Source organism: Lissotriton helveticus, chromosome 4_1 (genome assembly GCF_964261635.1).
Source record: "Lissotriton helveticus chromosome 4_1, aLisHel1.1, whole genome shotgun sequence".
NCBI classification, from domain to species: domain Eukaryota; kingdom Metazoa; phylum Chordata; class Amphibia; order Caudata; family Salamandridae; genus Lissotriton; species Lissotriton helveticus.
The window spans coordinates 21507518-21579606 of record NC_136063.1 but is presented as its reverse complement, the minus strand read 5'-3'; the positions used below and the strand labels follow the sequence as shown (position 1 = coordinate 21579606).

The following is a 72089-nucleotide window of genomic DNA, read 5'->3' as shown; positions in this document are numbered from 1 at the left end:
GTGTGATTTGCATGTACCCTACATCAGTTGGACCTTGCGCCCATAAATGCTGCGGAACATTAGACAATCTTGGATCAAAATCTCGTAATACATAGTGACCCTTAAAGTCACGTAGGAACAGACGTATTCCCTCTGGGGAACAGCATATAACTGCACCTAATTCTTTCAGTGTTTTAATGCCTAATAGGTTTTCTGGACATGACTTAGTAAGTAACAGATCAGTAGTACGGGACAATGGACCTACTTCTAGAGTAACTGGCTTTGAAATTTCATTTACGATAGGTTTTCCTGAAAATCCAAGGGAAACATTTCTAGAGCCTGAGAGCGGAGCCCCTGGAACTTCGGCGTGGCTAATTGTGGTCCTACTTGCCCCTGTATCAATCAAAAACTTTCTATCTTTCCCTAGTACTTGACTGTGAACATAGGGACCTTCTTGATCTACAGGTATCTCGATGAGAGGCAAGCCTACCTCCCTCTCTAGGCTGTTTCATGAATACTGCTGGTACTCTGGATACTCGGACTGTGCATACTGGTACATTTGCTGTGTAACATGCTGTGTTGCAGCGATGGGCTGCGGTGCTGTAACTGTCTGTGGTGCATTCTGTGGCTGAGGAGTCTGTGAAACTTGTTCTTGTCTAGGCGGACGTGGTCTTTCTTTAGTCTTACCGGTAGCTATGTTATGTTTCAGAACTGCACACTCATTTATAAAATGACCTGGCTGTTTACAATAATTGCAGTTCCCTTTAACGGGAGCTGCAGGATGACTGGCTTGATTTGGACCCCTCTTCTGACTGTCTTGAGGAACAGATTGTGCAACTAGTACTTTCATTTTTGTGTCTTTCATACGCTTCCTTTCGTGGTCTTGCTCTTCCCTGATTCTATTCTGGTGGTATTGGAGCATCTGTAACATCTGGGACGGGGTATTAGCTTGCCAGGTACTTTCGACTTTCAAAACTCGATTTTTAATTTGTGGACTTGAATTCTCGACTAATTTAGTAACAAAAAGATGAGGGTATGACTCACTACTTGTCTTGAGGCCACTGTTGATGCTAAAACATTTCTCAAATCTAGAATAAAAATCACTAATGTCTTCATCTTGTTTCTGTTTACAGGCTGAGATTGCATCCCAGTCTTCTTTTCTAGTTGTCAATAATCTGGGTAAAACTTGTATTAATAATTCTGGTAATTCTTTACATTTCGCTCCAAGACCGGTACCTGGTACTCGTGCCTTATCTTCAGCTTCTAGAACTGCACAATCGATCTTTTTCTCTCCCACCTCCCATTCTTTTTCCTTGAGCTTTTCATACACCCCTGCGGGCAGCAGAACCTTTAACATTTTAATTATATCTGGATACGTGTATTCTCCCATACGGAGCATGTCTTTTAATTCTCGGTGGAACCCTGCTGGATCTTTATCATGACAGGGAATTAATTTCTTCATCTCTAGGAGTTCCATCTTTGTAATCGGAGTGTAAACAAACACTCGTTCTAGTTCGCCACCCGTTCCTCTAACTGGGTGGACTTCTCGTAACGGATTCTGTCTCTCTATGTAAAAGGGTTTTCTTTCTGGGGGTGAGACATGAACAAAATGCGGGTTCAGAAACGTTCTATATTTGTGGCGCTGTTCTAGAACGACACTAATTAAATCGGTACCTAGACCTTTCCATCTATACTGGAGTAACTCGTTCAGGATATCATGTAACGGGCCTGGATCAGAGTGCTGACCCTCATACAATGTAATGAGGTGCTGAATCATATACATACCCGCCAGTCGTTGCTCGGCTGGGGGCATTTTCAGAAACATTTGTGCCACTATTTCGTCTGGAAAAGTGGTAGAATCAGTAATCCATCGGACTGCTGATCGGACTAGTTCTTGTTCATGCATAGTACTCAACTCACTGTAACCGATTCGTGATTTCAGAATGTGATCGGTAGCTTGGAATACTTGTTCTAGAGAACCTTGTTCTGGTGCTGGATGATGGAAAGTAGACTTGTGTTCTAGGCGTAAATGGCGATCTGGAAATCTAGATTTTCCTACATACGCTATTCTGTCGGGATTCTCGTCCTCTACCTCTTCAGTATCAGAGTTACTTTCTTTCTCGCTTACTTGTGCTGCTTTACGTTGATCGTGTAACCTTATTATTTCTTTACGGATTTTCTTGTACATACTGTCCATAGCACTCATGGTTCTGTGCTTACCCTCGGCTATATTATCACTCCACTTTGTCAGGGTTCTCATTTCGGCTTGATCTTTGGACGGGTAATCTTGTTCTCTTATTAGACAATTGATCAGAAACTTCAATAACATAAGCTGGGTCTCAGCTTTCCTTTGAGACATGGCCTCGCCAATGCTTTCTGGATCATCCCCTGTACGGATGAAACGATATATTCTGTCTAGGTCTTCTTTCATATTCGGTAGGGTGACTAGATACTCGGCCACCCTTCTTACACGTAATGAATATAAAACCATATTATCCTCGCCTGGGACTGGATCATAGCCGCATTCATTAAGGGCTTTTCTTATTTCTGCTACAGACTGATGTCTGGGCGTACGCTGTGACGCTTGCATATGTAATTCGGCTGTCGTTAAACGCTTGTGTGGCGGCGGGGTCTGAGGAGGACCTCCCCCTGCGGCCCCTAAACTAGAATCGTCGACTGATCCTCTTCGTACTAGTGTGGCAGGAAATTGAAATGCGGGCTGAACTGGTATGGCGGGCTGGACCGGGGGTACCGTAACAGGTACTCCGGTGTCTAGAGGAGCGGGAAGTGCCTGATTTACAGGGACTGGCGGAGCGCAAACAGGATTTGCATATTCCGGGACTGTGTCGTCCAAATAGGACGAAATAAAAATATCAGCTGCGGTCGGTTTGTGACGTAGCTTAGTCGGAACTAATGGTGGCGGAAAGTTACTGGATGCCTCCGGGGTCGCTTTTGGCAAGCCCTCGGCAAGAAGAGGATACATACCCTTAATAAGAGCATTCCTCTGTCTGTCTGACTGTTCGGTTTTAACTCGTTCACCAATCTCGATTAATTCCCTTTCTTGGGCTCGTTCCAAGGATTCTCTACTTAATTCTGACTTTCTGATTTCTTTTTCGGTTCTTTTATGAGATTCTTTGCGCCATAACTCGATGGCATCTTTCTGTGACTGTCTGGCTTTCTTTTTCCATAATGCTTCTTCTACTCGCATGATGCACTCGGCATCCCATGTGCCCGATACGGGCCATCTATACTTTTCTTCTAACTGTTTGGTATACTATACCCATAAATCTAGATACAATATGGCGCTTATGCCATGCTTCTGATACATAAAATGACCTGGACTGTCCCTAGGCGGAACTGGAACTGCTGCTTCCAGCAGACCCTTTCTAGTTTTTAACTGACGTAACTTGGAAAACAGGGGCATGACTGAACTGTAATCTAGACACAATACAATACACAATGAACACGATACTTATTCCCCATTCATACCACAACATTAAAATACATGAAGAACATTTAAAATAACAGTTCGAACAGAATACTACCTGGAATACTGAGAACAGAACACATGAATTTTCTCGAGAACAGAACTGACTAGAACAGAGACTAGATGCACTGCTGAAACAGTACGAAACTTACCGGTCTCATAAAGAGACACGTTCAGGACCCGCATCCACCGAAGTGGACACTTCGTTTGTGAGTCTGTGTACCACCAACCCACAGACCAGAGTCAATTAGATTGACCCTGTCTAGATACCACCCCAGTAACGGTACTCACCGGGCAGCAAGAACGGAAGGCCTCGGACTGGACTGGACTGCTACGACGACGGACGACGAACTTCGGACTTTAGTTACGGGTGGACCTCCGGATACCTCGGACCTTGGACTCTCGGCTTGGGCTCTGGTCGGGACTCGCCGCGTTCCTCCACCGTCTCGTCTGGATGCTGGACCGCCTCCTCCGTCTCCTCCGTGGGCCTGAGGGATACTTGAAGCAGAAATATCTGCCGGTGCGCAGAAGAGTTCCGTCACGACTGCAGAGGGTCAGGGGGTCGGCGTGGCTTCACCGACGCGTGGGGAAAGGGCAAGTCCCTGTTCGGGCGCCATTATGTGGTAAATAAATAAATAATACCCTATTTTTGAATGAATAAATGAATAACAGATAGCTCAATAAATAAGAGTCAAGATTCGAGGTAGTAGGAGTTTGGCAGGTTTAATACAGCATAAGGACAGGAACAGGACCACCTGCACGGGAATAGGATGGCAGCTGCCGGGGACAGGATCGGGGATGACGGCGTAAGGATAACTTTTTAATAACAGTACATGAGCATATATACATAGCGCAAACACATAGCATTACATTGCAATAGGCGTAGCAGTGGGTGGAGCGGAAGGCATGACGCGTAGCAGTCGCGAAAGATAAGGGTGAAAAGAGGTGTAACAGGGCGTATACATAGACATGTGATGCAAACGTAACAGAATATGTCATGAATGGGGCGGAAACCATGGAGGGGGCTACCTGAGGAGCCGGGACCTCTAACCTGATGGTGCGCGCAAGCTGGCAATGACGTATCACTAGGAGAAGCTGGGGGCTTCGAACTCTGTGCTAGGAGCAGAGACTGAAGTCTGGAGAGTCAGGGCGACATGTACCTAAACACTATCTAGTATCTGATGTTTAGGGAACATGTTGATATAAACTAGAAGTCAGGAGGGGAAAGGCTAACAGACACTAAGACTGGACCATGCATTATTCTACACGTAGTGCGTGATGAAGAATATTAAATGACCATTAAATGCAGTATTTCTCTTACATGGAGACGTAAAAGCTAGACAATGACGGAAACTATTGATGCGATTCAGTAGCTTAGGAATGCAGAGAAGGAGGGCTGTACTGATAACTTGAATCATAACATACTCTTGGCAGACTCAGAGGCAGGGCCAAGCTGAACCGGGCACTGCGAGGCAGGAAGTAGGTGAAGGGTCGAGGATACAGGTGGGGGCTGTATCGCTCCTCCGCGGGGCTTCAGGAGACAGGAGCTGAATCTGGTGTCCGGGCCCTTTTGAGGCCTAGAAACGGGGACTTTACAATGGAATAACGTGCTCACTGAGAAACGTGGCAGCGTAGCTTTACATAGGCCTAATACTCGTGGTATTCACGAGAACTGGAAACTGGCATACTAGAGATGGACACAACTATAATTGCGTCTTTAATCAAACATGGGGAATACATATGCATATTAATCATGCACACATAACATATGATGGAGGACGCGTAGGGACACAGAACATGGCAAAATTTACTTTTCCACAATTTCCTCAATCAATCAATCATAATACTTGTATAGCGCACTACTCACCCGGAAGGGTCTCAAGGCGCTTGGGGGAGGGGGTCCGTTACTGCTCGAACAGCCAGGGCTTGAGTTGTCTCCTGAAGGTGAAATGGTCCTGGGTCAGCCGAAGGTGGATGGGGAGGGAGTTCCATGTCTTGGCCGCCAGGTAGGAGAAGGATCAGCCGCCGGCGGTGGCTCTTCGGATGCGTGGCACGGCGGCGAGGTCGAGGCTAGTAGATCGTAGCTGGCGGGTAGGCCTGTAGAAGGTCAGGCGGTCGTTGAGGTACTTGGGGCCCAGGTCGTGGAGAGACTTGTGTGCGTGGGTGAGGAGCCTGAACGTAATCCTCCTGTTGACGGGAAGCCAGTGCAGGTCCCTCAGGTGGCCAAAGATGTGGCTGCTTCGGGGAATGTCCAGGATGCGTCGGGCGGAGGCGTTCTGGATGCGTTGGAGTCTTTTCTGTAGCTTGGCTGTGGTTCCGGCATAGAGGGTGTTTCCATAGTCCAGTCGGCTGGTGACGAGTGTCTGGGTGACCGTCTTCCTTGTTTCGGTCGGGATCCATCGGAAGATCTTGCGGAGCATGTGAAGGGTGTGAAAGCATGATGAGGAGACGGCGTTGACTTGTCTGGTCATCGAGAGGGAGGAGTCCAGGATGAAGCCCAGGTTGCGTGCGTGGTCTGTTGGCTTGGGAGTGGTGCCCAGGGCGGGGGGCAGCCAGGAGCCGTCCCAGGCGGAGGGCGATGATCCCAGGATGAGGACTACCGTCTTGTCCGAGTTCAGTTTCAGGCGGCTGTTCTTCATCCATTCGGCGACGTCTTTCATCCCTTCGTGTAGGCTGGTTCTGGCGGTGTCGGGGTCTCTGGTGAGGGAGAGGATCAGCTGGGTGTGATCGGCGTAGGTGATGATGTTGAGGTTGTGTTGGCGTGCGATGGCTGCAAGAGGTCTCATGTAGACGTTGAAAAGGGTGGGGCTGAGTGATGATCCTTGCGGTACGCCACAGATGACTTCGGTGGCCTCGGATCGAAATGGGGGGAGGCGGACTCTCTGTGTTCTTCCTGCGAGGAACGAGATGATCCACTCCAGTGCCTTCTCTTGGATGCCGATGTTGCTGAGGCATAGAACTAGGGTGCGGAGGCAGACAGTGTTGAACGCTGCAGAGAGGTCCAGGAGGATGAGTGCCGCTGTTTCCCCGTTGTCGAGCAGGGCTCGGATGTCGTCGGTGGCTGCGATGAGGGCGGTCTCGGTGCTGTGGTTGGCTCTGAAACCAGACTGTGAGGGGTCGAGGGATACGTTCGTCTCGAGGAAGGTGGCAAGCTGTCTGTTGACGATCTTCTCGATGACTTTGACAGGAAAAGGGAGGAGCGAGATGGGGCGGAAGTTCTTGAGGTCGGTGGGGTCCGCTGTTGGTTTCTTCAGAAGGGCGCTGAGCTTGGCATGCTTCCAGCTCTCCGGGAAGGTGGCGTTGTTGAAGGAGGTGTTGATGATGTTGCGGAGTTGGGGTGCGATGGTGGAGTCGGCCTTTTTGAGTCGGAGTGGATAGTGTTCATCGTGCGGGCTGTGTTTTCGGTGGTCACCGTGGTCCAAGTGCGGAGGCTGGCGGTGGGGGGCGTTGGTTTGACGGTTGGGTGCGTGGATGGTGCGCCGCAGCTGTTGTGGATGTCGGCGATCTTGCGGTGGAAGAACGATGCGAGAGAGTCGCAGCGATCTTGTGAGGGGGAGATGTCGTTGTTGCCGGTGCTGGAGTTGGAGAACTCCTTGACGATGCTGAAGAGTTCCTTGCTGTCATGGGCATTGTTGTCCAGTCGTTCCTTCAGTGATTTCTTCTTGGTGGTGCGGATAAGCTGGTGGTGCTTGCGGGTGGCGTGTTTGAGGGCGGTCATGTTGTCAGTGGTCTGGTCGAGGAGCCAGGCTTTCTCGAGGGTGCGGCAGGTCTTCTTGGAGTCCTTGAGTTTGTCGGTGAACCAGGAGGCCTTCTTGCTTCTGGGTCTGCTGGGAGGGTTCTTCAGTGGTGCGAGGTCATCGGCGCAGGCGGTCAGCCACTGCGTGAAGTTGCGGGCTGCTTCGTTAGGGTCCGATGTGCTGGCGAGTGGGTTCTGGCTGAGGGAGGTGGTGAGCTGGTCGGCGGTGATCTTGCTCCAGCTCCTGTGAGGAACCTGTTGCGGGTGGTGGTGGATCGTGGTTCTTCTGAAGCTGAAGTGGACGCAGCTGTGGTCAGTCCAATGGAGTCGGTGGAGTGGCTGAAGGTGATGTGCTTGCTGGATGAGAAGACGGGATCAAGCGTGTGGCCGGCGTAGTGGGTGGGGGTGTTGACCAGTTGCTTGAGTCCGAGGTTGGCGAGGTTGTCCAGCAGGGCGGAGGTGTTGCGGTCCTTGTTGTTCTCCAGGTGGAAGTTGAGGTCCCCTAGGAGGATGTAGTCGGCAGAGGGGAGGGCGTGCGGGCAGATGAAGTCGGCGATGTCTTCTCTGAATTGTGTGCGTGGTCCCGGGGGTCTGTAGACGAGGGTGCCTCTGAGGGTCTTCTTAGGGTCGGTGTTTATCTGGAAGTGGAGGTGTTCCGCGGTGGCGAAGGTGTCGTTGGAGTCGGTCGTGATGCGGATGGTGTTTTTGTGGACGATGGCGATGCCTCCTCCGGTCTGGTTGACGCGGTCTCTCCTGATGATCTTGTACCCGTCCAGGATGGCGATGTCGGGGGCTGAGGAGACGTTCGTCCAGGTTTCCGTGAGGAAGGCAATGACGGGTGATGTTGTGTCGAGGAGGTTCCAAAGTTCCACGGCATGTCTGTGGACGGAGCGGGTGTGGAGCAGGATGCATCGGCGGGGGTCAGGGGTCCAGGCGCGGATGGGCGCAGACGGGCTTGCCTTTGGTGCGCCTTCGGCACATAATCGGCACGCCCGCTGCGCGTCAATGCTGCGCGTATGCATGGGCGTCATAAGAAGGAGCCAGGAGGGAGGAGCAGCTGGGTGGCGGGAGCGGAGCGGCGAATGGGCAGGAGGGGGGCGGGGCCGCAGGGAGGCAGCGGCGGGAAAGGAGGGCAGAGGGCGGCTCAGCGGCGGCTGGGTCGCCCTGTGGAAAAAACACAATGAGAATCAAAACGAAGGCAGCAAAACGAAGGCAGCAAAGGGCACAGCTGATGGAGGCAGTAGCAGGGGTGTGTGGGGGTGACCTCGCCTGGTTACAGGCTCAGCGGTTGCTCCCTGCACCTCTGCGCTATCCCCTTAAGAAGGAGCCGGGAGGGAGGAGCAGCGGGGTGGCGGGAGCGGGGCGGCGAATGGGCAGGAGGGGGGCGGGGCCGCAGGGAGGCACCGACGGGAAAGGAGGGCAGAGGGCGGCTCAGAGGCGGCTGGGACGCCCTGTGGAAAAAACGCAATGAGAATCAAAACGAAGGCAGCAAAACGAAGGCAGCAAAGGGCACAGCTGGTGGAGGCAGTAGCAGGGGTGTGTGGGGGCGACCTCTCCTGGTTACAGGCCCAGCGGTCGCTCCCTGCACCTCTGCGCTGTCCCCTTAAGAAGGAGCCGGGAGGGAGGAGCAGCTGGGTGGCGGGAGCGGTGCGGCGAATGGGCAGGAGGGGGGCGGGGCCGCAGGGAGGCAGCGGCGGGAAAGGAGGGCAAAGGGTGGCTCAGCGGTGGCTGGGTCACCCTGTGGAAAAAACGCAATGAGAATCAAAACGAAGGCAGCAAAACGAAGGCAGCAAGGGGGACAGCTGATGGAGGCAGTTGCATGGGTGTGTGGGGGCGACCTCGCCTGGTTACAGGCTCAGCGGTCGCTCCCTGCACCTCTGCGCTGTCCCCTTAAGAAGGAGCCGGGAGGGAGGAGCAGCTGGGTGGCGGAAGCGGTGCGGCGAATGGGCAGGAGGGGGGCGGGGCCGCAGGGAGGCAGCGGCGGGAAAGGGGGGCAGAGGGCGGCTCAGCGGCGGCTGCGTCGCCCTGTGGAAAAAACGCAATGAGAATCAAAACGGCAGCTCTCAGCTCAAGTCTCCAGATTCTTTTAGTTATTTCCTTGGGTTCTACCAATGCCAATCATTGCTGTTTCAATCAATTTTGCAGCCTTTAAGCTGAGGAAGCAGAAAAGGGGCATCTCTTGGTGTGTTGCTTTGACCCCTCGGCGACGATTGGCAGTGGGCGCCAGAAGGGACACTCGAAGAAGAATGGTCTTAGAAAAACATAATCAGGAGCCCCCCGCCACCCTGGTTCATCAACGGGTCTCCCGGTGCTTCTACTAATGCAAAAAATACCCCCTGCTTACTGTCATCCGTCTTGCGGTGGGTGTCAGCATTGGCGGACGTGGACTTCAAGGGAACGGTGTTTACTCATTCCAGCATTGGGAGCACCCCCAATCTACCTGCAGGCTTCAAACAGTGCCCCTGCCTTTTCTCTCTTGGTGGGCACTGCTCTAGTTGTGAGCGGATAGTGTTGTGCTCCAGTTGCTCCGCTTTCTCAGGACAAACGATTCCAGATGGGGCCCATTTGCCGTCAGCACAGAAATCTCCTCGGTGCAAATCGTACAAGGACAAGGTTAGTCTCCAGGGATCCGCCTGAATTCCGGTGGTGGAATCAATGATTTAGGTGGAAAAGTAAGGCAGAGTAACGCTGCTCAGGATGTTGAAACGAGGGATTGCAACAGAGCAACAGCTCCGAGCAGCCATGATGGTGCTGGCTTGGCTGTTCTTCTTCCCCATCTTCCTGCTGCTCTTTCTCCTCTTCTCTTTCTGATGTCATTTTCTATGATGGTTCTATGATGTTTTACCAAAAGACATAACAAAAAAGAGCTGCACAGTTGTGAAGACATTCCAGATGAAAATGAAATTAGAAGGATATCTCTGTAGAAGAGAGTGGCAGATGCTCCAACCAATCAAATATATGTGTTCCTCTGTCACATGGGATTTGTGAATCTGTCCATCCGCATTGCAAGTGACATCACTGAATTTCATTCCATCCTTCTTCACAGGAAGTGATAGGGGGGATGCATTTCTGTCACTGTTCTCTCCCGCCACCGGTGTCCATCTCGGTTGCAGGGCCGCAGGGGGAGACTACAGGCCCCAGCACTGCCTGCGCCAGTTGCTCATCACGTCCACATCCGTGCCCGGAGGCGCTTAAAAACAGGGCTGTGTTACAGGGGAGCGGGGGCTGCATACCGGGGCATACTCTGCTGCAAGAGCTCCGCTGCATTTCCTGGACCTGCTTAAAAACAGGGCTGTGCTCCCGCGTCGCGTGACGCGCGCGGGCGAAGCCCGGTCAAAGGGCGGGACGTCTGGGGCCGTCCGGGGCCAGAGGAGGCCGGGCTGGACCACCCCCCTTACGTTTGGAAGGAAGATGGATTATACACGTATTTGACAACTTAAGGTACTGTAGTCAACTGCAGGCATTTTTTACACATTAGCACCCTGAAAACTAGGCTTAAACTGATATTTATTTGCCGAGAATTAAGTGTGGTGTTTGGGACTCGCTGGCACATTCGTAATAGGCATGGCGAGACAACGTGCAAAACCCCTACTGGAAAAGACACGTTCTACAATAGACACTTATTTGACCAAAGCAGTAAATGTTCTGTCGGAAGAAATTAGTCGTACGGAAAAACGCTTATCACTGGGTTATAGTACAATGTCTTGTGACCAAGCCAGTTTACGAGAAGAGCCTACATCTGGCAGCTTAAGATTGATTTCTCCTCAATTGGGTAACACTCCCCCCCTAATAGATACTATACCCTCTGTATTAATAGATCAGTCAGATATACTACCATTAGTTGACATAGAAAATCCGCGATTTTCAGATACACCAGATCTATCCAACCAGACCCTTCCCCAGTCCCTACTAAACAAACAAAGGGATGTAAAAGGAAAGCGTCAGCCATAGGAAATACAAGGGCTAAAAGGGACAAAAAAGTTATCACACAGGGGGATACAGTATCAACGAGAAGTAAGCCAGTCACCGGGGGAGCAGGGGACAGCTTTGATTTAGAGGCACTCATGGTGAAAATAACAGAGTTAATTACTCCACTGTATGAGAGAATAGATAATCTAGCTAGGGAAGTGCATAAAATAGGCGGGTACCTTGAAAAAGTTAGCCAGAAAGTTCATGCAGGTAATCCAATGAAATCAGTCTTTACATCAATGGATGATGACCTGTCTAATAGGGATACCAACAGTAGTAGGCCCGCCCTGACTAACGGTATGGCAACCAACCGTGGTATACGTGTAACACCGACTGAGCCCACAAATCATAGAACAGATTTCTTGGGAAGTATTATGCCACCGTCAGCTAGGGTGCCAAATGACGAACTGAAAATAAGGAAAGAATCCCTAGCAAAGACGAGAGGGTCGGCAGTCGAATCTCCTAATGGAAGATCAGGGGACCCTTTAATAGCTAGTATAAACAAAATTCCGGCAGTTATCAACTTGCCGCCTGAATGTGGGGCGTATGTGGCTATCCTCACAAATGTACCCAAATTAAGGGGCGATCAGAGAGAAACCCATGATATATTAAAAAATAAAACATTATATTGGCTGTCTCAAAATTGTGGTTTCCCTACAGTAGAGGCCGATCAGATAATTTTAACCCAAAGGGTGGGATGGATCGGCCCCCTAGCTAAACATTTTTAGGGAGATTGCATTGTTATTAATTTCAAGTCCCCCAGATGGGCGCAAAATACTTTACAAAATGCCCCACTTCCCTCTTGTAGGGACTATAACGCAACCCTTCTACCTTTGGGTTACTTCTGTAGACACTTAATTGAGAGAAATACTGTTGTTGGTTCATATTCACACTACCCTAATGTAGATAAAAGCTCATTGCTAGTGGGTGCTCCACCATGTTTCCCCATATCACTTTACAATAGATATAATGTTTTAAGCTCAATGGTAGATAATGATGGACTCCCGGGTTGTGAGGTTTTAACAACGGGAAATAAACCGCACAGGAATTTACCTGCCCCGGGGGAGAATCAACCACTGGATTAGTACCCCTTGAGGAACGAATGAACCCAGTTGTCAATAGGAATCATAATATACAGAGTTTACCAATAAATGCTACAGGAGACGTAGGCTATAGTTTTGTTACCTGGAACATAGCAGGCCTGGGGAAGAAGTTAGAGACCCCCTTTTGGAGGGATTTTATTTCGGCAGGTGCTGATATTATCTGCTTACAAGAAACTAGGAGCAAAGAACCAATCTATGTGGAGGGTTATACCTCGCACTGGATAAGTGCAGCTACCTCGACAGCAGGAAGAGCTAAGGGCGGCCTCCTGCTACTTGTCTCAAATAAATTATTGGGGTGTAAAATTAAAAGCTGCACGTCAATTGACACCTCTAGCCAGGTAATGAGGCTTGAGTGTAATAGGGGCAAGGATCTTATTCTAATTACCTACTATAATATTATTTTTAATAGTGGTAGGGGCGCCCCATTGCAGGCCTTAGGAAAAGAAATGGATAGGGTTCTGGCTTTAACTAACAAACTAGCAATTATTATATGGGCTGGTGACTTTAATATTCAAGCTTGTCCGCTGGCCAATACATGTGGGTTTTTGAGGACAAATTATACTGAAGATGATAATATACATTTACATTTTCCTCACTGTGAGTATGGTTTGCTGTTAAATACGATGATATGATCTAGAATTACTTAACTGCACTATGAGAATAGGCAACATTAAATGTCCAACTTTTACTGGTCGGAATGCGGATAGTAATATAGACCATATTCTAGTCTCAAGTAACAGTTTTTATGCAAACTTGTGGATCTCTGAACAGGTGGTCAGTGACCATAATAGTATCTCATTGCTAAACAGGGGAGACAAAATATGTAATATCGTTGAATGTATTTCAGATATAACCCCAGTAAGGCCAAATGGCATGAGAATTAAATGGGATGGAGTGGACCCCGCAAAGATCCAAAGGGAGGTGGTTACTAAATGTTGGAAAGAAATAGACTACTGTCTCAGTGAAGACATATATCCACATACACTGCCTAACGTGTTTACAGAGATTAATAAGATAATATTAAAAAGTATTTTAACAAGTTAAAGTAGAATGGTTTGATCAAAAGTGTACACAGGCATTATAAAATTTGAAATTAGCCTTAAGTACTAAACCCCGTAATCACTTACATATCCATGATTTACGCCTCATATACAGGGACGCTATAGAGGCACGGAAAAGGGAGCTTCAAACCACGGCATGGGATAATTTCGCATTGGCAGCTGAGACCAAGAATAGCAAAATGTTCTGGGAAACAGTAAATAGTACTTTCTTAAAAAGTGATTGTACACCAGAACTGACTTCATATGTAAATTGTACAGCGTGGATTGAGCATTTTTCGAAAATTTTTAACCCGGATAGGGAGGTTTTATCTCTAAACCTGAATGATAGTTTTACGTGGCCTACATTACCCCTACGTATTAGTGTAGATGATGTACAGGATGGAATAGCTGAAAGTAAAGGAGGTAAGGCACCAGGACCTGAAGGGTTACCCATTGATTTATATAAAGATGAAATGGATTTATGGGCCCCAATTTTAACAAGGGCTTTTAATGCAACAGGAGACTTCCCCCTGTCGTGGGGACAGTCATTAATAGTCCCCCTCTTTAAAAAGGGATCTCGCTCCGAAGCTTGTAACTATCGCCAGATACCCCTGCTAGATTCTTTTATAAAGGTCATGAGCAGGATCTTATTAAATAGATTGCAAACCTGGGCTTCTGACAACAAGATTTTATCTCCTGTCCAATATGGATTTAGGAAGGGCCTAGGCACATTAGAACAATGCGTGAACCTTGACCTACTCGCTAGCAAATATACAGTAAAGGAGGGCAACCTGTTTTTATGCTTTGCAGATCTGAGCAGCGCTTTTGACATAGTGGAACACACACTTTTGTGGTCCACGCTGCTCAAATCTGGGGCCCCAAGAGAGATTGTATATTTCTTGGCAAGAGTTTACAAGAGATTGTCGAGTAGTGTAAGATACGGGCCAACTGGCCAACTGGAGAGCGAACCCCTTTTTTTTATGTAAGGAGAGGCATCCAGCAGGCATGTGTCTTGGCCCCTCTTTTATTTTCACTTTTTATTAATCAAATTGATGAGGTTCTAGGACAGATCCCAGCGGATGCCCCGAGGATAGAGGGGAAGTCTGTACCAATCCTTTTATATGTCGATGATGCAGTTTTAATTTCACGCACACCGGTAGGCATTCAGCGGCTTATTAACAGTTTTACAGATTTTATCAATGGTAGGAAACTTTTAATTAATAAATAGAAAACATTTATTATGTCATGCGGTAAGAAAAATAATTTAACAATGTCTCTTTTCTTGGACGGAACCAAAATACAAACTGTTAAGTCATTCTGCTACTTAGGTATTACATTTGCTGGAAACGGGAATTGGTCCAGTGAATATAATAACGTAGAATTAAAGATGACAAGGAGTACGAATGGTATATTTAGATTCGCTACCAAACTTGGGGATCGCAGATTAAAAGATATGGTAACCATATATAATGCCAGGTGTGTCTACTCCGCCCTATATGGGGCTGGTGGATGGGGCCATTGTTATAATAAACTAATCCAGCAGAAGGAAAATAATTTCCTTAAACGGTTATTGTGTGTGCCTCCACTGAATTAGTCCATCAAGAAGTTGGCATAAATTATATCTCTGACCTGGCAGCGCTACGACCCCTCCTTTTGTGGCGATCCATCTGGTCCAAATCTGAAACAGAGTTCACTCAGTCCATAATTAAGGACTGTTTAAAGATGGACCATTGTTCCCAAATTCCATGGTTAAGTTACATCAACCATTGGTTTAAAGCCCTATTTGATTTTAATATTTATCAGGAGCCAGACTATGTGGTCCAAATCCCAAAGAAAGTGTAAAAGACAACTTTTCTGGCACATAAAAGGGTGGCCCGTAGTACACTGCTAGAAGCTCAACCAACAGTAGTGTTCTACCAACAATTGGATCTTAATAAAGGATTCTAGGCCTATTTGGCAGTAGTGACAAGACAATCTCACCGTTTCGTTTTGACTCGCCTCAGATTGGAGATTGCCCACCACCTTGTAGCCTTTCCCACTATGAAAAATAGATCCGATCTGAAATGTCTGTGTGACAATACATCTAAACAAAGTTGCTGCCATTTTTGACTGTTTTGTAAATTTTATACATTTTTAAGGAAGTATTATTTAAAACCTATCCTTTTAAAGTTTAAAGTCCGATCCACTACCATTGCTATGAATTTAATTTGTTCTTTGGAAAGCCCGTACATTTGCTTCCATGTTGCAATATATATACTACAATGTGTAGCTACCAGAAAAGCAATAATACTATGAATTACCTTGCATTAGCCACAATTGTACTTTCGGAATCCTATTCCATTACAGCACCCCAGATTGAGTCTGTTTTAGATTCAGGCTTGTATTAGATATTATGTTTTAATTTTATGAATTATTATTGCTGGCACAAGACATATTTGCATAGCCTGTTGAGAATATTTGTTATTTTATGCAGTTCAAAATCAAATGTAATTTTTATATTGAAGTTGATAAAATGTGATATAATACATCATGTATTGTTGATTAGATAAGGTACTTTCCCTACGTAAATTTGCACATACTATATTGTAGAGCATAAGTCACTTTGAAATTTGTATATGATGTTTTTAACGAGGATGGGAAATAATTATGATGTTGCTGTTTTAAAAATTGTGCCTGCTTATATGGTTGTGCCCTGCAAACCGAATAAAGCTTTTTGAACTGAACTGACATCAATCGACTCACACTCCCAGGATCTACTTAATGGCTGGCACAATGTGGATGCGCAGGTCATGCTCCCCTGGCATACCAAAGGCAAGCCCGTCTGTGTATGTCCATGACTGATCCTTGCTTACTGCCAGGGACCGTGATTCTCCACCCCCAGCCTCTACCATGCTGTACACCTCTGCACCTTCGTCCCTGACTGCTGCTCCACAGGACACAGAGGGAGCATTTTCTTCTGCTTCATGCAATTTGTCATGCTCTTACCCTCACCTAACACCCACTACAACAATAGCACCCAACAACCCAATCTGTGACACTCATACAATTCTGCAACCACCCAGACAACAGTCCACACTTCCACATGTTCACTCACCAAATATGCCTCAGAGATCTGGAACCTCCTGTCCAATAATGGCCATGGCCATCTTTATGGAAACTAGGCTGAGGCTTATATATCAGCACCTGACATCGCCGGTTGTATGATATTACAACGCATTCTGTTGCAACGCATGCCATTTCCACGCATGCGTTACAACGCGAATGCCCTACCTCGCATAAACTTTACCAAGAATATTCCTTAACCACGCATACTTTTACAACGATTTTCGTTGTAAATGTTTGCATGGTAATGGCATATTCCTGCTAAAGGTTATCTCAGTCCCCTTTTCTTTTTTAATTTTTAACATTGATTACCCACACAAGCTCTGCGTTTTGACCTGTTACTTACACTCCATGTTGATTCTTTTTTTGAACTCGCTCATTGTGAAGTAGTTAGCATTTTTCCAGCACATTTTTGTAATACCCTTCCAGTCACAAGATTGAGGCACGTAGTGACGGCCGCGCCGGGTGGCTTGCAGCCAAGACACACTTCAAAATGTTGCAGAGCAGCATGCTAGAGATCAATACGTCACACGATAACATAGTGCTATTCCGATATGGACGTAAGAAACTTCACGCTTCGATCACAGAGAACAAAGGTCGGTGCGTTCGTTCTTTGGCTCGAGACACTTCTAATTTTAAATTCACATATAGCCAATATGCAGCCACTCTCTACGTTGTGCCCACATCTTTAAATAAAATCCTTGCGCATTTAAACCACGGTGTGTTTTTTGCCCCCCCAGCCCCATTTTCTTTTCACACATTTTTCTTTGGTGGGTAGACCCCCCAAGCCCCTATTTTTTTGATTTTAGCCTTTACCACACCTGCCTTTACTACGTATCTCGTAGTAAAGGTATGCATGGTAAAGTCTATTCGTGTTAACCACGCATGCGTTGTAATGTATGCTTGGCTAATGTTATGTGTGGAAAGCCGCGTTGTAGTGGCCGTTTCCCGACATTGCCACAGCAATCCCGTCAGCTATAAGACTGCTAGACAATATAGACTTCACAAGCCCAGAGGAGGAATCACTATCATCCAAAGAACTTCATAAGCTGTACCACATCCAGTGGCATGTTGTCCTCCAACATGGAACACCTGCCATTCAAGCTCCTCATCACCGCCATTTTCATGCTAAGTGGCACTCTACACATCACAAGGACCATGCACTATATTAATCCACATCATCACAGGCTTTGTAGCAACACTCTCTTTTAATACAAGCTATAACATCCTATTTGGAAGCCTGAACTTCCACCTGGAAGACATCACCAGCCCCAACTAAAGAGCATTCATTGTATACCTATTTGGTTCCGATGTTGTGGAGGGATTTTTAGGTGTGGGTGAGTAGCTTGAAGGTTACTCTCTTCTCGATGGGGAGCCAGTGGAGGTCTTGTAGGTGCTGACTCATGTGCTCATGTTGTGGGATTCCAAGGACGAGTCTGGATGTGGTTTTCTGGATGGTTTGGAGCTTGTGTAGCAGGGTTTTGTTGATTCTGGTGTAGAGGGCATTACCATAGTCCAAACAGCTGATTATGAGTGCATGGCTGATGGTCTTTCTGTATTCGGGGGATCCACCTGAAGGTCTTGCAGAGGGAGTTGAAGCAAGTGGAGGCAACAGTGTTGATCTGGCGGGACATGGTGAGGGAGGAAAATAGGATGACTGCCGTCGCGAAATGGATGACAGCAAACTGCCTCCAACTTAACGGTGGCAAAACCGAGGTGCTGATAATGGGGAAAAACAGTGACAACTGGAATGACCTCTGGTGGCCCCAATCATTGGGCCCAGCACCCCTCCCGAAAACTCTAGCAAAAAATCTAGGAGTGTGGCTGGACTCTACTCTTAGCTTCCAGTCGCACACCAAAAAAGTTGCCGCAACTTGCATTGGATTACTGAGAAGTCTCAACTCCATCTTAGGCTACTTTGACTCCAAAACGCGACAACTTATCGTACAATCTACCATCTTGTCCAGGCTGGACTACGCGAGTGTCCTGCTGTTAGGAGCAAACAAAGCTGAAATAAAGAGATTCCAACGGATCCAGAATTCGGCTGCAAGGGCTATAGTAGGTCTTCCTAGAAGGTGCTCAGCGAGAGCGACCATTCACAGACTTCATTGGCTACCCATCGAAGCCCGCATCCAATTCAAGGCCCTCATATTCGCCTTTAAAATCCTGAAGAACAAAGGTCCAGAGCTCCTCCGTTCACTGTTGACCCCCTATATTCCCAAACGGAATCTCCGGTCCAAGGGGCAACACCTAGCCATGGTACCCCACATAAAGTTCTGCCGCATCGGAGGGCGTTCCTTCAAACTACTGGGGGCCAAGTTATGGAACTCCCTTCCACATCCGATGCATCGACAATATGTTAGCCTTCCGCAGAGCGACCAAAACCCATCTCTTTCCCTCTTTGTAGGTCTCGTCTCTCGTTTCAGATGGCTGTGTTATGGTTCTAGCGCCGGGACGCCCCGTTGCTGGGGCAGCTGTTTGCGCTTTACAAAACAGATAACATAACATAACATAACATGTCAAGGCCTCGGGCATGGTCTCATAGTGTGGGTGGGTTTCTGAGTGAAGTAGGCCACCAGGTGTTGTCCCAGGCAGTGGTGGAGGGTCCAATGATGAGGACCTCTGTCTTATCCGAGTTACACTGTTGTTCATGTAGTCTGTGACATCTTTCATTCCTTCCTGGAAGCTGAGTCCGGTGTCTTCAGTGTTCTTCATGAGGGAGAGTATGAGCTGCGTGTCGTCGGCATAGGATACTATGCAGAGCCCATGCTGTCCAACAATGGTGGCGAGGGGGGTGGTGATGGGGCCATCTAACTGTTGAAGAGCAGGGGCTCTTCACAAGATACAGTTGATGCAGTTCAGCCCATCTATCATTTGTAGTTGTTATGACCATTATCATATTGCCACTTGTTATTGTACTTTTTACCCACTTTGGATTTTTTTAGAGATGTACAAATTAGGAAGCTGTTGGTGGCCTCCCCAGGCATGCCAACACCCTCATTCTTAGGTTTGACATAATAGACTGCATGTGATTTTCAATCTGTCAGAGCAGAATCTGACTTCCCAGACCTGTGATTTAAAATATGACCTTGGGCAACATCGGTACAGATCAATCTATTCACCTACAAAAAACCGTAGGAAGAAAGAATAGCAGTAAAGGGAAAAAACCTATTTTTCCTTTTCATTAGCGTTGTGAATCTCAAGTAATAGCAGGTGCAGGTGGGAAAGATTCGGCCACATAAGGTGTCTTTTTCCAGCCAGGAATTTGCGTTTGTTTGTATGGATGAGAAAAGACATAGAGATGCACATTTCATGCACATCAGGAATGGGAATCTGTGGAGATTGTCATGTGTAGAAGGGACTAGGCAGACCCTCCAGGATATCGCGATTTCGCGATTTGCCGCGAAATCGGCACGTTCATAAAAATGCCGCGATTTTTACAAAAGTGCCCGCGAAATTGGCACTTTTGTAGGAATCGCGGCATTTTTTCAAAAGCCGCTATATCCTGGGGGCCCACTTACGTTGTTTATTGGGGCGGGCGGGAAGGACACAAAAGAATAACTTTCCGGGCTTAATGGGGCAGCTTAATGGGGCATTAGCAGCTCACTGTGACGGGCTTTGAAGTGCCCCTCCCGCGCCTGGCTCCCCGCTGGAGACCCTCCCGGTGACTGGGGCAAGGCCCTGCCCTCTTCCCTGGAGCCGAGGGTCAATATGTATGGGAAAGAAAGGCCCTGATGGGCGATCAGGGCGAATACTAACTGTGCCCCCCCAGGCGCAGTGCAGCCACATCACCGGCGCGCACACAGTCACGCTAGACCTTGTGCTGGTGTTTAGTGAGTTCAGTGACTGTCTGCTGAGTCTGACTACTGGCTGGCTTCGTCACATCGTCACTGTGACCACCTCAACTTTTCTATCTTGCAATAAACTTCACACTTGAAGTTATTCTATTGATGTTGTCCTTCATTGCAACACTCGCGCAGACTAATTGCCGGCTCGCACCTCTTAAGATAAAACTTGTGTCAGCACGAAACGGAACATTAGGAGGAGGCCTGGAAAACTGACTGAGGCCTGCGAGACGAGTGCCAGGGCCCCTTCTGGAAACGGGAAGAAAGGAAGGGAAGAGAAGGAGAGGAGAGCTGAGGAGGGGAGGGGACAGGATGGGAGGGAGGAGAAGGAGAGAAGAGAGAGAAGAGTAGAGAGAGGAGAATTGAGGGTAGGGGAGGAGAGGAGGGTAGTGGGAAGGGTAGAGAAGGGGAGGAGAGTACATGAAGGAAGTGGAGCTAAGGAGAGGAGGGGCGGGCTGGGCTGGGGAGGGTGACCGGCAGAGGAGGAGAAGAGAAGAGGGGTAGGGGATGGGAGAGGAGAGGAGAGGAAAGGAGGAAGGAAGAGAGAAGGTAGGATGGAAAGGCCAAGTACAGAAAGAAGGGCAGGTTGAGCAGAGAATGAAGGGAGAGATGGAGGTTCAGGAGGTTTTAACAAAAAGTAACCCCTAAACCAGAGCTTTACCACTACATTGTGGACATTCATTTCGTGTAACTGTCAAGCTGTAGGAAAAGGGAATTACTTAAACCCACAATCAAGAGTGTTTCTAGGGAGAAATGCTTACATTAGTATACCTACATAGCTTCATGTTGTTAAATAACGAAAAAAAACTAAAATATCTGTGTTTGTTGTAGGAAAAATGGCCAAATAAAATGCCGCAAAATTGCAGCTAAATTTCCATATTTGTGCCGCTAAATTTCCATTTTTGTGCCGCTAAATTTGCTAGTCCATGCCGCTATATCCTGGGGGGTCTGACTAGGGGAGAGTTATCAGATAGGTCGCTCTATGGAAGACATATTTTAGATTAGTAAATGTGGGAGCAAGAAACCACTGTGCATGAGATTGTCCTTATTTCACATGAAAGTATCTATTGAAAAGATAGATTTGATGTAGAGCATGAGCCCAAGTGACACCACCCAGTCTGGAGCTTCCATTCTGCCTCTTGAAGGAAAGGTTTGCGTAGAAATACATAACAAGGGACTTGACACTTGTGAAGAGGAAAGGCTATTGCTGCATATAGTTTAGAAAGTCTGCAAAGTGTTGCTGCTTTTCTACAAATTACATCTCAGAGTAGGTAGAAATGTGTGTATAGCCACAATGAAACAATGGCCCAGGCAATGATGATAACTCGAGCTATAGTTGCATCTTATTGTACAAATACTATGTTGGACAGTAATACGCCTAAGGCCTCCATGATCAGATTAAATACCATTGTAATTTAATTTATATATAGGTGTCAATTTACCATAATTCCTTTTACATCACCTATCTTATTGAAACTCAATCAATAGCTAGCCATAAACACACAGACCCACAGCAGATGAAGCAGTGTCAATTAAAGTTTATTCATTTATTCAATGTAAGTAGAGAACAGGTGTATACGTCTTATGATATGGGTTTTGCTACAGCAGACAGCAAATCACTTCCAGCACATTAAAATCGAGGATATAAACTCATCACTCTGTGGTATATATTTTCTATGATCTAATATTCTAAGAGGTGGTCACCTTCAAGGTTAAGAAAGAGGAACAAAGCAGGAATGTCCAGGAGCACATGGTAAGGTCTCACTGACAGAAGCTGGTTAGATAGTTGGGAGTCTCCTGAGAGTGGTCACTGATGGTCTTCAATGTGGAGAAGAAGAAGAAGGATGAACTCAAGGACAAGCCCCATTAACGGCTTATCAACATCTTGATCCAAAACCTCCAGCTGCTTCGCAGAAGTGAGGGTAAACCTTTTCTATCTGGTTCTGGTACAAATTTGTTTATAATCGAGCTGTGCTTACTGGTGGAAAAGAAGTTATAAAATTGAAGAAGTTTGAAATTCAAAAATCAACCAGTGTTTGTGCATGTGAACACAGGGAGTTGATATGTAATCCGCATTCATATTTATTGGCAGGATATGCATAGACAAAACCATCATAATTCAGGTGATGTTATTTCAAATGGAGAGAGAACAGTTGAAATCAGTTTCCTCCATGGTTACAAATTAAGCTAGCATTAGTATCCTATCAGAGGGAGCATCTTATCTGATCCCAAGCCAGTATCTTTGGGTGGTTGCAGTGCCAGTTCTTCAGTCACTCAATGCACCAAGGAGAGTATTCCCTCTTAGGCAACCAGACACTCTAAATGGCTGAATATAGAGGCCGGTGGTACATAAACAACATGGCAGCATAAACAGTACTACACACATTGCTTCCTTGTATTCGGTGTCCCAGGGAGGCTGACATGAGTTCTTCTGCTTCATTCTTACATTGTTCCTCTTCATGGCAGGTACTGGCAGAGCTTTGGGAATGTTTCTACTGACTATTACTAAGCCGGGGTGAGACTGCATCAGAGGTGTGAATAATGGCCTCACAGCTTCTTGGCAGGTACACACAGTGATTCATCAACAAAGACTTGGGTCACCAGTTGGTCGAATATTTCACAGTAATCTGCAGTAGCACATCCTTTCACGCTATACGGTATCAATGTGTCACCTGTGAAAAAAGCACACAGACAATATTCAGTCATTAGCAATGCTGCTACATAAATATGTACTCCATCTAGGAAAGAAATCATGCCCATCTTGGCCTAAAGTTCCTGAGATCTCAGATTGGTCACTCACATACACTCACTGATAGTTCTTCCAGGCTCTTGGATTCCAGGCTGAATTGTGACTGTCACAAAAGGTTTATAATTGTCCTTATGGTGGTAATTAGGAGCACTGCATGGAACAAGTACACTGTCGGCTTGACTGGTAAGTAATAATTTCAAATGTACATTGTCAACAATAAATATCAATCGGCCACATTATTTTATGGAGATTATTAATGAATCAATGCATTTTTATTACTGTTTTTGAAATCTTTGTTACATTTTTTTCTTTTACACTAAATCTTGGACATGTTACATTTTAATTCAACTGATTTTCAAAACCCAAGAATGCTCACTTGTCTTTCTGAAAAATGTGTAATGATTTGTACCTCATTCCTGACAGAAAATAAAACTATTTTATTCTTATTTTTATATCTTTTTATGCTACCTCACCTTGGTGATTAACTCATGGGGAGCTTTCAGCACTTTGTTTCTTTTGGTGAACTTGCTACGGGCCACATCGAGGAGGACTCTACACTCTTTTTCTTTTGTCCAGGGCTCCCTGCATCATCTCTCGCTCGCAGCTGGGGGAGAAGGACACCGTGACGTGGGGCAAACCACAATGCCCACCATCCATCTGGGCTCGTGAGACACATCAACGCCAGGTCACGCCCCCCACAGGTGTGCTCAAAACCGGACTCAGTCTCCGGCAACGCGGGAGCTTCCAGCACTTTGTTTCCCTTGGTGAACTTGCTACGGGCCACATCTAGGAGGACTCTACACTCTTTTGCTTTTGTCCAGGGTTCCCTGCATCACCTCTCGCGTTTCCCGCTCCGCGGGAAACACTCGCAGCTGGGGGAGAAATACACCATGACGAGGGGTGAACAACAACACCCACAATCCACCTGGGCTCGTGAGACACACCAACGCCAGGTCACGCCCCCCACAGTTGTGCTCAAAACCGGACTCAGTCTCCGCAACGCCGGAGCTTCCAGCACTTTGTTTCCTTTGGTGAACTTGCTATGGGCCACATCGAGGAGGACTCTACACTCTTTTGCTTTTGTCCAGGGTTCCCTGCATCACCTCCCGCGTTCCCGCTCCACGGGAAACACTCGCAGCTGGGGGAGAAAGACACCATGACGAGGGGCGAACCACAACACCCACAATCCATCTGGGCTCGTGAGACACACCAACGCCAGGTCACGCCCCCCACAGGTGTGCTCAAAACCGGACTCAGTCTCCGGCAACGCGGGACGCGCACGGGCAGCACCGGGAGAAGCCCGGGACAAGGGCGGTACCGTCTGTGGCCGTCCGTGGCCAGCCATGGCTGGGCTGGGCCACCCTCTTTGATCGCACGGTTACCGAAGGAGGATTACACGTAGGAACTTAAAGTCCGTCCATTGTCATCATTTGTCCATTGTGCTAAATCTACAGTATAAAATATGAATAATATTTTGAGCCTAGGATGGAAATCGTCAGTGGGAGGCTCTGTTAGAGGGACCCTAGATGCTTTCATTACGAGGGCTACTTCTGTCTTAGAAAAATAAATAGTACTAACTGAGAGACGAATATCTTCAGAATGGCAGATTAAACGATTATCCTTGGGGGCTATTCAGTCAGCTAGAACACCTACATTAACCAGTATTAGTAACGACCAAGCAAATGATATTGGTTTTCCCCCGCAGCTTCAAGACCTTTCAGCCTGAATAGCGATTCATAGGGATATGTCTATTTCTGATATCAGTCTAGACACTCAATTAGAACCATCTTTGGAAGAGTCACTACTTGCCGTTCCTAGTAATTCTATTCCTGTGAAGATTACTTGTATTAAACCATCAGGGGCAGGCACTTCCTGTTCCAAAAAAAAAGAGGGGAGGCGCGAAGCATAGGGGAAATCGCGCAAAAACCCGAAGTGCTGTCACGAGTCCAAAAAAAAACAAAAGTCCTTATGCAAGTGAGGACAACCAGGGTTCTTCGTCCATACACTCTCAGCAAATATCATTGATTGACATTGAGCATATGATTAAATCTATGCTCTTACCTACAGTTGAGAGGGTTAAGCGAATACATGTACAATTAGAGGCCATCACTGACATTGGAATAGCTAACTCCAATTTATTTAAAGAACTGTTACCCAAGAGACCTCCCATGATTATTCCTGATTCCATAGTGCCCACGGTAACTGATAATGAATCTAGTAGTAGTAAGTTGCATCAAACAGCTCATGATAATCCCACAGGTATTCACCCTCAGAACATAGTTTTAGAGCCCACTAATCCTAGAGATCTACAAGAAAGTAGGCATCTAAACGAGAAAGTTCAGGGGAATCAGGTTAATACGCAGAAGAATCCTAACAAGAACAAACAGGTTATGGGACCTGCAAATCATGTTGATCTTCCACCGGAGGCAGAACCCCTCGTTATTGTATTAACTGGAGTACCCGAGTTGCCATCAGGGAAATTCGAAAACTACCAGATTCTTAAGAACAAAGCCATGCATTGGCTAAGAACAAATAGACCTTTGCCCGCACATCTAGATGGTGAAATCCTAAATGTTAGTAGGTTAGGTTGGATAGGGAGGAGAACGAAGGACATTCCAGGGGATATAAAAGTTATACATTTTAGAGATCGTAGGGTGATAAATTACATCCGTGACTGGTTCTCTGATGGTTATGAGGGAGGTATTTTGACTAGAGACCAAAGCTATTTTTACCCGAAAGCCCTAATTGATAACCCTTGGAGACGTGTGAACCTAAGTTTTCAGACGCATCCGCCCCCAGTGTTTAACATCCTCACTTCTAATCGTATCTCTTCTCTAATGGGGTTGGAGGGGGTTGATTGACAGTCATCCTGGAGTGATAAGTCTTTAGGAGACCATGAGCCTCTTTCACCCCAATTTCAGAGGGTAGTAAGTAAGGAAAGAATTGACACGGATAAAAATAGTCGTACCAGCGGGGTGGATAATTGCGTGAACATGCAATCGGCTGATACCATTTCACTTCATTCTGCACTTGTTCTAGACACAAAATCAAAGATACATCCTAGTACGGACACATCAAGAATTTATTCTCCCTGCCTCAGAGAGCACAGTAACTGCCAAGATTTAAATATTATTTCCTGGAATATCGCAGGGTTAAACAGAAATATGCCGGCTCCTACATTGCATGCATTTGTTGGAATGTACGACATCATACTTTTACAAGAGACCTGGATGTTAGAATGCCCCCAAAAGGTAGGATATAAAACATACTTGGTGGGGGCGACTCCTTCGGTAAAAGGAAGTCCATCTGGAGGATGGGCTATATGGGTCAGCGTGTCTTTGCAAATTGTGATTACCTCTCTAGATATTACATCTCCAGATATAGTGGGCTTAAAATTAAAGGCTAAAGATGATAAAGTTACATATCTCTTTAATGTATACAACAGACCATCTCCAACAAACGGCCCATCACTAGTCATTGATCAGTTGGACAGAGTCATTGAAACATTAGGCCATGGCACAAGTATATTTATAGCTGGTGACTTCAATTGTAATTATGAGCCAGTGCTTAGCTTTGGAGATTTGATGGAGCCCCAAGACCAAGCGTATAATATACCATATCTGGCTAGTGAAAAGGAGGTGAAGTGCACAGCTCCTGTGACTCAGCTCCTAGACTTAACTCTGACACATAGTCTTAGATCATGTAATGGGCGTCTTCCATCAGACAGACCAAAAGCCCATACGTTTCGCAGAAACATCTCACAAAGGTATATAGACGATATGATGGTGTCACTAAGCTTTTGGTGTTTCTTGCGTGACTTTAAAATAATCTCTAGAACAGAGTGATCATTTACCTTTGTGTTTGAGGGCCTCTATAGAACTTTTTTCTATAGTAGACGTAGAAAAAATGAATTGTGACCCCTCAGATGATCAAATCATGTTAAATAGGAATGACCATGCAGTTAAATGGCCATACATCTTGGAGGACAAAAAAGCAATGATGAACTTCTATTCAATCTTTTCAGATATTTTATCTCCGTATATCGAGACTGATATTCATGGTAGGCTCGTAGAAGCTTTAGGCCCAATTTTAAGCAAAACAATACAAAGAAAGAAGGGTGAGACAACAGAAAGGGTCAAACATGGCAAACCAAGGTTTAACAAGGATTGTCGAGCAGCAAAATCCAAGTTAATAAAAGCAATAACAAGTAATGATGTTGCTAAAACCAGGGTAAACAGGCGTGCCTACAATCAAACAATAGCTGTTGCCAATAGAGTCTGGGACGAGGAGATATGGGCAGGTCTTTTAATTGCTGCAAAGGTAAAGGATCAAGTAGGATTCTGGAATTTAATTACAAAAGGCAAAAGGACAGGTGGTAAACACAGAGACCTCTATTTGGATGAGGTCACCTGGGTTAACCATTTCTCTGGCCTCTTCTCTGAATCCAACACTGAACTTAACACTGACCACTTTGATCTGACGGACGGAATGATTGAGCTAGCAAAGGTTTGCAAGTTACACTTCTCATTGAAAGAAATGAACTATGTTTTAGGTACAATAAAATCTGGTAAAGCTCCGGGTCCCGACAGAATCCCCGGTGGCCTTTTAAAACATGACCTAACACTTTGGGATCCGTATATGAACGCTTTATGTAATGCAATTGCAAATTTCAACCCGATGCCAAACACTTGGAGGGGGGCTGAAATTATCACGATTTTTAAAAAGGGGAATAGACTCGACCCGGCGAATTATCGCCCGATCAGTCCTATAGACATTCCACAGAAAATATTTGCCAGACACATACTGTTGCGTCTTTCATCTTGGATGGAAGAAGTTGATCTGTTAACCAAATTTCAAGCAGGGTTCTGAAAAAAGATCAGCACCATTGATCAAGTCTATAGATTTCAATGTTTATGTTGGAAGTATATTACGATTAGACAGGGCACATTGTATGTAGCATTCATGGACCTTAGAGCTGCTTTCGACTTGGTCCCTAGAACTAGTCTTTGGATTCACATGAGAAACCTTGGAGTACCAATTGAATTACTAGTTCAAATTATCAGGATGCACGAAAGTAACTTTGCAAAGGTAAGGTGGGGACCACGGGGAGAACTTACTAAAGAGATTCCAGTGAAGCGCGGAGTGCGACAAGGTTGTGTGCTGGCACCAACCTTGTTTTCCTTATACGTAAATTACATCCCCTCCTTTCTTGTAGGTAGCAAGAATGACTCACCAAAGCAAGGGGGGGATGTGATTCCCGCACTCCTCTTCGCAGACGATACCATCTTAATTTCTCAGACTCCTGGTGGCCTCCAAAACCTGATAAACACCTTTTACCTATATTGTAATAAAAAAGGACTTGAAATTAACCCTAGCAAAACAAAATATATGTCTATCAATCCAAGTAAAACGCTTAGAAAAAGATTGGAAGTGAATGGTGAAAGACTAGAGTATGTGAATAATTTTAATTATTTAGGTATCACTCTGGATTCCAAAATGTCATGGAAACCCCAATTGGAAAAAAGCAAAATAGTTTTGCTCCAAAACTCTATGCCTATTTTAAAGAAAGATAGAGAGAGTACTTCTAAGGCTGCATCACCTGCTATAGAGGTTTTAAAATGTAAGGCCCAGTCAGCGGCCCTTTATGGGGCAGAACTCTGGGGTCCATACTGCAAGCGTAATTTTGAAGTGGGAGAGATTAACTTTGTACGAAGGTTATTATCGTTACCTAATAGAACTCCAATGGTACCCTTTTATTTAGATATTAATCTACAGCGTACAGACAGTCTCGCTGTGTTGCGCCCCCTTATGTATTGGATAAGAATCTGGACAACTGACAAGCTTGTCCATTACAGATCGGGGCTCCAAGAGATAATGCCCTTTGGTTGTTTAAAAGATATCTTATGGTTTAAACACATCGCTTCTTGGTTTAAAAGAATAGGTTTATCAAACTATTGGGAAAACCCTCAAGAGCTATCAAAAACTTGTAGCAAAATAGTAAAACGATCATTCTGGAATTTTTTAAGTAACACACTGCTACAGGATACCAGTTTAGGATCTCTGTCTACAAGGTTTCTCCAGTTTAAAGATATTCCTAAATTTGAAATGCCCTTGGATGAGGTTGATCCTCCGGTAGCAAAATCATTATATCTTATATTTAGATATGGGGTACTTCAGACCAACGACAAGAAATCTAAATGGGACAGTAATGCCCAAGATAAAGACTTTGACAAATGTGGTTTCTGTAAAAATTTTACATCTGTTAAAGAAAATGATATGCATATCTTATTATTCTGACCGGCTTATCAATATTCGAGGAAAAGATGGATCAAACCTTTATGTAACATCCTTAATTTAAGACACTGCAGACAGGCAGAACGGATTCTGCGTTCAGACACTACTCAATTGGTTGTATTCTGCGTGTCTAGGTTTCTTATGAACGTAAGGATCCTTAGAGCCAAAAATGGTTTAAAATTGTAATCGCAGCAGCAAACTGATACATGGAGGTAACAAGTTTATTTAATTTCTCTATCCCAAAACGCACCTTGTCTTTTACTTTTTATAATATCATATTGGAGTATTTCAGCAGTGACTGACCGATTGTATAGTAATATTTTAAATTTTATGGAATGTATATTTTTAACTTCAATACCCCTGTTATTTTTATACTTATACATAATTATTAAAAAGTTACTGTGTTGTATTATTTTATCTAATGTACTTTCATGGTCCATATTAGACTGAAATAAAGTTTTTGAATTAAAAATTAACTCGTTAGTGTGATTTCACAAAAGGATCTATCCATGTGGTTCATCATACTGTTAGCCTCTAGTCTACCACTGTCGCAAAGTGAGAATAAATATGAACCATCTTTCTTTCTGCAGGGGGTACAGCAAGATCAACACACTGCTGTTGTCCCTATGGCTCCAACATGAAATTTGTTGGAGACTGACTGGACTTTGCACCCTAGAGAAGTTGCACAGCCTGCCCTACATTTATGGAATCACCTGGGAGAACGTGTTCTCTAAAGTAGCTGAGACACACAAACAATGACTATGTAGGTATTGGTTATGTTCTTGGTGTTGCTGCTGGCTGTCCATTGAGTCTATGTACAGTACCTGCCATTGTGAGTACGTAGCTCGCTGTGCTCATAGAGTGGACCGTTGGGGGTTAGGAAAGCTGTATTATCCCCATCCTGATTACCTGCCACATACTATGTACTGTAGCATTCCATTATTTGGAAAAGTATTGATTTTGCATTGTGTATTCCCTTGGGATGTACTGTGTGATGGACATTTATTCACAGCAGAAACGTTAGAATTGCCGGGACAGAAATATTCTTGTAGTGTTCCATCTACTTTTTTATCTTATCTCTTTCCCCAACAGGCAGGACAACAAAAAATAATATGAAAAACAATCCTCTGGATTTATATTGATTAGGTGGGACTGAATATCTCCACAGTCATAGATTGCCCCACTCTGTGTGGCTCCGGATGACTCGGAGAACAACATGATCCCTCCTTCCACACCTAGCTTTTCCTGCTCACTCCCACTGTGGGAACATGCCTCGTGGACATCTGTGCATGCTTTGAGTCATATCAAATGCTCCAACAACGACCTCAGCCACAGTGGCCCTGAAGCCTTAACACAGTACAGGGTACTACTGCCCCTTCTCCCCACCCAGGCATGCTGGCCATCTGTGGCTAATGCCTGTGCCTCCCAACTACATCACATAATGCTGATTGGAGCTGATTGGAGCTGGCAGGTCCCACTGCCTATCGCAGATGACATTAGCTGTCCTGCCAGGTCCAAGCTTCTGAACTAGCCCCTTTAGTTTCAGCAGTGTCCTCCACAAGGGGCTTCTTTGAGGGACACAATTCTTATCAGTACAGACGAGCAGCTCCAATATCAGAGCCATGGTACAACCACGGTTTCTCTGGGCCTTGTTGAGGTTAAGCCAATACACCTACTATTTGCTTAGGCATTTCCTCAAAAGGCCCTCTACACTAACTCAGACCCAGTCTACAGGCTTTCCCCCATACCTTCCAGAGACAATAGGACATTGCAGACTCACACCAATGACTGAATCCCTGCCCCTGGATGATATTCAACCCATCCCATTGTTAGTGTCCTTTCTGCTCCTTTTTTATGGGCCATCCCACTGATGAATCAACCCTAGTCTATAAGTTTTCCCCCATGCCTCACAGAGATTGTTGGACCTTGGACATTCTCACTAATGACTGGATCCCCTGCCAATGGATGGAATTCAACCCAGTCCATTGTTCGTCTACCTCCTGTCCCTTTTTTTATGTGCCAGCCCACTGGAGTATCCTGACCGGAGATGAGACACCTTTATTTGTTGACGCTACTGTACTACTTATCTTGGCCTGTCCGATTCACACTTTCCTGCAGTGATGACCTGCTGGGCAGCTACACTGTCTAACCCTACCTGGACTGGACAGTGATTGTTTCCTCTCATCTGTCTCACATCCATGTGCACTGGGTCTTGCCTTCTTCACATCGGTCACTAAACCCGCATACTAACACAATATTCTCACAAAAATCCTCTCACCAGCTACTCTTCAAAGGTGTAGTGGGGTAGGCGGTAAGAAATCAGACTCTGCATCACCATCATTGAAAAAAAAAACAGACGCCATCCTCAAGAAACTTACCTCCTCAAGCTATCTTACATAGGCCTGAAGATAAATGATTTCACAATGACGTCAAGACCATATAGGACAGTGTAAGGTTTTTGTGGACATAGTGGACTGAGGGCTAGTCAACACAGAAGACTGACTGGGGCACCTGAGGTGCTGGAACTAGACAACAATCCCCCAAATAGAAGTTGACCTTGAAGACTGCTACCCAACCTAAACATCTGCTATTATGGAATACCAGAATGTCTAGAATGCAATGACAACAGCATGTTCCTCTTGGATCTTATTCCATGCATCACTGGTCTGTCCTATAACACCAACTGGACATTCAGAGGGCCATTGAATGTGGTCTTATACTACTCACTCCTTTACAGTGTGATCCAACAGACTTCCTCTGCTGATAGCCTATTTTCTACTCATGCCCAAACCCTTTTCATTAAACGGGATGAATATCACAGTGGACTTTTCATCAGAGACCAGCACTAAAGAGAATGTGTTTCTAGTCATTTCCCTGCATCTTAAAATTGGGATATGAAATATGGTTTTCTTGAACTGGACACCATGTGGATTACTTTGGATTGCCGCTCTAGAGATTTCCTTGACTCCGCCAAACTGGCCCATTTCCTGGGCTGCCTGGCCCTGTATGCCATGGACACCACCACTCCTATCTCAACAAGAGGATGGGGCTGCACATGCAGGGGAGCTGCAACCCCACAAGAGCATTCTACCTGACTAACCACAGAGGAGCTCTTCTGAATGTAGCTGTAGCAGAACTAGCTCAGACAGATTTGAGGGATAACTTGTGTTCACACGCTCCCCATGGTATCTGATCGTGGCAGATCATGGCCAGTAGCATAATGAGAAGCATGCAATGTTTCCCTTCAACTATTTATGGCTTTATATCACATGTACCTATGTTGCCCCTTTCAGGCATGATACTCTATGCATGGTCTGTTATACATGTTATGACAGACAGTACTTTTCCTGATCCCCATGGGACGTTGGTTTGTGAACTTGAAAACTACCAGTGGACCACAATGTTGATGTTAATATTGATGCTGATGCTCCTGTTTGTGGTAGTATTTGTGGCCACGGTTCTGGTAGTGTTGCTATACTTGCTCACATCTGTTCTTGTACCAGTTCACCTCCCTAAGGCAGGGCACCCTCCTCTCCTTCCCCATCTCTCTGAATGGCCTCTATACATCATCATACATTGACATTTTCTCATCTGTCATCTGTCTTGTTGACTTAGAGACATATCCCATGGAAGGTCTGCTCTCTCACCATCTACTCCCCTGCCCCCAAACAGTTGCAAAGACGCTAGCGTGCCATGCCCCCTTGGCGCCCATTGTATCATTTTCTCTCCTCTCTCCCCCAGTCGTAGCACACTGACCATACTTATCTCTTAAGAGTATGACCATCATGAATACTCCATACCATCCTATGTCTCCAAGAGGGGTGTCAACACACAAGAAACAGATGCTTAACACCACCTGGATATACATTTACTACTCAAACCCTTTCCACTCTTTTTTTTTTGCTTTGTCTATTCTGCATCATTTTTGGCTCAACCTCCCTGTGGCAAACACCCTCATCTGCCTACCTCCCGCTCATGCCCTTAGATAATATTGGGGTTCGGGCTCCCCTTCAACTGCACCACTCCTGTGCACCCAAAGCACCTCACAAATACTGTGCTCTCCCTCCCTTCTCTCCCTTTCCTTGACCCTGCCAAAATACACTTGTCTTCCTACTTTCTGACGTATACTTTACCAACGTCACTCAGTAATGGCCACTACCATAGCCCACCACCTCCTTAATTTCACCAGGCTCAAAGTTAATGTTCTGCTCTCATATTAAATAGGAACATATTCTATCTTAACTGTTTCTACGCACACTGACATTCGCCCTGTTTCAAGAGACACCTTTCAGCAAGGGAGGCAGAGAAACTCACTGGACTGGGTGGGACGAGTCCTCTAAAGCTGCCGGACATCAATCAGTCATGACTTCACTGTACTCAGTGACACCGTGCCCAGCTCCAATAAATCCCTTCCATGTAGTGTTCTAGAAAACTGGTCAGACGATGATGGACAATATGTGTTTGCCAAGCTCTGGGCTCGCACTATGGTGTTTGTATTGAATGTGTTTTTTTATGATAAATAGCTTGGTAATGACCAGCACGCATCACCATCTGAGTCTTATTTAGCATAGTTTGGCCTAATATAGTGATGTGTAGGCCTGTTTCTGACTTTGTCTTGCTTAACAGCAGTGCTGACTATTGCCTTTGACTTGCTCTCATGCCATCTTGCTTTGCAATTTATATTGTCACATAACATGGTAATGTGTAGGCCTGCCTAGTAAGAATACGCTACAAAGTAGGGATGGTTATGTACCTCTCTGTTTCTGACTTTATCTTGTTCAATGGCAGGGCTTGCCTATTGGCTTTGGCATAATCTTATGCCATCTTGCATACTAATTTTGCCTCTTTTGCAGGAGTAGTGGCCCATGCTTAAGCAACTCCATTTACTGAGCTTTCGCCCACTTCTGAGCCTTTAGAGGTGAGAAGCTATGTTATGCTTTTCACTTGTTTTCTGCACTTTGCATGCTGGTAGAAACTGGTTCTTGTCGGAAGAATGTGCTCACTCTTCCCCAGAGTAATAACAGACGCTTGGCCAGCAGAAGCTGTGGCCTTGTTGCGGAGGGGTACAGAATCTGATGGGAAAAGGGGGCGCAGCTCATAGGATCCTCGTCCTACGTTTATACTTGGGCTAAAGGAGCTGTTTGAGCTCAGATTCTTCGGTAGTTCATCACAGTACAGACGTGTAGCTGTGACAGTGGAACAGATAATCCTGATTTGGCTGGAGAAACAGACTCCCCTCTGGTGAAGTGTAGCTACTGGGTGAGGTGTTCCACTAACTCTTATATTTCTACTGTTCTTGCCTAACTATCTTCTTCTGTTTTCAGGTTCTATACATTTATTTACATATAAGTTCTATATGTTTTTTCATGGTTGCATTTAGTGATCATGTAATTGGTAGTTTGAAGTTGGTGCTGTAAGTGATAAAGTTTGGCCTACCGTGTGCTATGTATTAATAAAAGAAACCCCAGAGCATATCATCATTTGTCTGTGTTCCTTGGGATGGGAGGTCAGGACCTTTCTGATCCAAATGCTGTTGCACCGGAAGGATGCTAAGTTTCCCTTCCTGCAGGTCATTGTAGAGAAAGAGAGTTGTTCCGCTCCCAACCAGCCTTTTAGGAGAAGCATGCGTTGAATATATATGTAGTCCCACCTGGGTTGGTTTGTTTGTGTTGTTGTAACTTGTGGCCCTTGGTTTATGTTGTTTTGTGTGTTGTTGTACCCTGGGGTACTTTGCTTGCGTTGTAGTTGCCAGTGGTATTGCTAATGATGCGTTGTTGCTGCTTGCGAGCTTCTCTGCAATGCCACTTTCTAGATAGATGTTGTTATTTAATCCTTGGGTAGGTATTGTGGAGTGTAGTATGGTCACATTTTTAGGTCCCAAGGGTGGAGGTGTCCATTATGACCTGTTGTTGACAGATATTGAGTCATTACAGTGTTCAGCGAGGGCTCTCTCTACGCTCCTAGCAGTGACATGTTTGCCATTATCTCCCAACTCGACTGCCCCATCACTGAACTCTGCAAATACCATATCATATTGGGAGAGGATTGGGAAGTAGTGCTGGATGCCGTTCTGGATAGTAAAGGCAATATCTATATAAAAGCCTTTGAACAGACCCTACTGACCATTTTGTTAGACTTGACCCCTCCAGCGTCTTCAGACCCTAAGGGGTGAGTGGTTTTCGCTTCACAAATACCGGATTTACTGTTCCAATTCTTTCCCTTATGTACTCAGATGATGCCGTTCTCATTGCACTTCCAGCGACTGGCTTGCAATTGCTCCTAACTTCTTCTATGGTCTGTATGGTAAGCTTCAGTTTAAAGGTGATCATTAATAAATATTCACAATGATTTAAGGTGGAGGATCAAAACAATAGTTTTCCATTAAAGATTACAGATACCCAAAGGTAATACCTTTTGGACCTGGGAATTCCATTTGAAGGCTCTGGAAATTGGAAACCCTAATTCATTCTTAGGAACCATCAGCCTAAAAATCACCTGCACTAGATTTAGATTTGCCTCTAAATTAGCGTCAGATTAGGGTCAAATCGTATAAGAGATATGTGCGAAATATATATAATAGTAAATGTATTTCTGCAGCTATTAATTGTGTGAGTCTATGGCGATTGCCAACAAGTGCATTGACTTTAAAGATTGCTCGCTGAACCTCTGGGTTTATCTGCCACAAATAACTGAGTCTACCTTATTTTGAGGTACAACCAATAGAGTCTATTTGGGCCAAATCTGAAACCAGTCTGAAAAGATTACTCTTTGTTTATTTGTCTCTCCATTTATAATGCTTTGATTAGAACTTTGCATATTCTCTAGGTTTGAGTTTGCACTCTGAAGAAGGCACAATTAGTGCAACTGTTTTAAAAGCGAAACTGAAAGGTAAACTAAGAGGGGTCACTCTGGCTGCAGGGAAGGGTGTGAAATTTCTAATCAAACAGTCTCTGACCAAGCTATGACTTTATCTGGAGGAGGCATTCGGTTGGATTTGTTGATCACTTTATTTTCCCCTATTTAACGTGGAACACTAAATATTTTATGGTGGCACACCCTACATTGTGACACTTGTTTAAGGAGCCTGACCTTGAGAAAGAACCTCATTACAAAGCACTTTGCATTTTGTCCTGCTCTATACATTTTACAGAATTCCTAGGACACAGTTTTTAAACAAATTGTCCTAAATTTGACTCTACACAGACCTGCCCTTATATGCCCTCGATCATTTCCTACTGTACCCATATCTAACTTTGTGCTGAGTCTTGTAAATAATGTTGTGCGAGTCAGGAAATGTCCTCTCCTAACAGTTTCTTCATCTTAATAATTGGTTGTATCTTTTAGTTTTCTTTTACAATTCATGAATTGTATTTTTTGGATGCAATAACTGTACGTATTATATGTGTATGGTTTCACATGTAAACTTAACAAAGATTGATTGATTGATTGATTGACTGATTTGAAATACATAAGGCTGCGCTTTTGACTGACTCTCTTCAGTCGTACCTAAGAATTTTTCAAGGCCTTGGTTTATCAATAGATACACCTAGTGCTGTTGTGCTTTGTCACTCCATGTCATGGTGTGTTATTTTGATTGTACCTGATAAGACTGGAACAATTGGTGGCCTTCTGGCAGTAGGAACTGAACGTTCACCATACAGCAGGTGGCTTACTATACTTGAGATCTGCAACACACACACATTGGAGGAGCAAAACTGACAGGTGGGGGGTGTGTGTAATTCTAAGGAAGGGGTAACCATATCCCTTAAACGCTTTAGCAGCTGAGTCAATTCTCTTTATCAGGCTGAAAATGAGCCTGATGACCTGGTTGTAGTACAGAGCAGCAGCAGCTATTTGGATACTGAGAAACTCAAGTTCCAAGGGTCAGATTTATCAAACTTTGATGCTGCGCCGAGCAGTCACCCTTGCATTATGGTGCAGGGGTGCCTGCGTTGGAGGTAGGATTGTTTTTGTGCATAAGGAGACACCTTTGGAGGTGTCATCTCTTTGTCAGTCTGCTGCAGAATGGAACACATGTGGAAAGAAAAAATAATGAGGAAAAATAAAGATGTTTATTCCTATTTTGCCTCCTACGGAAAGCTGTACACATTCGAAGAATTCCCGGGTTTACCAGACTTGGTATATCTAGGAATGAACCACAATCCATGGCTGGATGCATTGAAACATCCATGCTCCACACAAGGAACGCCTCCATAGGGCAGAGTTGAGCAAGTGACTTGCATCCGGTCGCATCACTCCAGATTTACCAAGCAATGCAGAGCCATGCAAGGTGGCCTTGTGTTACTTGGTGAATCTGACTTAAGGATTCCGTTGCCCTTGCAACACCATGCACGCTGCAGGGGCAATGAAATCCAATTGTAGATCTGGCCTCAAGTATCCTTGAGTCCATTTTGCAAACTCTCTGGTCATTTTAAATCTTACTTTTGGTTTAGTTTGCCTCTAACCCTGTACAGAACGCCATCGCTTTTTTGTATAGGTTTTTGATATACAAATACCACATCTTCCGGGTATATTTGGAGAATGTGACATGATTTCTACTTTGAATTTGATGGAACCGAGCACACTGAAGACATTCAGGTAGATTATAAATAAAAAATGGAAATTAATTAGCTTGAACATCATTTAGTTTGAAAGAAAGGACCAAAAACTAAGAAGATTGGTACAGTAGGATATATATATCATACTTAGAAAAATCAGTTTCTCTCACCAGGTATGACTGCTTTTCCAGAGGAGCTGCGGCAAGTGTTCTGCTCCCCAGTGCACTGAACTTCTCCAGTCGTTATGCAGGGGTCCGAGGACTGGTCGGTAAAACACTCGTCACACGTATATCCATTGGGGGTCCTATCCAGAGCAGGCACTGAAATAACACAGAACAGAAATTGAGAAACCTAATGTGTTCAGAAATGGGCGCTAAGTCATGGCTAAATTCTCCCACCCTAACAACAGTAGCATTAAACACTGCACTTTGTATGAAAATAAAATAAATGTTATGTTCAACTCATGATGCACAGAATTTATTGACTTAATTTTTGCCATGAATAGAAATTCTCTTCCATTGACTGCTGTAGAATAGTGTGTGTTTTGGTCACTCACTAGACCTGTACATTGTGTCACTCATTTACAAGAGTTCAGCACCATCGCAGCGTATCTTTTCATGACTCTCTGGTGGCACAGGCCTCTCAATCATATCTATGAGGCGTGGCTCTGCATGACTCTCTGGTGGCACAGGCCTCTCAATCATATCTATGAGGCGTGGCTTTGCATGGCGGCATAGATATAGAGAAAAGTGCTGCCTTGCCTCACTTTACATCAAGGAGGCCTTCCATGGGTGTTGCTGTGGGTGTTGCCACTCAACACCCATGGAATTTGACGATGCTCCAGATTTACAAAATCACATAAACCTGGAGCAGCACCAAAAAAATGCCTCTCCAGAGTAGGTGTAATGAGGAGAAATGCTGACATTTCTCCTCATCCTATCCGCTTTCAATGTCTGCAGCCTTCTGCAGCACACTTAGAATGAGTAAAATGCCTCTTTTGATTGTTTTTGTGCATGAAGGTGCCACTCCTAGCATAAAAAAAGAGACACGCTTGTACCATGGTGCAAGGGTGCCTGTTTTGTCACCCGTGGGTGCTAGCTGAAAGGAGAGAAACGTGCCATATCTTTTAAATTTGGTACATTCCTTCCCTTTCGAATTGGCATAGAGCAGCACAGCAGAATGACATGAGCTGTTGTCCTTTGCCAAATCTTTGTAAATGAGGCCCCGTATTCTCCATGTCTGGGAGACTTGAGGAAACAATACACCTGCATATCAGCCATACTCCAGAGTGCAATGTACCCTTGGGTTTCAAGGGTACCCTTAGCCGAAGGGGATAATATTAGGCTGCATGCCTTAGCATGTATTCTGGCTCCAAACTCTACTGCAAGATTCTTGCTTTTAAATATTGACTTAGTTCTTTGCAAACAAACTTTTACAATTTTAACGTTGGTTGGGGTAAATAACTATGAAGATGTACTGCTTACCTGGAGTTTGAATCTGAGCTCGTTATTGCCCGCACATCACACAGATTTCACATGTTGCAGATGCTTCCTTCATTTTATCTCGCACTTTGCATTTTTTTCCCTCCCCTTCTAGGAGGAGGATGGCTCACTCTGAGCTGCCATCTTTATGCGGCAGCGCTCTTGTGATTGGCAGGCACCAGTATTTAATGGGCCTTCCACTGAGGATGTGCAGCCGATGCATGCAGCGGGTGCGCCCCTTGTGAGCCCAAAGCATGCCAAAGGCAAGACCGTCTGCACCCGTCCATGCCAGAAATGCAACCAGCACCAGCCAAGCTGCCCAATCTCCCCCAGTTATCTGTATGCCCTCTGATCTTCTCAAATCACTTAACACGGCCGGGAAATGTAACTGCTATTTTATACCCCATAAAATCAAAAGCATACTTACATGTCTAAAATGTGGAAACAAACTGAGAATTGTTTAGACTAGCCCTTTGATACCTGCTTGCTCTCTTTGAAAACATGCCCAACACATCAATGAGATGATCACTGACTTACAACTTAATTTTCTATTTATTACTGGGACATGGCTTAAGGAATGGTGTAACCCTAACATCACATTAGTACCTATTCTCAATTATACCTTCTGTAGAGTAGACAGAAATGAAACAAAGGGAGGAGAGCTGGTCATTATTTATCCTGAGTCTTTGCAATGTATAAACCTTCACCTCTCCTCCCTGAAAGGACCAGAAATGATGGGTTTGTGTTTCAAAATGAATGGCTCCTTCTCTTTTGTAGGAGTCCTGATCGACCGACCCCCTGGCATCATTTTCGAATTCCTGGAAACTTTAGGTGGTGCGTTAGGCTACCTTATGATCAGGTATTCAAATTTTACTCTTATAGACAATATTAATCTCCATTTAGAATGCCAAACAAACAATCCTGGAGGAGATAACCTCATTGAAACATTAGAAACTCCTGGACTTCACCAATTGGTCTCAGTCCCTGCCCACCAGGCCTGTCACACCATCGATGGAGTATGTTCACATTTTACTTCTCTAACAGTCAGCACCCCGGAGACCCAAGTCTGGTCGGACTATATGCTGATTCCATCCAACATTAACCTCCCACGTTTAAACTACCCCTCTAATAAAAAAACATTTCTATTACCGAGCCGTAAATGGGTTAAGATACTAGCTAACCCAGCATTGCCTCATTTGGCAAGAGATACCCTACCCACTGTATCAGGTAATACCTTAGATGACACCACTGCAAGTATAAGGGTGATTAGTGATGAACTAGCCCCTGTAGAGCAAGCTACACATAAACAAAAAAACACAATGTCAGCACCCTGGTATATGCATACACTAGCAGAACTCCACCTCCAGTGTATATAACTGAAACGGAGATGGAGAAGGCGATACAGTGAAGATGAACTGATACTCTTCATATGAAGCAGAAAAAACTACCATCTACAAATTAAGCTAGCGAAAAAGAGTATTTCTCAATAAAAATCTTAGATGCTTGAAATTATCAGAAAATGATTTTCACAGTGGGAAAATCCTTTACTAAACCAAAACTGTTAGTTAGGACATCACAGATGTTATGTGACCAGATCTTCTTTCAACAAAAAATTCTTACCATCGAAAAAAGGAATGTAACGCTTCACACACAAAGCCGCTAGATGTAAACTCTGATCCTACCTTCATAGGACCATCCTTCCAGGCCTCTGAGAAAATCTCACTGGATCACTCATGTCAAGCCACCATTGCTTGAAATCGGGAGCCCCCTTTGACGCATGCCCCCCTGTGGTTCTTCACTTTGGTAGACATTGCTAATCCAGTAAATAACAAAGTAGAGACAAACGAATTGCCCCAACACCTCGTATCTTAATAATACAACTATTTCAACAAGACCAAATGTAAATTCAATAGACCTGGTCAGGTACTTTTATTTATACCTATCACTCATATTTTTTATACTTTTTTTGGGAGATCTTATTTTTTAGGCAAAAGAAGATATACATTTATAACATAATATAACAAGCTGAGCAATTTTCACAAAGACCATACATGAACAAATACATCCAATTAACACAAAACATTAAACATTAAGAATTCATTTCATCAATGATTATAACTCAAGTACTTTTTTTTAAAGACAAAGCAATGCAACGTTGAATCACAAGAGTAAAACAATATATATTTGTTCCCAATAAATCAATGAATGATAAAGTTAACTCTTGTTGGTGTTCACACCAGGGGGTCATGATGGGAGTCGCACACCCCTCGCTTTCACACCAGAGTCTGTGCAGAGCACAACGCTAGGGTCACGACTCCAAATCTTTAAAAAAAAAAAAACCCAGATTGCACCAGTAATTTATATTCATCCTGGGGACCCCAGGGCCTATCCACTTCATTGGAGACTGTGGGGGGAGTCCCAATGCCCCCACGGTCCCGTCAGCTCCACACGTCCTGCGAGAGTCGGCATTGCTTCTCCACACGGGGAGCTGCTGACATGCAGTTCCCCGTGTGGAAAAGCAATCAGATGTTGGAAGAGAGAGCAGGTTTCCCTGCTCTCTCTTCCAAAATCGAAACCAGAGTTTGTTACGGTAGGGCAGGAGACATGCTCCTGACCTACCATAGCAAACAGCAGTGTCCTGGGGTGGGCACCCTGGGACACTGCCGGAGCCGGCCCTGGGGGGTGGTGGTCCCCATTGCCATCACTGGCTCCAGGAGGGGGGCCTGCAGCCACCCTCATAACTTTTACAAATCCCCAGGAAGTTGGTGATCCCTGGGGCTCGTAGGTCCAAAAAGGACCCCCGCATTTTTACAGTTAGTGCCCTGGGGAGGTGTTGGTCCCTGGTGCTTGTGGGAGGCCATTACAGGCCCCTGCTTTACATTCTTCTAATCCCCCAAGGACCTGGCCCACCCGGGGGGTTAAGAGTAAAAAAGTGAGGAAACCCACACTTTGTTTTCTTTCATTTTTGTCCAGACCCGCGCACCCAGTGCGCATTCTGCAGTTCTTTGGGCCCTAGGGGTCCTTGTAGGACCCCCTGAGTAGACCTAGGGGGTCAGGATGTTTCTACCCTGCCTCTTTTTCTTATTTCTCACTTTTGTTTCCCTGTTTTCTTCTGACTTGTTTCTACCGAATGTTATGTTATGTTATGTTAATTGATTTGTTAAGCGCATCTGTTACCCGAGGGTGTCCTGGCGCTATCTGCTGTCCCTAAGGAGAAGTAGGGTGCACAATCATAGACATAGATCTAGAATAACCAGGTTTTAAGCATTTTTCTGAACTGGAGTAGTTCGGTACAGCATCTCAGATGAACGGGGAGCTGGTTCCAAAGTTTTGCTGCCCCAACCACAAATCTCTTACCCCCCCACCGAGCCTTCTTCACCAATGGCACTTTTACCAGTCTTTGCCCTGATGAACGCAAAGATCTAGATGGTGAGTACCATTGCAAGTGATCTTGGAGATAAAGTGGACCCTGCTTCTGAAGAGATTTAAAGACAAGACATAAAGCTTTAAAATGTATCCGTTGTCTTACCGGCAACCAGTGCAGTCTACGAATTTCGCTAGAGATGGGGGAGAATTTGGGTATGCCAGAAATCAACCTGGCAGCTGTGTTCTGCAGCAACTGTAACCTCTGCAACAACCTCTCTTGGATGTTTAAATAGAGGCTGTTGCAGTAATCAAGTCTTGACATGACAAGCGCAGTAACCACCGTCTGCCGACTCTCCTTGGGCACAAGGGGGAGAATTTTCTTAGTGGTTCTAATAGTGTACATCGTGGAAGATACCACCGCATTTATTTGTTTTCTCATATCCAATCTGTCATCTAGATGGATTCCCAGGTTCTTCACCTGTGGGGAGGGAACCGGTAGAGGACCCAGGGAGTTTGGCCAGCATTTTGGTGTCCAGATACTGATGTCATTAAAAAAGAGGATGACCTCAGTTTTGTCTGAATTTAATTTTAGACAATTGCTGGTCATCCATAGTCCAACTGCTTCCATACAATCATGTAACTTGTGGCTAACTGCTCCTTCTAATCCAGGGAGGAGGGATACCACTATCTGCGTATCGTCGGCATAAGATGTAAGCTGGAACCCGTAAGATCTTATCAATGGGGCCAGGGACGATACGTACACATTAAATAAGGTTGGACTTAGTGATGATCCCTGAGGGACCCCACAAGGCAGTTGGAATGGAGTTGAACAGAACTCTCCAAGGGCTACTATCTGCTTCCGCTCAGACAGGAAAGATTTTAGAACCTTCCAAGCAGCTATTTTTACTCCGCAGGCTGACAAACGGTCCATCAACAATGAGTGATGGACCGTGTCAAACGCTGCGGAGAGATCAAGCATGATCATTGCAGCTTTACCTCCCTGATCTAACGTTTTCCTTATCTCATCAGTTGATTTAAGGAGAGCCGTTTCTGTACTATGACCCTCCCGGAAGCCATATTGCGTACGGTCAAGCACCTCCGCCTCATATAAGTAGCTACTCAGATATTTGTTAATCCATTTTTCCAGCATTTTGGCTGGAAAGGGTAGCCGAGAGATGGGCCTGAAGTTACGAACATCTGTGGGGTCCAAGTTATCGAATCACAAGATGGCTGCTAACACTTCCTGGTTTGGAGTGTTGACAGCCTATTAGAATAAAGCTTGAGGGTCGGCGGATCCCCCGCGCCTCTAAATATCAAAACTTTTATTATATTTATTTATTTATTTATTTTATTTATTTATTTAAAAGGGTTTATATAGCGCTACTGGACCCAAGAGTAAGAGATCGCTTTACAAGATAGGTTAACACATCAATAAACAAAATTAACATAGTGTAGTTTACTCACATAGGATAAGGCATTTGAGTCAAACGAGAGAAAGAGGAAAAAGTAACTTGATTTTCTCAGCTACTAAACAGATTAACACCATTTAAAAGAAGGTCTCTTTCTGAGCTAAGGACTACCTCTGTGCAAAATTTGGTGTAATTCTGTTCAGCAGTTTCAGATATAATTGTGTGTAAAGTTTCCTGTGGGAAATTCTTTTCCGACCTCTATTTTTTTAATTTCTCAGGAACTACTGAACTGATTTACACCATTTAAAAAAAGGTCTCTTCCGGAAGCAAGGGCTACCTTTTGTGCCAATTTGTGTCGGCCCACGCTTGCCGAATCACTCCAAAACTTTCAAGATAGGAGCTGACCAGTGTCCCCTGCTACTTTTGAAAATTAGATATTGGGAAAAGAAAAAATGTTTTTGGAATAGAAACAAGGTCCTAACTATAACTACCTACTGGCGACTGCCAGTAGGTAATAGGTATATATATGAAGGCACTCAGGGGCATAATTTAAAACCTTTATTCACAGACGCGTTTCAGCATTCAGCTTTCTTCAGTGCTAAAAGGTATCAACATCATGTGCACAGCGTTACGTTTTTTAAATAGGAATTTGTCTCTCCTGATTGGCGCTCTTACGATGTGGCAATTAAAACAGGACTTGCGATGTATGCTTCATGTTACCGCCATACTTGAAGGGTAATGTTTCAATTTTAAAAGATGTTCTCCATTACCATACCAGTTCAAAAAGTCTTTAATGATGCTTACTTATTGGCGGTTCTTATGGAAATTCAGTCCGTTGCGATTTCTGTAACCACATGAACGCTGTGCGTGATTTGCCCCTCACCAAGCCTCTTTCCAGTCAGGATGCGGCCGCAGGTAGCGGTACATGAAGGCACACCTTGAATTTGAATAATTCACGAACTCTGGTCGATGGGAGAGATAGATATAGAGGGAGAGACAGAGAGGGAGAGAGGGAGAGACAGAAACAGAGAGAGACATGGAGGGAGAGACAGAGAGAGAGAGACAGAGAAGGAGAGACAGAGGGAGAAGCAGAGAGTAAGAGACACAGAGTGTGAGACAGATAGGGAGAGACAGAGGGGGTGAGACAGAGAGGGAGCGACAGAGGGAGAGACAGAGAGGGAGATACAAAGAGAGAGACAGACAGAAAGACAGAGGGAGAGACAGAGAGGGAGATACAAAGAGAGAGACAGACAGAAAGACAGAGGGAGAGACAGACAGACAGACAGATAGATAGATAGATAGATAGATAGATAGATAGATAGATAGATAGATAGATAGATAGATAGATAGATAGAACTAGGTAGATATATACACTCACTCCCTTTCACACACTCACTCACAAAAATGCAAACAACAACAACTTCAGAATTATTTTTTTCTTATCTTGATTCCTCCCTTGGTGACTCATTGTAGCAGCAGAATACAATCCTTCAGAGTACACTGAACTAGCAATGCATGATTTCGAAATTGCAAACAAGGAGCCAGACAGAGCAGAAGACCTGCAGCAAGCATCCCTTCATGTTCCAATAGCGCTGGATTTCACTCCTGTTGTCCTGTGTCTCTCTTCATTGGTCTCAGGGATACTCTACTCAGTGCCTGAAAGCCCCATTTCAGCAAATATTCTGGTGTACCTGAGTTATGCACAGTATGTCTGCTAAATCAAATGCATTGTACCTGTGTGAGTGGACTGTAGTTGGGTTACATCCCTCATACATACTCACTCTAGACTTCTCTCTACAAAGTTTAAGTCTAATTCATTAGATGACTTGTGGCTCAGCTCCTTCCTCCTCCAGTAATCAGGAGACTGGAAAGGCCAAGGGGACAGACCTGTGCTTTGTCAGTGTTCATGAAAGTTGTGTTCTCATGAGCACTGCTAACATTAACTGAATAGGAGTCCGGCCAGAAGCCAGGGTACTATTGGTGTCTCCAGGTGGCACTTTAGGACTCTGAAACCCACATTGATGAGCTGCCAATATTCTCATCCTATGAGGACCATTTTGGGGCCTGTAGCAGCTGGTCCTCTGATCATGCCTGGGAAAGTTGGTATCTCTTTCCCCCTTTTCCCCAAAGGTTGTCGAGATTTCTGTTTTTTGAGGTGCATGATTCTCTATGAAAGCCCTTAAAATGTACACTTAATGTGGTGACCAGTACTCACCACTAAATGTTTACTTTATTGGGGAAGAAAATTAGATAGGGAGGAATGGTACCTTCTGACTCACTTTGAAGAAAACCTTACATTTGAAAAAACCTTATCTATGGGCCAATCCTTTGAGAACATGTTTGATGGTAATGAGGATGCTGTTAGGAAGAGTACTTTCTCATGATCTTTACTCCGCAATATATGATTACCCTGACAAGACATTTTATAGAGTCAAACTATGTGAAAGTTGATGTTATTGGCCTGTGTGTTGTACTTTGATTTACAACCAGCAGAGGTTTGAATTCTCTTGATTTTGGTGTTATCTGTTGGGGCAAGGACGAGTGACTTAGAGTGATGAACATTATCGGTGAGAAATCGTAGCACTTGCTAAGTGAAGTACAGGTATTTTTCAAGCTCTAGCACTTACATTTTCAGTTTCAGTTTATTTTTTTTTATGATTTTGGAACTCAAAAGAGATCCACATAAAAAGAGAAAAAAAAGTGAAGAATACATTCTCAAACAGTAAAATATGATTTACAAATGCACTAAATATTATAAAATATCAGATAAAATCAATATTAATAATCATGACATCCATATAAAGTTTTATTACATATCTAAAAAACACTTAAAAAAGTTAAAAATCCTATGACAAAACATTTAATTTGGTGGATTATAGATAGCGTCTATTAATGCAGAGGCAGAAAGAATGGATAATTGTAGATAGATTGGCCTCATCCATCTACGTCGATATGATAAAGAGCACATCAGTAACATCCTGGATGGAATTATTACACAAATTACAGACTGGCGAGAAACCGTACCATTTAGATAATACATTATTTAGTGGAAGAGAACCCTGCCTCAATAATAGCCAAAAACGGCGCACTCAATGTGGAAGGTTCCAAGTGATATAAGATTGTACTTCATTTATCAAACAAGAGTCAATAGCTGGATGAATGCCTCTCTTTAGAGTACGGACTTACCTGTCCATAGTGAAACTTAATTTTCAGGTGGCCTGTTTCAATATGGCCTTTAATTGATATGGTGACAAAGTAAAAAGTACAGATTCGTCCAATTGAAGCAAGTCAACCGCAATTCTAATTTTTTTTACAATTAATGATTGCTCATTTAAGGTTCCTAGTAATTCTTTCCGAATGAAAGATCTTAATGTACCAGGATCACCCTTTACAAGGCTTGTAACCCATCGCACTATCCCTGCAAGACCCTGTACCCAATTACTTTGCAAGCCAAATTCCAACCTGAGTGCGGCTACAGGACAAGCAGAGTTAACAGAGGCTAGGTTCCATAAAATTTTACCTTCTGTTATATTTAAAAAGCCCCATTTTTCTGAGTAAAGTAATTCAATACCATACAACAGGGAAGCGGGAATTTTAGCACGAAATACCTCTAATAGGAGTGCAAAGTGACTTCTTCCTGTGGATCTATAGAGGGAAGCTAGACTTTTCCCCTGTGTTTTTGCTTTATGGATATTATTTTCTATATGAGCTTTATCACTTAAATTTCCGCACACCGTTTTTCCCAGGAAGACGTATAATTTTACCAATTCGAGTTTTTGTCCACCCACAGACCAAGCAAAATTCCCATACTTCAACTTTTTCCTTCCATGCATACAAATTACTTTACTTTTAGATACATTTATCTTTAGGCAATGGGCCTCTGCATATTCATTTAATACCTGCAGACGACTATTTAATCCCCTCGGTGTTAGATCCAATATTAATATGTCGTCAGCATAAAGTAAACAGACAATCGATTTTCCCCCCAGTAGTGGGGCGATACCTTCACTTAGAGACAGGGCATAAGGGAGGTCAGATATATATAGGGAGAATACAAGAGGGGCCAATAAACATCCTTGTTTTAATCCGTTTATTGTAGGGATAGCTTTGGAGAGACCTCTTTCCCCTCCCATCAAGACTCTACACCAAGTCTCAGTATGGAGAGCACAGACTAACTCCAGGAGGATGGCCGGCATGCCAAGGTCCGACAGTTTTCTCCACAGCAAGAGACGATCTACTTTATCAAATGCTGTGGAGAAGTCTATAAATGCTGTGTACACTTTTCCTCCTCTGACTTTAACATATTTTTCATTTATTACCTGTAATGCTGTTAAATTATCCATAGTTCCATGCTTTGACCAAAATCCGGTTTGTTCAAAGGGTAAGATTTTACCCATGTCAACCCAGTCATTAATTTGCATCAAGAGGCATTTGGCAAACACTTTACCCACAGCATCTAAAAGTACAATTTGTCGGTAGTTATGTGGAACATCTCGGTCTCCCTTTTTGAAAAGGGGGACTAATATACTCCGCTTCCAAGACGGGAAAACCGTTTTCTTCATATAGCAGTAACTAAACACCGGGTAAAGGATTTTACTCCACATTGTACTATTTTGTTTCAAAATTGTAATTGGGAGCTCATCCGGGCCCATCGCCCTGGAGGATCGCATCCCCTTGATGGCCAATTCAATATCTTTTTCAGATGGCGATCCATACGATCAGAGGTCTTCATTTACTCCACTACAATCAATTACAGTTCCATTACTTGCATATCGGTTCTGAATATAGGCAACCCATTTATGCTCCTTAATAGCAACTGGAAGTGGTCTTGATCTTACTCCACATCTCTCCCCGATGAGAGACCAAAACGTTCTTACTTGACCTTTCAACACTGCTTCTCTCAGTTTGATCCAAATGCTATCTTCCCTCTCTTTTCTCATCTTAACCTTCACCCTAGTCGTCCTCCTCTTTAATAGTGAGATTCTATGATATCTGTCAGAGGAGTGGGTCAAGTATAGTTCTCTAATTCATTTATTTATTTCAATATTTAACAGACGTAGAGATCTGGGAATTACTTTAGTGTTACTTTTTTGATTCGACTTCTTTGCAATAGCAATCACCGTATTCATAAAGTCATCAAACATTTGATTTCTGACCCATTCCAGTTAAACAAATTCTCCACAGCGGCCTCTAAAATACTTTCCAAACCCCAGATTGCCCTTGTATCCCAATAGCATCTCCCTGATTTCTTACCAAAACCAACAGATTCACTGTTTAGTGACCATGGATCGCTCAGTATGGGATTTAAGTTTACAGTGAGATTTAGTACTTTATGGTCACTGTGGAGAGTATCGGAGACCTTAAGATCTTTCAAAAGGAAGAAGGAGGCACTTCCCACTATCACATAGTCTAACATGGAGTCACTGCTGTTCGATTTACAGGTACAGTTCGCCGGTGTATCTGAGGGCAGTCTTCCATTGGCTATAATGCCATCAACTTTTAGTAATTCATCAAGGAGCAATTTCCCTCTCTTATTCGTCCTAATATTTTGTGGAAAGAGTGCTTGTGGAATCTGCAAGGATTCTACCGTTTCCTTATTTCTGAATATGTCCAGATTAAGATTGGATATTTTACAGTTAAGATCCCCTAACAAAACTCTATGAGGGGAAGGTTCTACTTCATTGGCTTTCTTAATCTATAAAAAGACAGTCTTCAGGAGTACGTCGTGACAGGCGTCCGGCGGAATATAAGCATTTATCAAGATCAATGGCTTACATTTTGCAATGTTATCAGGATTGTACAATGTTATTGTCAGAAAAAGGTTGCTAGGATCTATGTAATAATCATAATTCCATTTTATCTTATTTGACAGCAGGCATGCCACCCCCCCCCTTGCATGTCCTCTCCTGGATGGAATTGCTATACCATCTAGAGTGAAATAATCCTTACATAATAATTCCTCTGTACACCAAGTCTCCTGAAAACAAATCACATTTGCATCTAATGTATATACATATTGCAAAATCCCCCTACTATTCTTTATACCATTGCAAGTGATCTTGGAGATAAAGTGGACCCTGCTTCTGAAGAGATTTAAAGACAAGACATAAAGCTTTAAAATGTATCCGTTGTCTTACCGGCAACCAGTGCAGTCTACGAATTTCGCTAGAGATGGGGGAGAATTTGGGTATGCCAGAAATCAACCTGGCAGCTGTGTTCTGCAGCAACTGTAACCTCTGCAACAACCTCTCTTGGATGTTTAAATAGAGGCTGTTGCAGTAATCAAGTCTTGACATGACAAGCGCAGTAACCACCGTCTGCCGACTCTCCTTGGGCACAAGGGGGAGAATTTTCTTAGTGGTTCTAATAGTGTACATCGTGGAAGATACCACCGCATTTATTTGTTTTCTCATATCCAATCTGTCATCTAGATGGATTCCCAGGTTCTTCACCTGTGGGGAGGGAACCGGTAGAGGACCCAGGGAGTTTGGCCAGCATTTTGGTGTCCAGATACTGATGTCATTACAAAAGAGGATGACCTCAGTTTTGTCTGAATTTAATTTTAGACAATTGCTGGTCATCCATAGTCCAACTGCTTCCATACAATCATGTAACTTGTGGCTAACTGCTCCTTCTAATCCAGGGAGGAGGGATACCACTATCTGCGTATCGTCGGCATAAGATGTAAGCTGGAACCCGTAAGATCTTATCAATGGGGCCAGGGACGATACGTACACATTAAATAAGGTTGGACTTAGTGATGATCCCTGAGGGACCCCACAAGGCAGTTGGAATGGAGTTGAACAGAACTCTCCAAGGGCTACTATCTGCTTCCGCTCAGACAGGAAAGATTTTAGAACCTTCCAAGCAGCGTTTTTTACTCCGCAGGCTGACAAACGGTCCATCAACAATGAGTGATGGACCGTGTCAAACGCTGCGGAGAGATCAAGCATGATCATTGCAGCTTTACCTCCCTGATCTAACGTTTTCCTTATCTCATCAGTTGATTTAAGGAGAGCCGTTTCTGTACTATGACCCTCCCGGAAGCCATATTGCGTACGGTCAAGCACCTCCGCCTCATATAAGTAGCTACTCAGATATTTGTTAATCCATTTTTCCAGCATTTTGGCTGGAAAGGGTAGCCGAGAGATGGGCCTGAAGTTACGAACATCTGTGGGGTCCAAGTTATCGAATCACAAGATGGCTGCTAACACTTCCTGGTTTGGAGTGTTGACAGCCTATTAGAATAAAGCTTGAGGGTCGGCGGATCCCCCGCGCCTCTAAATATCAAAACTTTTATTATATTTATTTATTTATTTATTTATTTATTTATTTAAAAGGGTTTATATAGCGCTACTGGACCCAAGAGTAAGAGATCGCTTTACAAGATAGGTTAACACATCAATAAACAAAATTAACATAGTGTAGTTTACTCACATAGGATAAGGCATTTGAGTCAAACGAGAGAAAGAGGAAAAAGTAACTTGATTTTCTCAGCTACTAAACAGATTAACACCATTTAAAAGAAGGTCTCTTTCTGAGCTAAGGACTACCTCTGTGCAAAATTTGGTGTAATTCTGTTCAGCAGTTTCAGATATAATTGTGTGTAAAGTTTCCTATGGGAAATTCTTTTCCGACCTCTATTTTTTTAATTTCTCAGGAACTACTGAAATGATTTACACCATTTAAAAAAAGGTCTCTTCCGGAAGCAAGGGCTACCTTTTGTGCCAATTTTTGTCGGCCCACGCTTGCCGAATCACTCCAAAACTTTCAAGATAGGAGCTGACCAGTGTCCCCTGCTACTTTTGAAAATTAGATATTGGGAAAAGAAAAAATGTTTTTGGAATAGAAACAAGGTCCTAACTATAACTACCTACTGGCGATTGCCAGTAGGTAATAGGTATATATATGAAGGCACTCAGGGGCATAATTTAAAACCTTTATTCACAGACGCGTTTCAGCATTCAGCTTTCTTCAGTGCTAAAAGGTATCAACATCATGTGCACAGCGTTACGTTTTTTAAATAGGAATTTGTCTCTCCTGATTGGCGCTCTTACGATGTGGCAATTAAAACAGGACTTGCGATGTATGCTTCATGTTACCGCCATACTTGAAGGGTAATGTTTCAATTTTAAAAGATGTTCTCCATTACCATACCAGTTCAAAAAGTCTTTAATGATGCTTACTTATTGGCGGTTCTTATGGAAATTCAGTCCGTTGCGATTTCTGTAACCACATGAACGCTGTGCGTGATTTGCCCCTCACCAAGCCTCTTTCCAGTCAGGATGCGGCCGCAGGTAGCGGTACATGAAGGCACACCTTGAATTTGAATAATTCACGAACTCTGGTCGATGGGAGAGATAGATATAGAGGGAGAGACAGAGAGGGAGAGAGGGAGAGACAGAAACAGAGAGAGACATGGAGGGAGAGACAGAGAGAGAGAGACAGAGAAGGAGAGACAGAGGGAGAAGCAGAGAGTAAGAGACACAGAGTGTGAGACAGATAGGGAGAGACAGAGGGGGTGAGACAGAGAGGGAGCGACAGAGGGAGAGACAGAGAGGGAGATACAAAGAGAGAGACAGACAGAAAGACAGAGGGAGAGACAGAGAGGGAGATACAAAGAGAGAGACAGACAGAAAGACAGAGGGAGAGACAGACAGACAGACAGACAGACAGATAGATAGATAGATAGATAGATAGATAGATAGATAGATAGATAGATAGATAGATAGATAGATAGATAGATAGATAGATAGATAGATAGATAGATAGATAGATAGATAGATAGATAGAACTAGGTAGATATATACACTCACTCCCTTTCACACACTCACTCACAAAAATGCAAACAACAACAACTTCAGAATTATTTTTTTCTTATCTTGATTCCTCCCTTGGTGACTCATTGTAGCAGCAGAATACAATCCTCCAGAGTACACTGAACTAGCAATGCATGATTTCGAAATTGCAAACAAGGAGCCAGACAGAGCAGAAGACCTGCAGCAAGCATCCCTTCATGTTCCAATAGCGCTGGATTTCACTCCTGTTGTCCTGTGTCTCTCTTCATTGGTCTCAGGGATACTCTACTCAGTGCCTGAAAGCCCCATTTCAGCAAATATTCTGGTGTACCTGAGTTATGCACAGTATGTCTGCTAAATCAAATGCATTGTACCTGTGTGAGTGGACTGTAGTTGGGTTACATCCCTCATACATACTCACTCTAGACTTCTCTCTACAAAGTTTAAGTCTAATTCATTAGATGACTTGTGGCTCAGCTCCTTCCTCCTCCAGTAATCAGGAGACTGGAAAGGCCAAGGGGACAGACCTGTGCTTTGTCAGTGTTCATGAAAGTTGTGTTCTCATGAGCACTGCTAACATTAACTGAATAGGAGTCCGGCCAGAAGCCAGGGTACTATTGGTGTCTCCAGGTGGCACTTTAGGACTCTGAAACCCACATTGATGAGCTGCCAATATTCTCATCCTATGAGGACCATTTTGGGGCCTGTAGCAGCTGGTCCTCTGATCATGCCTGGGAAAGTTGGTATCTCTTTCCCCCTTTTCCCCAAAGGTTGTCGAGATTTCTGTTTTTTGAGGTGCATGATTCTCTATGAAAGCCCTTAAAATGTACACTTAATGTGGTGACCAGTACTCACCACTAAATGTTTACTTTATTGGGGAAGAAAATTAGATAGGGAGGAATGGTACCTTCTGACTCACTTTGAAGAAAACCTTACATTTGAAAAAACCTTATCTATGGGCCAATCCTTTGAGAACATGTTTGATGGTAATGAGGATGCTGTTAGGAAGAGTACTTTCTCATGATCTTTACTCCGCAATATATGATTACCCTGACAAGACATTTTATAGAGTCAAACTATGTGAAAGTTGATGTTATTGGCCTGTTTGTTGTACTTTGATTTACAACCAGCAGAGGTTTGAATGCTCTTGATTTTGGTGTTATCTGTTGGGGCAAGGACGAGTGACTTAGAGTGATGAACATTATCGGTGAGAAATCGTAGCACTTGCTAAGTGAAGTACAGGTATTTTTCAAGCTCTAGCACTTACAGTTTCAGTTTCAGTTTATTTTTTTTTATGATTTTGAAACTCAAAAGAGATCCACATAAAAAGAGAAAAAAAAGTGAAGAATACATTCTCAAACAGTAAAATATGATTTACAAATGCACTAAATATTATAAAATATCAGATAAAATCAATATTAATAATCATGACATCCATATAAAGTTTTATTACATATCTAAAAAACACTTAAAAAAGTTAAAAATCCTATGACAAAACATTTAATTTGGTGGATTATAGATAGCGTCTATTAATGCAGAGGCAGAAAGAATGGATAATTGTAGATAGATTGGCCTCATCCATCTACGTCGATATGATAAAGAGCACATCAGTAACATCCTGGATGGAATTATTACACAAATTACAGACTGGCGAGAAACCGTACCATTTAGATAATACATTATTTAGTGGAAGAGAACCCTGCCTCAATAATAGCCAAAAACGGCTCACTCAATGTGGAAGGTTCCAAGTGATATAAGATTGTACTTCATTTATCAAACAAGAGTCAATAGCTGGATGAATGCCTCTCTTTAGAGTACGGACTTACCTGTCCATAGTGAAACTTAATTTTCAGGTGGCCTGTTTCAATATGGCCTTTAATTGATATGGTGACAAAGTAAAAAGTACAGATTCGTCCAATTGAAGCAAGTCAACCGCAATTCTAAATTTTTTTACAATTAATGATTGCTCATTTAAGGTTCCTAGTAATTCTTTCCGAATGAAAGATCTTAATGTACCAGGATCACCCTTTACAAGGCTTGTAACCCATCGCACTATCCCTGCAAGACCCTGTACCCAATTACTTTGCAAGCTAAATTCCAACCTGAGTGCGGCTAAAGCCCCATTTTTCTGAGTAAAGTAATTCAATACCATACAACAGGGAAGCGGGAATTTTAGCACGAAATACCTCTAATAGGAGTGCAAAGTGACTTCTTCCTGTGGATCTATAGAGGGAAGCTAGACTTTTCCCCTGTGTTTTTGCTTTATGGATATTATTTTCTATATGAGCTTTATCACTTAAATTTCCGCACACCGTTTTTCCCAGGAAGACGTATAATTTTACCAATTCGAGTTTTTGTCCACCCACAGACCAAGCAAAATTCCCATACTTCAACTTTTTCCTTCCATGCATACAAATTACTTTACTTTTAGATACATTTATCTTTAGGCAATGGGCCTCTGCATATTCATTTAATACCTGCAGACGACTATTTAATCCCCTCGGTGTTAGATCCAATATTAATATGTCGTCAGCATAAAGTAAACAGACAATCGATTTTCCCCCCAGTAGTGGGGCGATACCTTCACTTAGAGACAGGGCATAAGGGAGGTCAGATATATATAGGGAGAATACAAGAGGGGCCAATAAACATCCTTGTTTTAATCCGTTTATTGTAGGGATAGCTTTGGAGAGACCTCTTTCCCCTCCCATCAAGACTCTACACCAAGTCTCAGTATGGAGAGCACAGACTAACTCCAGGAGGATGGCCGGCATGCCAAGGTCCGACAGTTTTCTCCACAGCAAGAGACGATCTACTTTATCAAATGCTGTGGAGAAGTCTATAAATGCTGTGTACACTTTTCCTCCTCTGACTTTAACATATTTTTCATTTATTACCTGTAATGCTGTTAAATTATCCATAGTTCCATGCTTTGACCAAAATCCGGTTTGTTCAAAGGGTAAGATTTTACCCATGTCAACCCAGTCATTAATTTGCATCAAGAGGCATTTGGCAAACACTTTACCCACAGCATCTAAAAGTACAATTTGTCGGTAGTTATGTGGAACATCTCGGTCTCCCTTTTTGAAAAGGGGGACTAATATACTCCGCTTCCAAGACGGGAAAACCGTTTTCTTCATATAGCAGTAACTAAACACCGGGTAAAGGATTTTACTCCACATTGTACTATTTTGTTTCAAAATTGTAATTGGGAGCTCATCCGGGCCCATCGCCCTGGAGGATCGCATCCCCTTGATGGCCAATTCAATATCTTTTTCAGATGGCGATCCATACGATCAGAGGTCTTCATTTACTCCACTACAATCAATTACAGTTCCATTACTTGCATATCGGTTCTGAATATAGGCAACCCATTTATGCTCCTTAATAGCAACTGGAAGTGGTCTTGATCTTACTCCACATCCCTCCCCGATGAGAGACCAAAACGTTCTTACTTGACCTTTCAACACTGCTTCTCTCAGTTTGATCCAAATGCTATCTTCCCTCTCTTTTCTCATCTTAACCTTCACCCTAGTCGTCCTCCTCTTTAATAGTGAGATTCTATGATATCTGTCAGAGGAGTGGGTCAAGTATAGTTCTCTAATTCATTTATTTATTTCAATATTTAACAGACGTAGAGATCTGGGAATTACTTTAGTGTTACTTTTTTGATTCGACTTCTTTGCAATAGCAATCACCGTATTCATAAAGTCATCAAACATTTGATTTCTGACCCATTCCAGTTAAACAAATTCTCCACAGCGGCCTCTAAAATACTTTCCAAACCCCAGATTGCCCTTGTATCCCAATAGCATCTCCCTGATTTCTTACCAAAACCAACAGATTCACTGTTTAGTGACCATGGATCGCTCAGTATGGGATTTAAGTTTACAGTGAGATTTAGTACTTTATGGTCACTGTGGAGAGTATCGGAGACCTTAAGATCTTTCAAAAGGAAGAAGGAGGCACTTCCCACTATCACATAGTCTAACATGGAGTCACTGCTGTTCGATTTACAGGTACAGTTCGCCGGTGTATCTGAGGGCAGTCTTCCATTGGCTATAATGCCATCAACTTTTAGTAATTCATCAAGGAGCAATTTCCCTCTCTTATTCGTCCTAATATTTTGTGGAAAGAGTGCTTGTGGAATCTGCAAGGATTCTACCGTTTCCTTATTTCTGAATATGTCCAGATTAAGATTGGAGATTTTACAGTTAAGATCCCCTAACAAAACTCTATGAGGGGAAGGTTCTACTTCATTGGCTTTCTTAATCTATAAAAAGACAGTCTTCAGGAGTACGTCGTGACAGGCGTCCGGCGGAATATAAGCATTTATCAAGATCAATGGTTTACATTTTGCAATGTTATCAGGATTGTACAATGTTATTGTCAGAAAAAGGTTGCTAGGATCTATGTAATAATCATAATTCCATTTTATCTTATTTGACAGCAGGCATGCCACCCCCCCCCCTTGCATGTCCTCTCCTGGATGGAATTGCTATACCATCTAGAGTGAAATAATCCTTACATAATAATTCCTCTGTACACCAAGTCTCCTGAAAACAAATCACATTTGCATCTAATGTATATACATATTGCAAAATCCCCCTACTATTCTTTATTCCTGCAGCATTCCAAGATATTATTTTTAACTCATTGCTAACAGGATGGTTGCTGGGGGAGATTATTATTAGATCTGCTCGACAGGACACCAGGTAGCCAGTTCCATTGTTGGTTCTCCTCTTTGGAGCTCCATAGAGAGAAAACAGGGATTTTGGGCCAGATGTAGGTAGCCCTTTACCAGTCGGTAACGGCTGAAAATCGGTATTTTCGGCCGTTACCGAGCAACCGGGATGTAGGAGACCGAAAATCGTCCGATTCGGTAAATTTACCGAATCGGTAAAATACTGAATCGGAATATATAGCGAATCGGTAAATTTACCGAATCGCAACGGTTTGCGAATCGGTAAAGTTACCGAATCGGTACATTTACCGAATCAGCAAAGTTTCCGAATCGGTAAAATACCGAATCGGTAAATAAGAAGTGGTAAAATTGAAGATTGAGATGTAGGTAAGCTCTGAAATACCGAATTTGCTTGAAATTCGGTATTTAAGAGTCGGTATTTACCATGGATTGAAATCAGGTGGTAACCAGGTGCAGCCTACAAAAATGGACCCAAAATGCAATTCTGTTTGCACAATGGCGGCATTTTATGTCATTGCAAGACGGCTACGGCTACAGGAGGAAGGAGAGAGGGAATGGCAGAGAGAGGAGAAGGTCTACATGCAGAGGGTCACCTTGTTCATGCTCACAGAGGCAGAGATACTGCAGAGGTACAGGTTGGCCCCAGACACCATCTTGGAGTTCATCAGGGACCTCCAACCACTGTTGCAGCACACCACCCCAAGGGCGCATGCAATTCCACCCCATGTGCAGGTGCTGTGCAGCCTCCACCTGCTTGCTTCTGGGAGCTACCAGAGCGTGGTTGCTGCGGTAGATGGGGTGACCCAGAGCAGCCTGTCAAGGTTTTTCCACAAATTCGTTGACGCCATGTTACAGAGGATGGAGCATTACATATCTTTTCCTGCTACCCATACTGAACTGGTTCAAACAAAATCTGACTTTTACCAGATGGCTCGATTTCCCAATATAATTGGCTGCATAGATGGCACGCACATTCCCATTTGTCCCCCTGCTGCCACAGAATATATCTACAGGAATAGGAAGTCAACCCACACTATCAATGTGCAGGTGATTTGCAATGCAAAGTGTGCCATTACTGACATTGTGGCAAAATTCCCTGGGAGTACCCACGACTCCGATATTTTTCAAAACAGCGGCATCTATGCACGGCTGACTGCAGGGGAATTTGGTGAAGGATACCTCCTAGGTAAGACACGGTGTCTGACCCCCATGATACCTATTGCAGTAATAAGTACATGTATGCATGTGAGTAATGTATTCCCTTTTCCTTTTAGGAGACAGTGCATATGCCCTCCGCTCATTTATACTCACCCCCTACCTCAACCCCTCAACACCCAGCCTAAGGAGATATAACCGGGCCCACAAAAGCACACGGAATGTCGTTGAACGGACCTTTGGTATCTGGAAAAGCAGATTCAGATGCTTGCACAAGAGTGGAGGTGCAAGGCAGTATACCCCCATCACCTGCTGTAAGATAATTGCTGCCTGTGCCATGTTGCACAACCTTGCTGTCAATAAGGGTACTGAGGTGGAGTTGTCTGACTACGAGGAACATGACAACGACATTGCTGTGCCTGAAACACAACCTGCTGGAGTGTCAACACCAAGTGATGGCAGATAGAGACGTGAGGAGATTACACGCAACTATTTCTGAGTCAGTAATGAGACACAGACAGGTTGTGAATGAGAAGAACGTAATTTAATGTTGCCACAACGTTCATGCACTGAAGTGCAACAAAATAAACATAATAAACGTGGTGACTGTATGTCCAGGGTTACTTCACCCACAGCGGCAATGTCACTTGCGCCTGCGCTTCCCTGAGCCACTGGGATGTTGGTCAATGCTTTCCGCATGGCCTGTAGCCTCAGCTGGGCGCCTGCTACTCCTACGTGGCTCAACTACAGTGCTTGCCAAGCTGCTGCGACTACTGCTGTCATCTGCCTCTGCCACATCCAGGGCAGGATTCTGTGCAGTCTGTGAAATGATCATAGCCTCCAGGGCACTAGTGATCCTGGCCATGCCCCTGGTTACCTCGGCCGTGTTCTGTGTCAGGCTCTCCTGCATATTAGTTCCTCTACGGCATAGCTGGGATGTGGCAGTGGCCAGACGATGAATGGCCGTATTGTGGACACGGGCATCCCTGCACCTTGTGTGTTCCAGGCTGTCCAGTTTTGAGCAGAGCTGGGTGATGGAGTTGATCATTTGCTGCATTCCTGCTGCAATGTCTGCATTTGTTTTTGCTACCTCCCTATTGGAATCAACAATGTCTCTGATGCCCTTCCCCATGTCTCCTATTTGTTCATTTAGGACTCGAAATTGGCGATGGCAGGCCTGAATGGATTTTTTCTCCATCCATTGTATGCGCACCATGCTCCCCTCCAGCCCACGGAACACAGTGCCATCTCCAGGGCCACCTGCACTGCTGGGTCTGCGTTGCCCTCTGCGCGAGGTGAATGGCTCATTGGTGGACTGCAGTGCAGCAGGACGCACATGTACAGTGGCTTGAGGCTCACCCGCTGCTGCCTCCATTACTGGCAGTGGGGCCATGACTCGCCTTCTGGCTGGTGAGGTTGCAGGTGCAGGCAGGAACAGTGATGGGGAGGTTTCTGGTGAGAAAACCAATGGAGGGGATTATGAAAGGTGTGGGGAGTGCGGAAACTCGGGGGTCTGCGCTGTCTCATCTTCATGGGAGATGGCAGTCGTGTCTTCTTCCTCCTGTGAGGCCTGTACTTGGCTTGGCCGTGCCTCCTCACTCTCCTCCCTCGCTGGTACAGTCCCTTCTGTTGCTGGGGGTCGACTGCCTGATGTTGCCCCTAGGTATAAATAAGCGTATGTCAACTGAGTGCTACTGTGTCACAGTCACTACAATAAATGCTTTACACATTTTACTTTCATTTTTCTGCATTACTTTCAGTGCCTTGCTGATGTCTGTGCAGTTACACATGGTCTTACATTAGCTGACTACATTTCCCTTAATGCATTGCTCCTCTATAGTGCTAGCAGTACTGGACTGGGGTTGGCCTGTCCACAAAGAGTAAAGGGAAGCAGCTTGGTATGGGGTGTCATGCTGCGCATGCGTCTTACCTTTTCTTCTAGCTCTGGCTGAGCTGTCCACATCTCCAAGTCCCACAACACTGTGTGGCTCGATGGTTGAGGCCACCAACTCCTCCAGGTCAGTCAGGGGGGCGCCGGGATCCTGCCTCCACCGGTGACACCAGCCTGCTTATGTATTTCTGACATCTTCTATTTGGTGAGGCTCCTGATGTCATAAAAGCGTTTCTTCAGATCCTCAAGATTCCTGCTTTTGACTCCCACTGCATTTACTTTTTCTGCAAGTGCAAGCCACATTTTACGTTTGGCAGACTCAGGTACAGTGAGGAAGTGCCTGCCAAATAGTTGCTTGTGGACTCTCACAACCTCCTCCACCAGTACCTGCAGCTCCATGCTGCTGAACTTGATTTTTCTTTTTCTCTCTGCCTTCTGACTCTCACTGCTGCTTGCCATTTTTCCTGTGGTAAACTACCAACAAAACTCTCCCTGCTGCTCTGTGTCTCTGCTCAGCTCTGACTGCCTCTCCAGAACCTTCTAATGAGTTGCAGCTGCCTGGGTTGCCACTTCCTGGTAGGGAGGGGGAGGGTGGTAGCACCTGATTGGCTGTTTTCATTAGTTTCACTTTTGCTTGCTTCCCGATTCGGTATTTACCGATTTGGTATTTACCGATTCGGTATTTCCAATGCATTCCTATGGCCCTTTTGGCCGATAGGGATGAATGGGATTACCGATTCAGTAATTACCGATTCGGTAAATACAGATTCGGTATATTCTGAAAGTCCAATACCGATTTTTACCGGATCGGGAAAAATACCAATTTTTTTCCCTATATCTCATTTACCGATTCTTGAATACCAATTCGGTAAAATTCGGTATTTAAGAATCGGTAAATGACATTTACCTACATCTGGCCCATAGTCTTTAAATTTCACTTGTCTACCATTTTTTATAATATTGATTTTTAATTCCTCTGTCTCATATAGGCGATCTCTAATGCCTGAGTCTACCTGAGTTAACCAAGGCTTATTATCAAGGACTCTATTTCGTGGTTTCTCTAAAAAAGCGATGAAATCTAACCCCCTACATTGTAGGGCTTCTGACCATTGTATTATAAGATTCGCGATAATTTTGGAATCAAAACTTACCCTCGTTTTATGGCCAACATCTATTTTGAGGATGGAGACTAAACTTATATCACTAGTTTGAATAAGTTTCAAACTTTCAATCTCTAAAAAACATTTGAGAAGCGAAGACCTATTTAATATTAGATCTGTATCAAACAGAGGCATAACATCTAACTGGAGTGTGTCTATACTTTCCCTGACAAGTTCGACATCAGGCATCTTGGATTCTCCTTTACTTTTAACAATTTCAGAGAAAGGGATAGCCAAGGGATTGAGTGCTGACGAAAATAGGCTGGCAGGTCCCTGCTGCACCGCAATTTTAACAGATGGGAACCCCTCTATTACAGTATTATTGGGAACTTGTATGGGGTGTGCAGTATCCGGGGGAGCTTTGTAAGTCATCATTGGCCCTATTGCTAGATCTTTGAGCTCCAGATTCACCTGATCAGCTTCATCTTTCTGATTCATATCTTGTGATACATTGTGCATCGTCCCATGGGAAAAATCCTTTCCATCTGAGGCCTCTAAGTTTTCTTTAAAGCAAGTTTTTATTTGCTTCTTTTTTGAGAATCTTCGTATTGGTTTCATCTTTGTCCCTCTATTCTTTTTATTTTTCCCATTTGTCACCTTTTTTTCCAAACCTGAAGCTTCCAGAGCATCCTCTTTCTCATCATTTAACTGAGTTTTAAAAATAGGAAATAGCTCCTTGTCTATCCAGGTCTTTTACTTCTTGAGCTAACTCATGATCATAATCAGCCTGTATAACTTTTGATGAAGATTCGAGAGTCTTCTCTATCATCATCACTTACCATCATGATCAATATGGATTAGATGACAGTTAGCATTCTCAAATATATTCTCCACCACCTTTTCTGTCTTTACTTCCATTTCTTCTTGTTTAGAGTCAGTTTTTAAACTAACCTCCTTCTCCTGTTTACTTTTTAATAATACCTCTAGTATTTGAGTTACAGTTTCCAACACACAGTCTGAACCTCCTACAATTTTTTCAAGTAGCCTTAGAATGGAGGATAATAGGTGTTCTAAAGATAATAATGAGTCCGAGACTAATATATCCTTCCTAGTGGTTTGACTGGGTTGGATATCAGTAATATTTAAATCGGGGCTCGTAGAGGTGTTTGACTGCAATAGAGGATAATTGGATTTATTAGATGGGGTATTGCTGAATAATTGAAGTCCTGTAGGAACTGTTGTTACTGGGGTATTTACAAATTCTATAATCCTGCTAGTATCACAGGGGATATATCTCCTGCAAAGCTCTAAATCTAGATCCGGAAGAGTAAAATCCTTACTTCGAGCATCCTCAGCTAAATGGTGACCAAGAGGTTCTTCTATGGTTCCACAAGGGGCGTGTTGAGGTCTGTGCACAATCACATCCACTGTTTTAAAAGTAGGACTAGAGAATCCCTGGAAGATTGGTGAACTATTTTGATCCCCAGGAGTTCGTGCCGAATGCCTCTGGGGTTCCAGGGATTTTCGGGATCCACCCTGCCCGATAGTATGTGGTTCTGCAGCCTCTACTGTATTTACCATTTCAACCGTTTCAACATAATTGCTATTCCCACTCACAGTTACTCCTCCATCTCTGTCTCTGATATTTGATCCAACTTGGGGATTTCTATCCTTTCCCCTTTCCCATAAACTAAATAGTTGACATTTTCCTTTCAACAGCATACCAGAAACATCATTGTTTCGTAAAGGATTTGATTTCGTCTTTGTGCAAGTCCTACCTACCAGTAGTCGCCCAGACCTTAGTTTTTTTGCTGTCATTATATTTAAGGATTATATAAAAAGATACACTAAAAACTAGCGCACGCGTGTATGCAATAAAATTTGACAGAAAATCAAGTAGTAATCAAAAATATACAAATTATGAAAATATAATGCGGTGATATAAAACTTACAGTTCATATAGCAACCATAAAGGGCTTAAAAAGGAAAATAAGTCTGAATACTTCAATTCTCAGGTTCCAGTCCTCCGAATCTCAACGCAGCCTCCCTTTGAAAAAGGAACTCTTTCGCCACTGGCATAGGATGCGGCCCAGAACCAAAACCACTCCTTCTTCTCCGAGATTTCCTAGCACTTACATATGTTGCCCATCTCCAATGTTCCTGGAGTCAGAGACACACAATATACAATCCTTCCGTATACTCTATGTAGGAAAGTAAGATCTGCTTCTTATGGTTACCCACCTTTTGCTTGATATAATGCCGTTTCTGATTATCCTGACTCAGATCCTGCTAATCAGGACCCTAGCCTCTTTACTTTCTCCCCTAAATTGGTTTGGTAAGTACTTAGGTACACCCCAGATTGAATACTGGGGTGCCCTTATCAGTCCATAGTATTTGGTACAAAGTACCCTGGGCATAGGTATCCCCAAGTTCCCCCATGGTCTTAAGCATGCATTATGCCACCTATAGGAGACAATTCAAACTATCACGAGGGGTCCGCCGTTGTAGCCGGTTTAAGCTGGTGCTAGCACCATGTACAAAAATGCATGGGTGTGAGGGCACCCCTGCAGCCTTCGGAGTCCATTCTGATGGGTTGCAAGTGAGAGAGCCATGTAACATATAGAGGGGACATACACCATTATGTGATGACTATTTCAAAATTGGCTGTAATGAACCCTGTTGTGTTTGTATCAAATAGTCTGCAAAGGCCCTCCATTAGGTCCTTATAGATCCCGGTAACAGACTTCTAGACCCAAACAGCACAACATGGCTGCTGCCACCCAGAGACACAGTTCTTCCCTCCTACTTCTGAGCTGAGCTTGAACAGTGGAAGACAGAACAATCAGCATCCTGTCACAGAAAAATGTGACCACCTCCTAGATAGGGTTTATTGTATTGGGGCTGGTTGGGATTGCCTCCCAGCACAACATATTCTGCGTGCACGGCACACTTGGTGCCCTCCATGCATAGTCTGGTGCAAAACTGGACAAAGGACAGGGGAGTATCCTCTCCCTTGTTTATCCATCCTTATGGAGGGACCCCTGCATCGTCCCAACACTCTTGAATATATTTAAGGGCTTACCTGTGGGTGGGTCCCTAGATTCATCATGGGACAAGATACAATTCAGACACCACTTCAACTTTGACGGTCTGGACTTCGCTCTGGGCATCAAGACTGCAACTGGGAGGACTCTTGCTGCCCTTGATCTCTTTGCATTGCTTCTCTGCTGCAATGTCCATGCCTGTGCGCCATAGAGAAACTTTCCAAGGCCTGTGGGCATCTAAGACACCTGAAGGAATCACCCATGAAGTGAAGGAGTCACTTCCTTGCATCTACAGGCACCTCAACTAAGCTGACTGGTCTGCTGATCCTGAGCTCTTCTGGACTCCAAAAGGTCCTGCAACACAGGTGGTAATTCTTCAAATCCCTTGTTGCCTGCCCTGTCCTCACACCAAGTTTGAGGCAAGTATCCCTCATTTGAGCTGCATGAACGATACCCCTGTGCAGTGCATCGACTTGCTGTTGCAAAGGCTTGTTGGCTTCTTTACACCAATATATTTGGGCTCCAAGTAGCTCCAACCTCAAGCATGTTCCTTGACTAAGATTTTCATTCCCACCACATCACTTGCACCGTGGATCTGCATCTATTGGTGAACGGCTCAAGGTCCTCTGTGACTCCAGTGCCACCGGCCTGTGGGTCCTCTTGAGGGTAACCTATGAATTCTTCTGGACTCCCCTGATTGCTCGGTGCCTGCCCTGACTCCCCTACTTGTGGTGAGTCTCCTCGGCCTTGCTGTTCCAGACATTGAACATCTTTCAACTTGCCCGCAGGTTGCAGTTGCCAAGGCTTGATTGTGCACCCGTTAAACACCGACCCCTCAATTCAGACGTTGGAAAGCTCATGTATGGCTTCCACAGTGTCACCTCGTCCACGCAGCTGCAGTTGCAAGGTCACCGTCAGCTATCCTGCAACCCAAGACATTGTGGGCATTTGTCTTCTGTGCCTATGGGTCATTCCTGAGTGGCATAGACCCTGTCCCCTATGATTGCAGGTTCTTCACATCTTGAGTCCACCTCTGGGTTCTACTGGACACTTTCACCTGTGCAAGCAGCAACATTTTCCTGAAATCTCCCATTGAGCTTGACAATGGTTTCCGACACCACTGCACAACCATGCACACGCCTCCCTGGTGCAGGTAACCTGGTTCCTAAGGTATCCACGGGTGGGGTGGCTCTCTAACCTACTGTCTTCCAAGGGGTTTCTTCATGGTTCACTGGCATGGTTCCTTCTTCTTTAATATTTTAACCATGACATACCCATTGACTTTTGTTGATCCAGCAGTAGTGTTACCAACTTACCACACTGCACGCGGCCTCCGTTGATCACCATGTATTCTGTGCTACTTAGTTGTTTTTATTACAAAGTATTGTGAGTGTTGTGTATCCCTTTGGCTAGGAGCTATCCGAACATGTTAGTGAGTGTCTTATAATAAATACATATTTATATAAATACACTGTGTGGTTCTTTTTCATTTAATCTATACATATACGATCATGCTTAAGTAAAACAAGCTGCTTTACACGCCTTCTGCACTGAAGACTGCTCTCCACAACTAGTACTTAGAGAGATTTTTAAAGCTTTCTAAGATCACTGAATTCACAATAAGGGTTGTCTGGACAGGTGATGGGTGCCAACTTACAATTGTATTCATCATATACCAGGCCAACCTCTCACACAATATGTCACAGAAGTGTTACACTGTATGAACCTTGCTAATTCCTTCTGTCACAACTGTCAGTCACACAATGTATGTCCCCTGCCCATCCCATCAGTTACACATTACAACATCACAGACTGCATGTCCCTGCACAGCCACTCCCTTACAGATGACAGAATCACAGACTGCATATCCCAACACGGCCCACAGACTGTGCATACCCTGTGCATCCCCTATGCTAGAGATGGCAGAGTCACAGACTGTAAGTGACCTGCACCCCCTCTGTTATGCAACATACCCTGCACATACTATCTGTTACAGAGGTTAGAGTCACAGACTGTATCTACCCTGCACATTTCCTGTGTAACAGATGTCAGGTTACATACACACTCTCATATATACCTTCCACATCCCCTCCATTGCAGAAGTCAGAGTCACAGCATGTCCTACTGATCCGCAAAGACAACAACGAGTTTTGTAAGTAGAAATCTCTTCCACAGGCTGCTTGTTCGGAGGGATTCAAACAGTCCTTGAACGCAGTTACAACAGCATTATCCCCTGTTGGCACAAGACATGTTTTGATTAAACAAAAAAAAGATCTCAGTATTAGTTCCTGAGCAGACATAGTTACCTTGAAGGAGTCTGGGTGAAACAACCAAACCAAGAAAAAGTAAGGGTTTAATACGTAAAATAGCTTTATTTCAGTGTTTATTCACCAACTGTCATGTTTAAGTTAATAGAACTATCCCTACTGATTTTATTTTAAATGGGGTGTCACACTTTGCTCCGACCACTGTGATTATTATTCATTTCTTTTTCTAATTTTTTAGAACTTTTTCCACACTTCTAAACAACTTTCAATAGCCCCCAGTAGATTTCCAACCCATCATTTCATGCTAACAGTGCCACTCAATATAAAAGATGCCTGCCTTCTTAAAATCAGTACTGACCGGATATCCAGTACTGACCGGATGCAATCTTTGTCCCGGAAAGAGGAACTGTTTGTCTGCTCAAATTTCGTCCTGCACTCCCTGGAGCTGAGGTCGGCTGGTGGGAGCGTTACTGCAATCGGCAGTTTACCATCTCGCTCTCAGCGCGACCCGCCCAGGTAGCAGTGCATTGGCTGTGTCCTTGAACAGCCCACCGGGGGACTGCGAGGCCCAGAAACCACCGCTCTTTGAAGCCGGCGCCTCTTCCCCCGGCGGCCACGCCCACTGACTGGTTCCCTGCTTCAAAACCTTTCGCGACACCCGCTGCGCGGGTGCCGCTCACTGACCTGCAATCTTTGTCCCGGAAAGAGGAACTGTTTGTCTGCTCAAATTTCGTCCTGCACTCCCTGGAGCTGAGGTCGGCTGGTGGGAGCGTTACTGCAATCGGCAGTTTACCATCTCGCTCTCAGCGCGACCCGCCCAGGTAGCAGTGCATTGGCTGTGTCCTTGAACAGCCCACCGGGGGACTGCGAGGCCCAGAAACCACCGCTCCTTGAAGCCGGCGCCTCTTCCCCCGGCGGCCACGCCCTTTTTACGTCCTCCATATCCAGCCAGTCTCTAACGCGCCGCGGGTCGCGCCGCGGGTCGCAGCCCGGGGCGAAGACCCGGGCAAAGACTGGGCCGTTTTAGGCCGTTAGAGGCTGGTAGAGACTGGACTGGGCCACCTCTCTGATATTTATATTTTAAACTGACCCCTTCCCATTGTACTATTTTATGTATCCCCCGTGTTCTATATTTTATTAGCATTAGCAATGGTTGTCACGAGAGGGAATAAAACCAAAGTCCCCACCGTAGCGGGCAAATTGCTCGGCCCCATGGACGAGTTTCTAGCGAAGGCTAACACACTTATCGACGAAAGTATATCGATAATCGAAGAAAGGGTTTCCCTAGATCTGGCATTCGCAAAAAGATCCTCACTAGGCGCACTGGCGGAAGCCAGATCTCCAATCTTAGTACCCTCAAACGCTGAGTTGGGGCCGATTAGGGAGAGACGCAGTCTACCAAACACCGTAGATCTGTCAGTCTCTCGAATAGCGGATTCTCAACTTAGCTTTGACTTAGAGAAAACCCCAGAATTGTTCTCAACAACATCTGTACAAATCTCCTCACTAGAAAAAAGAATTGAAAGGGGCAGGAGGGAGGGAGCTATTAGTAAAAGTAGGGCACTTGGAAACCCAAATCCAATAGCAAACCCGATATTGTCTCCAATTATCCCATTAATCCACAACGATAGGGTACCACAAATTGAGATTGTTGCATTAGTCCATCAGGTAGAGAAAGAACCATCTTGCCTGATAATCCCGGACCCTCAACCCGATAAACAAATCGATGTGGATCTGAATTTGGTTGAGACCCAGGAACTAACTCTTCCTAGTATAGCTAACGTAATTAAACACGCCCTACTACCTTTAGAACATAGATTAGCAGCCATAGAACTGCAAATTTCTAAGCTACTAAAAACTCAACAGAAGCCCCCTTCGTTATGTCCCCAAAAACTGGCCGGTAATAATAGTGATAAACCAATCAACACAAGTGCACCTAATGTCAATCCAGCTACGCGCAACATACAACAAAATACCTCCCGATCAACAACTCCAAACCAGTCCATAAATAAAAACAAAAACACCACTAAACTGACCGAAATCATAAAACCAGGTTTAGCTCAAATTCCCTCGAGCAGTCTGCAACAAACAAATATTTCGACTGCCCCAGTTGTACCCGTGACCACTGATCTGACTCAGAAGGCACCTACTAGATTAGCCAATAAAACTCCAGCGACAACTTCTAACAAAACACCATCGGGAACCCTACCCCCTCCTCTTGCACCGCCAAAAACACTGGGGGATAGGTCCAAAAGGAATACCGCGAGGAATCCTGGTCCACCAAGATTCCCAGCAGAGTTCCCTCCCGAGGCTTCACCCTATGTGGTGGTGATGGCTGGAGTTCCTGAACTAACAGATCTCGCATCGGAACCGGCCTGGTCCCTAAAAAATAAGGCCCAACACTGGCTCCAGACCAACCGCCCAATTCCATCTTTTTGGTGCGGACGAATTAGATCTGTAGCCAGGGTACCGTGGGTAGGTAATACCAGAAAAACAATTCCTGGGGATTGCATAACAATCACCTTCGAGGATCCTCGAATTGCGGATTATGTTTGTGCCTGGGAAGATATTACCTCAAATGGAGGAATTAAGATCAAATCACTCTCCTTCTTTTATCCCTTCAGGCAAGTGGACGGATATATACAGGAGCAGGAACCTCCTTGGTCCGTACCCTTCCCCAGGCAGGACGATCAATTAAGCATCCGATATCGCGATCCCCCCAATCCTTATGAGCCAGACTATTCCTGGCACACGGTGAGACATCGCAATCAGGGAGGAAGGTGGGAAGATAGAAGACCCTATACTCAATGGCCCCCTCATAGAGAACAGTCACGATGGGACCCATGGAACAACATCCCGCTAAATAATAGGTATAGTGGCCTAGAATTGGTCGATTGACCATTACCAGAAATCGTTCCAACTAACACCCAACTATCTTCCACACCACAGCCTGTTACCACATTACAAGTTATTGGTGATAAAGCCTCCATTTCCTTAGAAGCAGATTCTGGCGACGATTCCCTACACATTAGGGTATCCTCCTGGAACATCGCGGGCCTGCGAACTAAAATCAATGATGGCTCAGCACAGGAATTCCTATCTTCAACTCAAATAATCTGTCTCCAGGAAACATGGTCTGTAGAGGAATTACATCTACAAGGCTATAAAACTTTTAACGTCCCAGCACTAACTAGTACGATGGGTAGACCAAAAGGTGGTCTTGTTACCTATATATCTAATTCCCTATCTTTTAAAAAGGTGGCTACATCCTCCCAGGACCCCAATCATCAAATTTTAACATTAACCCTTCCCAATAAGGACACAATTATTCTGGTTAATACATATAACAATTTGTCAGATGAAAATTTTATAACTCTTATCAATACCCTAACTGACAAAGTAAAACAACTTCTTTATCGGAGCCCCACAAATAGGACAACCAACATAATTTGGGGAGGCGATTTTAATTTCCATCCCTGTACAGCTCCTAATTTGGAGTGTTGTGGGATAGTGGACGAATTTAATGTCCCACTATCTCACCTCGCGCACTCCAAACCAGGAAACATAATTAATACCGCTTTATCAGAATTGGATCTTCAAATTGCCAACCGTCCCAATGCAGACTCGAACGAATTTCTGCCGACATATGTGGGCAGAGGTCACATGACCACGGTAGATTTTATATTTCTTTCCCAAAATCTGATGACGAAGCTGAAGGAATTTGAGGTTATAGCTACTCCCCTCAGCGATCACGCAGCTATAGTAATAACTTTATCCGTGCCGGCTAATGCCTCCCATAAATCGGGAATGGCGATCACCCTTAAGCAGAACAGGATTCAGGTCGGGAACTATAATGGACTGACCATTAAATGGGCTAAAATCAACCCAGCAGATATACTGAAAAAATTAATTACGCGGTCCTACTCTAATATAGTGAAATGCCTGGATCTTACAACCAGTCATAAGGAAGTTCTTAGAAATTTTAATCTAATATTAGAGGTCATAAAGGACTTACTCACCTTTCAACCTAAGTCAAATTGTGATAATAAACCAAAGTGGTTTAATCACAACTGCACAGTGGCCCTATCTAAACTAAAATCCGCGCTTAAAAACAATCCGCGAGATGTGCCCTTGATCCAGCTCCTGAGGCGCCAATATATAGGGGAAAGAAAGATGAGAATGGCCCAGCTTAAACAAAAACTATGGGACGATCTCCACCAAGGCGCAGTTACAAAAAACAGCGACCTGTTCTGGCGTACAGTCAGATCCCCATTCCTGACAGAGAAGGATACCCCGAAGATAGAGGTCGCCATCGATGAAAACACATGGGTGTCTCACTTCGGTGGAATCTTTAAAAATACTCTTCCATCAGAATCTCTATCCCCTAAGGTGAACTATCCTATTTTGGTTCCCTTTGATATTCCAGACCTCATAGATGCCTTGCAGAGTAGTAAGGCAGGTAAGGCACCAGGCCCCGACGGTGTCCCCGTGGACCTTTTTAAAAGCAACCAAGATCTATGGGCTCCCATCTTAACTAGAGTTTGTATAGCAGCGGCGAGTGAGGGAATTCTAACTTCCTGGACAAAATCTATAATGGTCCCCATCTTCAAAAAGGGGGATCGGCAAGATGTAAAATGCTACCGCCCCATTTCACTGCTGGACTCGCTCGGGAAGGTAGTGGGGAGAGTGATACTCGAGCGTCTCCAGCAGTGGACTGAGGACAGGGGCATTATCTCGGAGATTCAATTTGGCTTCCGAGAAGGTTTCGGGACTCAGGAACAGGTCCTCAACCTCACTCTAATAATGGGAAAATATACACAGGCCACTTCCACCAAAATATACATGGCCTTCGTAGACCTTTCCGCAGCTTTTGACTGTGTTTCACACTCAAAGCTGTGGAAGGTCCTAGCCCAATTAGGGATAGACCCCCCCCTGCTGAATTTCCTTAGAGAACTCTATACTGGGGCCACGGCCAGAGTACGTTTTGGCGTTAATGGTGAGCTGACGTCCC

The 72089-nt window shown here is 44.3% G+C and overlaps 1 protein-coding gene across 1 annotated transcript; it reads right to left on the bottom strand.

The window, feature by feature from the left end:
* Nucleotides 1–22583: 22583 nt before the first annotated feature.
* Nucleotides 22584–70128, bottom strand: LOC144827826 (phospholipase A2 inhibitor gamma subunit B-like). The gene is made up of 4 exons (XM_078685991.1): nt 69984–70128; nt 66889–67044; nt 38033–38182; nt 22584–22933 (listed from the first exon to the last, which is right to left on the bottom strand). The coding sequence occupies exons 1-4, from the start codon at nt 70126–70128 to the stop codon at nt 22809–22811; spliced, it is 576 nt and encodes a 191-aa protein (XP_078542117.1). The 3' UTR covers nt 22584–22808.
* Nucleotides 70129–72089: the final 1961 nt, after the last annotated feature.

What these genes read in the sequence shown, in the direction of transcription:
- LOC144827826 (XM_078685991.1), bottom strand. Translation starts at nt 70,128, where the DNA reads ATGTTCCAGGAGGATACCCTAATGTGTAGGGAATCGTCGCCAGAATCT. An exon ending in GTTAGTTGGAACGATTTCTG is followed by an intron (nt 67,045 to 69,983) that starts GTAATGGTCAAT and finishes TTGTGCCAACAG; the next exon opens with GGGATAATGCTGTTGTAACT. An exon ending in TGGAAAAGCAGTCATACCTG is followed by an intron (nt 22,934 to 38,032) that starts GTGAGAGAAACT and finishes CTTTTTTCACAG; the next exon opens with GTGACACATTGATACCGTAT.